This window comes from Micromys minutus, assembly GCF_963924665.1.
Source record: "Micromys minutus genome assembly, chromosome: 23".
NCBI lineage: Eukaryota > Metazoa > Chordata > Mammalia > Rodentia > Muridae > Micromys > Micromys minutus.
The window spans coordinates 16286183-16358271 of record NC_137958.1 but is presented as its reverse complement, the minus strand read 5'-3'; the positions used below and the strand labels follow the sequence as shown (position 1 = coordinate 16358271).

Below are 72089 nucleotides of genomic sequence, written 5' to 3'. Positions count from 1 at the left end.
AGCTCCACTGATCATGAATGTATAAAATCCTCTGGGATTCAAGCTTCCTCTGTAATCCCTTGATTCTATGATATTGGGTGTGTCAGATCACCTGGAAATCAAACTTCTGGGTGTCGTAGAAATGGGTATGTAGACAAAGTGATGGATCCACCCAGGGCAGAGTTCAAACTGGAAAGAACCCATGCCATGGGTTGGGTGGGGGTTCTTCCATGCCTGAATCCCAGATTTCCCAGTTATGTGAGGTATTGGTACAGATGTTGTGACTTTATATAATTCAGTCTCAAGTTTCAGGAGTTAAAATAATATTTTTGAATTTTAACCCAAACAATTTTTATTTATTTAAAGTACTTAATAATTCAAAATAAAATGAAGACAAACCAAATAGAAAATTACAATAATACTGAAATAACTTCAACAATAAATGGAGATAGAAGACAGAATATTTCCTGCAACAGCAATAGCTGTAGAGATGCATTCATTTTTTTTCCATTGTGTGGCTCTATGATTCATAAGGTAGTCAAAAAGTCAAGTCATATATCCTAGGGATACCCTTTGGAAAATTAAGATAATTTTATATATATATATATGTAAAGGACATTTTATGCCCAGGAGAATATTCTTGGTAAGTTTACATCTTATGCTTTATTTTTTTCATTATTAAAGTAAGTGTGTGTGTCCTCTTATACCTTGATTTGAGAGGTTTTTGAAAATTATTATCATATAAGGTATGAGCTTCTGGGGAGTCTCCTGTTTCTCATCCTATCTTGGCACAAGAATGCTGAGATTATTGATATGTGATGCTGAGCTCAGTTTTACTTGGGTTATGGAAATATGAACTTAGGTCTTCCAAGTTGCAAGGCAAGCATGTTAACCACTGAGTCAGCCTTACCATCAGTGTTTTGATTCATGATATGACATTGTGATACCAGTTCTTGGTATATGCCTGAAGAACATGATATCCAACTCAACCATGTTTATTCCAGCTTTAGTTGCAAGAAGTAAGAAACAAAAATCATAAACTTTCTTCACAAGATGAGTAAGTAATGAAAACATGTTAGATATACATAACGGAATCCCGTTCCAGTATAATGTAACATATAATCATATAACTTGAGGACTGTGAATAGAAATAGAAAACATTACTGAATAAAGTCCAGGAAGACAAAAAACACATGTTCACTCTCATTTGTATGTCTCTTCTATGAATTTTGAGATTTGGGTATATACCATAACCTGAAGTAAAAACAGAAGCCATGGGTATGAAATGGGGCAAAGGTGAGGAGGAATGCAAATGACAGGAACAAAATGACAAGTGGGAAATGGAAAAGTAGGATGAGGCTTTTTCCCCATTTTATTGGATATTCTCTTTTATAAAAGTTCAAGTGTTATCTGCTTTCCTCTCAATCCCATTCTCCTCCTCCCCATGGTTCCATGAAGGTGTTCTATCTTCCAACCACCCTCTCCACCTCAGCAACATGGCATTCTCCTACACTGGGAAAACATGCCTTCACTAGACCAAAGGCTTCTCCTCTCACTGATGTCAGAAAATGCTATCCACTGATACATGTGCAATTTGGTCCCTGGATCTCTCCATGTGTACTTATTGTTGGAGTTATAGTGCATGGGAGTTTTGGAGGGTTTGATTGGTTGATAATGTTGTTTTTCCCATAGGGTTGCAAACCATTTCTGCTCTTTCAGTTCTTTCTCTAACTCATTCATTGGGGTCCACATGTTCAGTTAGCTGCAAGCATCCTCCTCATATCAGTATGGTTCTGGCAGAGCCTATGAGGGGGCATCCACATTAGGCTTCTGCCAGTAAGCAGTTCTTAGCATCAGCAATAGTATTTGGGTTTGGTAATGGGTGAATCCCCAGGTGAGGCAGACTCTGATTGATCTTTCCTCTAATCCCTGATCCTCTATTTGTCCCTGTCTTCCTCCCTGAGTGCTTTTTATTCTTCATTCTAAAAAGGACTAAGGGATTCACATTCTTGCTTTCCTTTTTTTTTTTTTTTTTTTTTTTGAGCTTCAAAACAAAATGTCTGTGAATTGTTTCTTAGGTATTCTGATCTTTTTGGTCTAGTAGCTGCATATCAGGGAGTGCATGTGATGTGTGTTCTTTTGTGACAGGGTTACCTCACACAGTATGATAGCTTGTAGTTCCATTCATTTGCCTCAGAATTTCATAAAGTCATTGCTTCTAATAGCTGGGTAGTACTCCGTTGTGTAAATGTACCAAAATTTCTGTATCTATTCCTCTAATGAAGAACATCAGGGTTCTTTCCAGGTTCTGGTTATTATAAATAAGGCTGCTATGAACATGGTGGAGTATGTGTTCTTGTTATATGTTGAAGAATTTTTTGGGTATAGGCCCAGAAATGGTAAAACTGGATCCAGTATTCTGAGGAACTGCCAGACTTATTTATAAAGTGGTTGTACCAGCTTGCAATTATACCAACAATGGAGGAGTGTTACTCTTACTTTAAGCTGTATTACAGATCAATTATGATAAAAACTGCATGGTATTGGTACAGAGACAATTCAATGAAATAGAATTTAAGTCTCAGAAATTAAGCCACCGACCTATGGTAGCTTGATCTTTGACAAAGGAGTTAAAAAAGGACAGAATTTTCAACAAATGGTTCTGGTTCAACTGGCAGTTAGCAAGCAGAAGAATGCAAATTGATCCATTCTTATCTCCTTATACAAAGCTGAAGTCCAAGTGGATCAAAGACCTTCACATAAAACCAGGCACACTGAAACTAATAGACGAGAAAGTGGGCAAGAGCTTAGAACACATAGTCACAGGGAAACATTTCCTGAACAGAACACCACCAATGGCTTATGCTCTAATATCAAAAATCAACAAATGGGACCTCATAAATTTGCAAAGCTTCTGTAAGGCAAAGGACACTGTCAACAGGACAAAATGGTAAACAACAGATTGGGAAAAGATCTTTAGCAATCCCATATCTGATATAGGGCTAATATTCAATATATACAAAGAACCCAAGAAGTTAGACTCTAGAGAATCAAAGAATCCTATTAAAATGGGGTACCGAGATAAACAAAGAATTCTCAAGTGAGGAATACAGAATGGCTGAGAAGCACCTAAAGAAATGTTCAATGTCCCTAGTCATCAGGGAAATGCAAATCAAAACATTTCTGAGTTTCCACATCACACCAGTCAAAATGGCCAAAATCAAAATCTTGTGTGACAGCGGATGCTGGCAAGGATGTGGAAAAAGAAGAACACTTCTCCATTGTTGGAGAGATTGCAAGCTGCCTAAGAGTCTTATATGCCACTTTTAAAGTGGTTAGAAGGGTGAATAAGGGCAAGGGATAAATGACAGTAAACATGGTGAAAAAAATCTATAAAGAATTATATCAATTTATATTTACTTAAAATTATATGTGTATCTGCATAGTATATATAATTTGAAGTATGTCACTTGGGGTGATAATGCTCTCTCAAAATCCATAGACTAACGAAAGTCTTGTACCAGGCATGAATAAAGCACTTTTTGTATTGTTGGTCAGATGAGTCCAAGAGAGTCTCAGAGAATATAGGCTTTTTACTGTTGCTCTTAGTTATCTCCCAGAAACTGAAAGTAAATTACCGTTGCTCAAGATCCCATATACTTTGAAAACAGAACTCATAGGTCAGCCTGAATCATACCTAAAACCTCCTCCCTACAAGATAACTTTGATAGAACCTGAGGGTGTTATGCAACACACAAACACAGTAAGCACCTAATAGTTCTATCTATCCTATAAACCACAATGATCCATATAGTAAGAATTTGTAACAGGTGTTATAATGATGTTTATAACATAGCTGTAACTGACAGCAGTCTAATTAGACATTGATCCTGTTTCAGTTAAAGGGAAATAATGATATTGAAAAACTAACCAATCACTCATGGCTTCTGATGCCATAAATCTCAGAGGAGAACCATCATTGCCACTTTCACAAACTAGTTTAATTCCTAAATACATTCTAAATGCTTATCCTTATACACACAGATAGATATAATTCTCATCTTTCATCCTAAGAGATTTTGCTTTCAGTAGAAAGGAGCTAGTCAACATTTACAACACAACTTCTACACCTCAAACTGAAAGGATCATAAAGAAGGAGGGGGCACAAATTTTTTAAGAAACGGAGGTTCTAAAAGTCTTTTGAAAGGTTGAGTCTTCTTTTTTTTTAAAAAAAAAAAAACTTTATTTTACAAAACAAAGATAGATGTACAGATTTTAAACACTTTGCTTAAAATTATACATTTTTGTCAGTACTTTTTTTCAGATTTTAACATAATTTTTACATAAAACTATATGAATATATATTTTTAGTCAGTACTTGATTTTTTTCAAGGTTGAGTCTTCTTTACAGGGCAGAACACATGGGGAAAAATACACATACCCCATCACTAAATAAGAGCAACAGGCAATTAAGAAATGTGAAGAGTGGTAGAATTAGTCTTCTAAAGAGATGAGGACATAGATGATTATCCAGTCTCAAATGGTTAGCCCTAAAACATATACATAAAAACAACACTGACAAGATTTAGCAGGTTGCACTTATTCACATATATATATATATATATATATATATATATATATATATATATATATGAATAATAAAGAATAAGAAAATAAATTTTAAAGGGAAAAAGAAATAGAAGAAATTGGAGAGAATTAAAAGGAAACATGAATTTTGTTTAATTTTGTTAATTTTTACATGAAAACAGTGGAAACAAACATTGATAAAGATTGTTATATCATGTGCTGCAATGCATAAATTTTCTCTTTTGTTAAATGTTATCTAAAATTCTGCCTTCAGAATTTGTTCTCTTCATCTCACAAATACCAAGACATACTTAATTGTGAGCATCTAAATTCACTCAGGACTACAGAAACAAAATACCACAAGCAGGATATCTTGTGAAAGAGGAATGTTAATACAGCAACATGGTTACTCTGGCAAGTAATCAAATCCAAAGACCTTCAATGTCTGTGTGATCTGGGTGGGATGCAACCCTTCCATTAGTAAACACCATTAATCCCAAACAGTGAAGGTAAATTTGTAGAAGGAACCAACTGTGTTTGAAAGTGATGTCTAATTGAGAGGCAAAGTGACAAATCAGAGAATGATTTGGCAGAAAGAGTCAGAGATAGGCTATGGCAGACTCTCATGAGGACAGGAAGGAGAAGCTACTCAGAGCAGCACAAGAGTTCTGTGAGTAGAATTCAATGGAGCCTGGGAAATACATCAGGACTGTGACCTCCTTTTGTTTTGTAATTTTGTCTGGGTGGCTCCTTTTGGTGTCGTCCTGCCCATGCTTCTGAGTTTTCACATAACTATACCTTATTTCCTTCAACCGTATGTGTGTACATGCTTGTGTACAGGGCTATTTAGCCATATATGCATTCATATGTGTATGTTCATGAGCATGTGTGTATATGTGTGCAGAAGCCAGAAGTCAGCCTTAATCATTGATAATGAAGACCAAGTCTATAGTGCCACAATCTCCTCACTTATACCTTTCTAATCTTTCTAGTCTTCCCAACACTAGAATTGCATGCTGTATTATTATACACGATTATCTTTTATTTCACTTCTGCATATTGGACTCAAATGCTTGTGTGGAAGTAGTGTGCAAACTGACCACACTCTTGAACCCTAGCTTTCTCCTTTAGCTTCTGACAAAGTCTTACTTTAACAGATTCTTTGCAACTCATTCACTATAAAGCAGAAAGTGCAATAGGACCTCAAATAATTTGTTTTCTCACAATGCAGCACAGTAGGAAATTTAAATAGAGAAAAAACATTGTAATTATGAAAAATTTAAAAAAATATATAAAAGTGGCTTTCCAACAGTGTAATAAATACTCTTCTTTACTTAAAATGATTCTAAAGCTTAAGTGTGTCTGGATAAGATTTAGTGAACAGAATAATGCATAAGAATCTAAATAATGCATAGGGATACATTTCATTTGTAAAGTTGGGCTAACTGGGAGGCCTATAGAGACATACAGAATATTCTGAAGAGAAAGTTGTGATATTCGGTAAGGTACACATCATCATTAGAAAGATATTTCTGGAGAAAACCAACATTACTTGGCTTGCATTCTAACAATAACAGCAACTCTCCAGTGCTTTATGTCTTTGCCCAGGAGCCACAAAAGATATCCTATGGGGCAGAGGAGGGAGGCTATGGTTGGAATGCATTGTATAAGAGAATAATGAATAAAATAAAGAAAAGAAGAGCAAAGTCTAGTGAAAAATGTTTATTAGGCTACTCAAATGTTAAGCAAGTGAAAGTATCTCCAGAGTTTGTTTATGTGAGTTTAGTCAAAACTCTCTTGAGCACATAGGAATAGTGGCTGTTTCAAAAATGTCCTATGCTGGATTCATACTACTACTACTACTGAGATTCATTTATTTCTGATAGATTTTAACATTTTATCTTTATTAGTTAATTTTTTATGGCATTTTCATGAATGCATATATTTAATTCTGCTAATTTTCAACCCCTCCCCCCGTTTGGCCCCTGCCCACCTCTTTACTCCTTACAATCCCCCTTTTAAGACACAAATAATCTGTTCTGAGTCCCATTTTAGTTCACCATGACCAACTGCGTGGACCATGGGATTGGAAACATCCATTAGAGCCTGGTGGGCTCATCTGTGTCATACAACTGGTGGTAGTGACTACCAAATTCTTGGAAACTATCAATGTTGGTTGGCTCAGTTGTAGGGTAGCAAGGCACTGTGATTCTCTCTCCTATCACTTGTTGACTCTTTGAAAGTCCAGTACTGAGCATGCTTAATATAGGCAAATACAGTTGCAGAGACTTGGCGACTGAAATAGCTGTCAGGCTCAAAAGGTGCCATTTAATAGTTTTTCCCATTTTCCACCACTTATATTATTTCTTTCTGATCCTATGTAATTATTCTTAAAGGGAAAAATATAAATTTCTTGCATATGGCTACGTACTAAGCCTTCACCCACTCTCAGTACTATAGACACTCATGTGTACTTACATTCTCTGCCTTTCTTTCCCAAAAACGTTCCTTTGAGGGCATTTAAGAGCATCTGAGAATAGCATTCATGAGTTGGCATAAATGTAAATAGGTAAAAAGTGGTTTGATGCTATGTCAATCTAATTATTAACACTGACACATTCCTCCACATGTTTCATTAGTTCCCAAGTCCTCAATTTTTATTGGAATTTATAATAAACAGGAATGTATTCTCTCTACTCAGAAATGAGTCAGAAAGCGATTGGTTTCCTGATGGAAGTTGTCTCACCATTGCACAGTTAGTCATATCTTATATGGTAAATTAGTATGTTATTTTATAGAGTTTACATTTAGGTAAGAGCATTAATGTGTTTTTCACTACTCGTATGTTGTATAAATGTGAGCATTATTAGAGCTAGTTAGCAAGAAAGCATTGATCTCAGTTACAGAGGGGTTTCTTGTCACTTGGGTCTCCAGGTATATGATGTCACAGAAATGAGGCTTATCATCTAGTTCTTGCTGACAACCAAGAAAAACGTCAAGGGTTTAAATTCATTTGCTATTGCTGTTATTGTTGTTATTGTTTTTCTCTGCTCTTGCTGCTGCTGCTGCTGCTGCTGCTGCTGCTGTTCATACTAGTGTTGGTGTGGTGGTTTGTGGGGAGATCTTGGGCCTCCCTGTCCAAGTATTCAGAAGAGTAAATCTCACATCTGACACTAAGAATTAAATTATTATGTTAATTTTTAGATGAAGATTTTCAGTGCGGTGAGTTCTATTTTACTTTCTGTCATCACATATTGCTTAAGAAATTGTGATAAATTTGATCTTCAGGAAAAACAGATCTGAATTCTAATGTTGTGCCTTCTGGTGAGACTTGGGTATAGTGTGATCTCTAAAAATATGGAATGCTCTTGAAAGCCACTGAGCTCATAGGGAGTAATGGACAAAGAAAGCATAGAGAAGTTCTCAAGAGGAAAATGAGATGAGCCAAATAATCACATCACTTCTTACCCATTAGGATAATGATTGCTTTAAAGGGACAAGTTTTAGGACAAATAAATTAAGCCAGTGATTTTACAATAATTTCAATTGTCCATGTGTAGTAAACACTCTTTGAGGTCACAAAGACTGCCATAGCTGCCAAAGATTCATTGTTGGCTCATAATGTACTTGAAATAATACAAATAATGTATTTGCATAGTGAAAAGACACTGTTGGGGAGAACACTACATTTGCAATATTTGTTGAAGCTATGATAGAGAGAAGTAAATCTGACACATAGTTTGCATCTGAGGCAAATAATTTGAGTCAAAATATACCATGATATGAATCCAAATCCTGGTCTTCGTGGTTCTTCTTTCCTCAAAAACATTTTAATTTACATAGCAAATCCTCTCATTTTTTTAAAGTGAATATAGACTGATATCTGAGAAATGTAGAATATATAAAGTTTATTCTGTTGAATACTACATCAGTGTTTTGTTTCCAGGAAATTTTAATTAAAAAAAAAACACTGATGGAAATATAAGACTGGAAGATTTTATTGGAGCTAGAGGAATAAGAACATTAAAACTTCAATAACCTTAGTAGCTACTGGGGCTTAGGACAATTTGTTTAAACCTATTGTATAAGCTGAATGAAGAGCAGACACTGAGCTAGGGTGTCAGTGTCATATAGAGTTCATTGTGGTCTGACCTCAGGGCGAGGCTGTTATATACTTACAAACCTCTCAGTGATTTGCCACTATTCATTCGTTTTTTACTTCTATATCCTCTATTTTCAAATTAAACAATAGCTTCTCTCATGAATATGGCCATGACTTTCAAATGTCTATAATTATGCCTCAAGGCAGTTATGCTATTGTTTCAATTTAAACAAGTGAAATGCCATCTTATTTTTTCATATTATTTCCCTTTATTTATAATGTTGCCATGGGTACTGCTGTTAACTAAACTTGAAGTTTAAAAAAATTACTCAATACCATATCACATTTACAAATACCATTGATCATACTTTAAGGTAAACAAAAACACTGCAAAGTTTAATCTTCAAAAGTTATGAGATTTAAGCATAATCTTGCTGAATTGGAAAGCTATCTTGAATAAAATGCACCAGATTTTCATCCTGCGCTCCTTTTCCCATACAGCATTGCATTTGTGTCAGACTTATTTGTAGTTCTTGTGAATTATTTTGGCATTATTTTCCCCTAATCAGCATCACAACTTTCATTTCTATACCTAAGTGTTTCAGCTGTTACAATAGTATCCTGTTACTCTTGTATCTCTTGAGCTATCCAGCATGGCATGGGTGGAATTTTATTCTGAAAACAATGCTTCCAAGCAACACACTCTTAATTATTTATTTTTTACCAGTTCCAATCTGTGCAATGACTCTTTACATGGATTTCAATTCGCCCCTCCCCCCAATCTCATGGAAATGTCTATTTTCTGCACTGGTGTCCACTCACTTCCTCATTCCATATAAACTCTTTATGAAGGTCTGATCTAGACTCCCAAATCACTGTGCTCCTCCTCACCTCTGTGTCTGAGGACATTCCTACCAACAGGCCTCTGGCCACACAATCAGTATCATTTGAATGCTAGCCATTTTACAGACATTATTTCTTTAAAAAGTATTTATGAGATACCTTCCCAACAAGAGATCACATGCCTTTCAGTTTACACCTGTGCAGGGTGAAGAGACTCAGCTCTGGATATCAACCCACACAGCCCACAACCCAGTTGAAGCTCTACTCCTCAACTGTTGTGGCCCAGTCTGGATCACAGGCAAGAACCCAAACCCTGCACCAATATCCAGCACAATTCAGATCACTGTGACCCCTAGATACAGATACTCCGACCAGGCAGAAATGCACATGCCTTCCAGTTTGTACCTGTGTCTGGTGCTAAACCTTTGCAATGGATCCCCACTGACTCATCCCATAACCCAGTTACAGCTCAAAACCTCAGGGGTTCTGACATATCCAGGATCACAGGATCACAAGCTCACAGGAAAGACAGGCTCCAATGAGGGAGGCCAAATAACACCAGAGATAACAAGATGTCAAGAGGCAAGCATAAGAACTTAAGCAACAAAATCCAATTTTACTTGGCAACATCAGAAACCATTTCTTCCACTACAGCAAGTCCTGGATATGCCAACATACACCAGAAGATAGAGGACATTAAAAAGAACATAAATAACTAACTTAAAGAAACACAGGAGGACACAAGTAAACAAGTAGAAGCCCTTAAAGAGGAAATACATAGATCACTTAAAGAAATACGGGAGAGCACAATCAACCAAGTCAAGAAATTGAACAAAAACATCCAGGATCTAAAAATAAAAATGGAAACATTAAATAAAACACAAAGGGAGACATTCCTGAAGATGGAAAACCTAGGCAAAAAAGCAGGAGTCGCAGATGTAAGCATCACCAACAGAATACAGGAGATAGAAAAGGGAGTTTGAGCTGTAAAAGATACCATAGATGACATCAACAAAACAGTCAAGAAAAGTACAAAAAGCAAAAAGCTCCTATCTCAAAGCATTCAAGAAATCTAGGACACAAGAAAAAGACCAAACCTTAAAATAATAGATAGAGAGTGAATATTCCGAACTCAAATGACCAGCAAACATCTTCAATAAAATTCTACAAAAAAAAAAAAAAAAAAAAAAAAAAAAGAACTTCCCTTCTTCAAACAAAGAGATGTTCATGAACATACAAGAAGCCTACAGAACACCAAAGAGGTGGGTCCAGAAAAAATTTCTCTTGTCACATAATAATTAAAACACCAAAATCACAGAACAAAGAAAGATATTGAAATTAATAAGGGTAAAAGGTCAAGTATCATGTAAAGGCAGAACTATCAGAATTAAACCAGACTTCTCAGAAGAGACTCTAAAGGCCAGAAGATCCTGGGCAGAGATCACACAGACCCTAAGAGAACAAAACTGTCAGCTTAGGTAACTATACTCAGAAAAACTAGAAGTTACCATAGATGGAGAAACCAAGATATTGTAAAACAAAAGCAAATTAAAACAATATCTTTCCACGAATGTATCCCTACAAAGAATAATAGAAGAAAAAGTCCAACACAAGGAGGGAAACTACATCCAAGAAAGAGCAAGAAATTGATTTTTTCACAACAAACCAAGAAGAGAAACACACAAAAATAATTCCACCTTTATCAACAAAAATAACAGGAAGCAACATTCATTGGTCCATAATAACTCTCAACAATAATGGATTAATACTCCAATAAAAAGATATTGGTTAAAAGTCTTGACATACAAACAGAATCTAGCATTTTTTTCTAAAAACAGGAAACACACATACCTCAGTGAAAAAGATAGATGCTACTTCAGAGTTAAATGCTGAAGAAAAAATTTCCGAGTAAATGGTCCTAATAAACAAGCTGGAGTAGCCTTTTTAATATCCAAAATATAGCCTTTCAACCAGAAGTTATCAAAAATGATGGGGAAATATATTATATACTCAATAAAAGAAATTTACCATGATGAACTCTCAATTCTTAAAAGCTATGCCCCAAATGTAAAGGTACCCACATTTGTTTAAAAAAAATTACTTCAGCTTAAAACATACATTGAAAAACCACACAATAATAGTAGGAATCTATACTACCTCACTCTCACCAATGAACAGATCATGGAAAGAAAAACTAACAGACACAGTGAAACTGAAAACACTATAAACCATATGACTTTAACATATATCTGTAGAACATTTAATGCTAAAACAAAAGAATATATATTCTTCTCAGCAACTCATGGTAGCTTGGCAAAAAAATGGCTATAAACTCAAAAGCAACAACAACAACAAAAACTCTAAATCAATACAAGAATATTGAATTAATTATATGTGTTCTATTGAACCACCTCAGTCTAGGGCTTATCTTCAATAACAACAAAAATAACAGAAAGCCCACATGCATGTGGAATCCGAGCAACTATTTACTCAATGATAATTTTGTCAGGGAAGACGTAAAGAAAAAATTAAAGAATTTTTTATAATTCAATGAAAATGAAAGCACAATATATCCAAATCAAGGGAACAATGAAAGCAATGCTATGAGAAAAACTCATAGCCCTGAGTGCCTTCATAAGAAAATTGGAGAGATCATACATTAGAATCTTAACAACTATTCTGAAAGCTAAATAAGAAAAGGAAGAAAATACACCCAAGAGGAGTAGATGGCAGGAAATAAACTCAGGGCTGAAATCAGCCATGTAGAAACAAAAAGAATTATACAACAAATCAACAAACCTAGGAACTGGCTCGTTGAGAAAATCAATAACAGATAAATCCTTAGCCAGACTAACTGAAAGGCACAGAGACAGTATCCAAATTTACAAAATCATGAAAGAAAATGGAGAAATAACAATAGAAACTAAAGTAATTTAAAAACGAATAAGATCCTACTATAAAAGTCTATACTCAACAAAACTGGTAAATCTGAATGAAACGAATAATTTTCTAGACAGATACAAGGTACAAAGTGAAATCAGTATCAGGTAAACCATCTAAACAGTCCCATAACTCTTAAGGAAATAGAAGTCGTTATTAGAAGTCACTCAACAATATATATATAAAAGTCCAGGAAAAGGGTTTACTGCAGAATTCTATCAGACATTGAAAGAAGACTTAATACCAATATTTCTCTAATTATTTCATTAAATAGAAACAGGAGAAGCACTACTCAATTCTTTCTATGAAGCCACAGTTACACTGATACCTTTGCACAAAAATACCCAACAAAAAAAAGAAAATTATAGAACAATTATCCTTATAAATATTGATATGAAAATAATAAAATTCTCAGACCAAATCCAAGAAAATAACAAAATGATCCTCTACCATGATCAAATAGGCTTCATCCCAGGAATCCAGGGATGGTTCAATATATGTAAATCCAAGAAAGTAATCTAGTATATAAACAAACTCAAAGCAAAAAAAAAAAAAAAAAAAAAAAAAAAAAAAAAAAAAAAAAAAAAAAATTTCATTAGATGCTGGAAAATCCTTTAACAAAATACAATACCCAATTACTTTTAAAGTATTGGAAAGATCAGGAATTCAATGTTTATATCTTAATGTAATGAAAGCAACATACAACAAACCAATAGCCCAAAAAGAAATAAATTAAGTGAAATTTAAAGCAATCCTATTAAAATAATTGACAAAACAAGGCTACCTACTCTCTCTCTACTTATTTAATATAGTATTCAAAATTCTAGTCCCAGCATTTAGACCACAAAAGAAGACCCATGGGATACAATTTGGTAAGGAGGAAGTAAAAAATATTGTTTACAGATGATATGATAGTATAAATAAACATCCCCTCAAATTCTACTGGAATGCTCTTACAGCTGATAAACAACTTCAACAAAGTGGCTGGATATAAAATTCACTCTACCAAATCTCTAAGCAAAGGAAAAAGGGGCTGAGCAGGAAATTAGAGAAATGACACCCTTCACATAGTAACAAATAGTATAAAATATCATGGTGTGACTCTATGCAAGTGAAAGATTTTTATGACAAGAACTTCAAATCCCTGATAAAATAAATTAAAGAAGACCTAGTAAAATGGAAAAATATCCCATGCTCATGGACTGGCAGGATAAATATAATAAAAAATGGCCATGTTACTGAAAACAATCTACAGATTCAAAGCAATCCCCATCAAAATTTTAACCCACTTCTCCAGTTAGAAAAAACAATTTTCAAATTCATTTGGAATAACAAAAACCTGGAATATCAAAAACTATTCTCAACATTAAATAAACTTCTGGGGACTCACCACCCCTAACTTTAAACTGTACTACAGAGCAATAGTGATAATAATTTGATATCGGTAGGTACAGAGACAGGCAAGCAGATCATTTGAAAAGACCCAAAAATGAACCTACACACCTATAGTAACTTAATGTTTGACAAAGAAGATAAAACCATCCAGTAGAAAAAAAAAAAGATACCATTTTCAACACATAGAGCTGGTTAAACTGGCTGTCTGCATGTAAAAGAATGCAAATAGATCCATTCTTATCTCCTTGCACAAAGTTCAAGTAGAAGTGGCTCAAGGACCTCCTTATAAAACCAGATAAGATGAATCAAATAGAAGAAAAATGAAAAAGCACCTCATACACATTGGCATTGGGGAAAACTTCCTGAGAAGAACACCAATGACTTATGCTTTAAGATCAACAATTAACAAATGCAATCTCATTAAATTGCAAAGCTTTTTCTGTAACACAAATGACATTGTCAGTAGGACAAAATGGCCATGCACAGATTGGCAAAAGTTCCTTACCAATCTGATAGAGGGCTGATTTCAAAAATATAGAAAGAACTCAAGAAGGTACACTCCTGAGAACCAAATAACCCTATTTAAAAGTGGAATGAAATAAAAAGCAGAGCAAAATAAAAAATTCTCAACAGAGGAATCTCAAATGACTGAAAAGCATTCAAAGCAATGTCCAACATCCTTAGTCCTCAGGGAAATGCAAATCAAAATGACCCTGAGATTTCACCTCACACCAATCAGAATGGCTAAGTTCAAAAATGCAGATAACAGCAGATGTTGGAGAGGATGTGCAGAAACAGAAACACTCCTCCATTTCTGGTGGAATTGCAAACTGCTAAAACACATTTGTAAATCAATATGGTGTTTCCTGAGAAAACTGGAAATAGTTCTACCTAAAGACCCAGCTATACCACTACAGGCATATACCCTCCAAATGTTCTAATGTATAACAAGGACACATTTTCTACTATGCTCATAGCAACCCTATTTATAATAGCCAGAAGCTGAAAAGAACCCAGATGTCCATCAAAGAATAGATAAAGAAAATATGGTATATTTATACAATGGAGTACTTAATCAGTGATTAAAACAATGACTTCATGAAATTCCCAGGCAAATGGATGGAACTAGAAAATATCATCCTTAGTGAGGTAACTCAGACACAAAAGAATATACATGCCACATATTGCTGATAAGCGGATATTAGCGCTAAAGCTCACAATACTCATGATACAACACACAGAACATATGGAGCTTGGAAGGAAGGAAGACCAGGGTGTGAATGCTTCAGTCCTGCATTGAGGAGGTTGCAAGATGATTATGAGAGGGAGAGGAAGAGGAGGACCTGGGAGAGGCAGAGAAATGATGGATAAGGGGGCAGTATCAGTAGATGTGAGAGAGGTCAGGAAACCAAACATACTGTGTAGTGTAGTTGGGGGAATGAGGAACTGGGGATAGCTACTGGAGTGTACACAACATCAGCGAAAAGTGAAGCTCTCTGAACTGAATGGGGACAACTTTAGCCAAAATGTGCAGAGAAGGGGGAGACAGAAGTTATGGAGACCACTTCCGGTAGATAGATATGGCCCCTGGTTCAGGGATGGAACCACCCACTTATCTCAAAGTTTTTTATCCCGGAAATGTTCCTGTCTAAAGGAAGAAGAGGGAAAAAAGAAGGAACTGAGACTGAAGGAAGGGCCATCCGGGAATGCTACACCTGGAGATCCATAATGTTGGCAGACACCAAATCTGACAGTGAGTGGTCAAGAGGCACTTTCTGACAGAAACTTGGTATGACGTTCCTTCAGAGGTCCAGCCAGCAACTGACCAATGCAGATGTGGATGCTTGGAGCCAACCACCAGACTGATCTCAGGGAACCTGGTGGGAGAGCTGGAAAAAGAACTGGAGGAGCAGAGAGGAATTGTAATCCTATTGAGAAAACAACATAGGCTGGCCTGACCACCCAGTTCTCCCAGAGTCTAGACCACCAACCAGGAAGTGTACCTTGAGGGATCCATGGTTCCAGATACATATGTATCAGAGGATGGCCTTCCCTGACAGTCATAGGAGCAGGAGCCCTTGGTCATGGGGAGGTTTGAGGATCCAGTGTAGGGATATTCTGGAGCTGTGGGGTAGGGAAAGAGTGGGTGAGTGGGTGAGCACCCTCATATAAGCAAAGGGTTGGGCAGATGTGTGTTGGAGGTTTAGTTAAGGGCTAACCCAAAAGTGGGATATAATTTGAGATGTAAATGAGTGGAATAATAAATTTAAAAAGTAATGCTCATGCCTACCAATTTATAAGTGAAGAAATCAAAGAAACTAATGCCATAAAATTTGCACAAAGTTACATTATGATGAAGGGAATGGTTTCTGCCTGATTAGTGGCTTAAAGATTCTAAAAGCTTCTAGATATCTTGGGGTATGTTTCTACATGTCTGTGGAGAACTTGAAATTTTACCTATGCTTGAATACCTAGCTAGAGTCAAACTTCATTACCTACATCTCCATGTAAAATTTTTCATCTGTTCCCTGTTCTACTCCAATTTCTCTCTCTCTCTCTCTCTCTCTCTCTCTCTCTCTCTCTCTCTCTCTCTCTTTCTGTGTGTGTGTGTGAGAGAGACAGAGAGAGATATAATAAAATATAATAATATATGATATATATATAATATAATATATAATATAAGATATATAAGATATAATATAATATAATATAAATATAATAAAATAACAGATTTCTTATTTTTTATTAGTCATTTTAAGTTGCTTTGATAGTCATGTGAAGGTAGTGAGTTCTGTGGAGGAATGTGCAGAAAAGTGTCTTCTTCACTCCAGAAGTTTCTATTGCAGTTTTATCTACAGTGAAATACTGTATGGGATTTTCTTTTTGAGCGTTCACAGTATGGGAAGATTTAGAAAAAGGAAAGCAAGGTTTAGGAAAAAAGGAAGGGAAGATTCTATAATCATAATACAATCTAGGAAACTAATAACAGAAACATTAAAAAATACCTTTAGCTTATATTTATGGTTTGAATTTAACCTAGGAAGTAATCTATGGTTGAAACCTTTAGGATGCCACTAAGCTAGAATGAAGCCATTAAGGTGTTCTTACTCCAGACTGAAAGGTAATGTGAGGCTATGATTAGAAGGTGGTTACCTACAAGTCATAGACAGACACCACACAAAGCAGAAAACCTACCCACACCTTGCTCTTAGGGCCCTACTTCATAGGACAACTTCAACTTTTTTAAAGGTATTAATACAAGTACATGTAAATCAGCTAAAACCTTGTAGAGCATCCCTGTACTTGGGGCAGTATGGAGACATACCTGACATCAGTCATTATGACAGTCATTGTGCCTATGAAACTTAACTTTACCAGTGATAGTGCACATACTTCTCAGCCTAATTTTTAATTTAAAAACATTTCTTAACTTGATCCAATATTTTAAATGTGTAGCTAGAATTCTTTCACCTTCTAATAAGAATGACAGTTTGGTTTTATTGCAATGTAAGTAATAAAATGTAGTTCATTGAAAAAAAAACCTGCATGTTGTTTAAGCTGTCTAGCTTGAGGTAATTTGCCATAGCAGTCCATTCAACTTAATTCAAAGGTATACCTGTATTTTTTACTATGTGTTATATTACTGTTAATTAAAACTAGCAGACTAAAATGTACCAAAGATATTTTCTAAATTTAGATATCTCTCAGATATTTAAACAGTATTTTCCAATGTCAACTTCTTTCTTGGCAACTGTGGTTTCCCTGGAGTGTAAATATCCACATCATAGCTGTTGAACTGGAAATTGCATATGCTTACAATATTCTTTACACCTATTTTTAACCTATGAATATTAATAAAATATAAATCAGAAATCTTTTATGGTATATGTTGGTTCATTTATGGTGTTGTAAGAAAATTTCAGAGACTTTGTAGTTAACAAAACAAATTAATTTTGTTCCTATTTTAGAGAATTGAACTTCAATATCCACGTACTGATGCATATATTAGTCAGATAAGGGCTAAGTTAGAAAAGAAAGAATGATGTGTTTTCTCATATGTTTTCTGATGCACAGAAATTAATATGTGGGAGACCAAGCTAACATATACCTGTGTTGTTTATTTAGTGGAGGCCAAATTCTTCTTGATAAAAGTGAAACTCTCATAGCCTAATCACTTAAGATTATCACACAAGGAATGGACTAGAGCCACAGTCAAACTATAACATGATGTTATAATTCATTGAGTCACTTATAAGTAATAATAAAATAAGATCATCATTCAAATTTTATCATTCTAATGTCTATAGTCTATCAATTAACATGGATGACAAATTAGAATTCAGTGATATAAATAAATTACAGTGAGTTCTCACAGACATTTGTTATGAGGTATTGATGAACACCACAAGAGAGACTATCAGGAAAGCTAGTGTTTCTTCATACTCTGAAACCAAAGAGTTTATAGACCGTCCAGTGTGAGTTTAAAAGCCCAAAATTCAAGTTTGCTAAGAAAAGAAAAAGATTAATGTTTCAGTTCAAGCAAAAGGCATAAAGCTTTCTTCTTCTTCCCCTTTAATCTCAGTGATCTGTCATGACTGAACCTGCATACGTGCAGAATGGCTTTCTTACCAACATTTGCTTTGGGAAACAACACTTGGTGGTAGGCACTGCTATCTTGAAGAGTTATAGAGAGCCCATGATGAATAGCACAGAATATAAGAATCAAAGACACACCAAGTAAGACAGAAATACACTATCTTATAATGTCTCCTCCATGTTACTAAATCTTAGTTTAAAAAAATTGTAGGGTTTCTGCTTAGGCACAGAGCTGAACTTGTGCCTGAGCTCTCTCTACTCAAAGTCCACTGGGAGAGAATAAGTATCACAGGAGTGATGACACATCTGAGAGAACAGGTGAGACCACCACTTCTGCTCATAACCTGGCCCAAGAACATCCTACCTGGGAGTCCTCGGGACACAGGAACCTAGAAATTGTCTGGGATAGAATCCTGCCAGTTTCTGTATGTGCCTTGTGACAACCTACATCACAGATCTCTGGACCCAGATGCTGCTAGGAGAGAGCTGGTGCCCCAGGGGTGCTGACACACAGACTTATAGGAGGGTGAAGTGACTATAGGAATTAGTAAGATCAGATAACACCAGAAATACAAAGAGACAAGTCACAGAACCGAAGCAACAGAATCCAAGGCCACTTGGAATCATTAGAAGCCAGTTTCCTCAGCACAGAAGGTCCTGGATACTCCTACAAATCGAAAAACAAGATTTTTATAAAAAATTGCAACTGCTTATGAAGATAGAGGACTTTAAGAAGACCATAAATAGCTCCCTTAAATACAGGACAACATAGGTAAAGAGGTACAAACCCGTAAGGAGTAAACACATAAAACACAAAAAACCTTTAGAGAATTAAAGGAAAATAAAAGCAAACAGGCAAAAAAAAAAAAAAAAAAAAAAACTGAACTAAACCTTTGAGGATCTAAAAGTGAAAATGGAAACAATAATTAAATCACAAAAGGAGATAACCCTGGTGTTAGAAAACCTAGGAAAGAGATCAGGAGTCATTGATGAAAGAATCACCAACAGAATACAAGAGATAGAAAAGAGAATCTAAAGAGCAGAATATACCATAAAATGAAACTAACAGAAATTAGGAACCAAATAAACCTAACAAATATCTATGGTAGATTTTATTATAAAACAAAGAATACACCTTCTTCCCAGCACTTCATGGTACCTGCTTCAATACTGAGCATATAATCAGTCACAAAAGAGTCATCAACAGATACAAGAAGACTGAAAAATCCCATGCATGTTATTGGATCACCATAGGCTAAGACTGGTTGGTCTTTAATAACAAAAAAGAAATAATGCTCAAATACACATAGAAGCTGAACAATGTTCTACTAAATTATAACAAGGTCAAAGAAGAAAAACAAAAATAAAGACTTCAGAATTTTATGAAAGCGAAAGTACAACCTACCCAAACATATGGGACCCAATGAAAGTAGTGCTAAGAGGAAAAGCCATAGCTCTGTGTGCCTCCAAAAAATCTAGAGAGATTATACAATAGCAGCTTGACAGCATACCTAAAAGCTCTAGAATAAAAAGAAACAAATGCACCCAAGAGGAGTAGATGGCAGGAAATAATCAAACACAAGGCTAAAATCAACCAAGTAGAAACAAAAAGAACTATACAAAGAATCATGAAAGCCAGAAGCTAGTTCTTTAAGAAAATTAACATGACAGATAAACCCTTAGCCAGACTAACCAGAGGGCACAGAGAGACTATTCAAATTAACAATGCAATAAATGAAAAGGAAGACATAACAACAAAAATTGAAAAAAAATTTAAAAATCATCAAATTCTACTACAAAAGACAATACTCATCAAGACTGGAAAATCTGCATTAAATGGATATTTTCTAGACAGATACCAAATACCAAATTTAAAACAGGATCAGATAAACAGTCTAAACAGTCCTATAACCGCAAAAGAAATAGAGAGGCTATGTCAGCTTGATATGTAGAGCTAAACCAAAAAGTAAATTGTTGCTGTCTTGCTTTTATTTTGAGTGATAGAACTAAAAGTCAGCTGTCAGCAAAGCTCTCTGAGAAAAGTATATGACCATGGTAACTGTGCATGATTATCCATTTTGTGTGCAAAGCAGAATGACTATAGGTAAGCTAGAATCTTATAGACAAGGGTCTTTACAGAAGAGCTGTCTTCATAGTCTCTGTTCTGTAAATGAAATTACTTTTAGATCATGGACAAAGTATTTTAGAATCAAGGAAAAATAAAACTGTTGATCTTAATTTTATGGCAATGCCTAATAATGAGCATTTACCATGGGAATGGCTCTAAATAAACATTAGAAAGAGTCATTTGTCCATTTGACATTAATTCAGCCTGTGTCAATAGATCACCCATTGCTGTACCAGTGAATTAAGAAAAGAATAACCATGGTAGTACAAATAGAAACTGCCTATATGCCTGTCAGCATCACCTGTTGCATATACTATGTGTAATGTAGCTACAACTTCTCCTAGATTTTCTGCCTTTCCATAAGAAAAATAAAGTGACCCATTCTACAGTATAATCCCTTTAGGAGAGCCATCAACGATCTCTTAGCAGAGTGCTTACATTAAATTATTTCAGCCTTGGAACAGACACCAAGGCTGTGAAATGTGCATATGAATATATGACTTCATGTGTTCAGGTTATTTTTGTCATGAGACCAGCAAACAAGAAGAGAAATCATCAGAAGGGTAGGAATGAATTACCATCAGCAGATATAACCATAGTCATACAATAAAATGAGGCAGTAATACCATGGCGCCCAGACGATCTGGCACATTTATTGATACTTTGTGCTCAATTTTACTAGCAAATAGCAAGGACAGCATCTACAATACAAAACGGGTGTGGCAGCAGGGACTAGTAACTCTTAGTGATAAAAGTCTTCATCATCACAGCAGATGAGATAAGCTAGAGCAAGTATTTTAGTACTGTATCAAACTCATTTTCCATGGATTGCCCACCATTTGTTTTGCACTAAAAATCCCAATCTCATCAAACTCTATGTTCCTAAGGGAATTTGCTTAGTTAAATCAGCACGACTGGAAAATCTGAAAGAAGTCATGCCCCTGTCTTGTTCCAGAGAAGGGCAATCTAGAATAAATATCAGAATTGGGATATGATCAGTAATTGTTGTAGACTTGACCACAGCATGGTAGAATAGAGAATACATTTCCCGAGAAGTAAGAGTAATCAGAGTCATGGGACAAGCACAGATATGTGCTAAACACTATTGGTATAGGAGACGGAGAAGCTGTAATGCAAGTGCAGGTGCTTGGCTGTACTGGCTGGTTTTGTGTGTCAACCTGACCCAAGTTAGTCACCAGAGAGGAAGTAGCCACAGTCAATAAATGCCTCCATGAGATCTTGCTGTGTGGCATTTTCTCAGCTAGGGATCAACAGGGGGAGAGCCCAGCCCATTGTGGGTGTTGCCACTCCTGGGCTGGTGGTCCTGGATTCTATAAGAAAGCCAGCTGAGCTAACCATGAGAAGCAAGCCAGTAAGCAGCACCCTTCATAGCCTCTGCATCATTTCCTGCCTCCAGGTTCAAGCCCTGCTTAAGTTCCTATCCTGACTTCCTCTAATGATGGACAGATAAGTCAAATAAACCGTTTTCTCCCAACTTGGTTTTTTTTTTTTTTTTTTTTTTTTTTTTTTGTCATAGTGTTTAGTCATAGTAATTAAACCCTAAGTAAGACAGCTGCATATAATCTTCCATGAGGAAGAAATTATTTCCCTTACTGACAGATTCTTGTTTTTGCCTATTCCTTGTTCAGAAATTATTTTCACCCATACCTAGTAATACCTTCCCCTTACTGCAAACCACATTTTAATGTCTGATTCTTAAAAAGGACACATGCTCCCATTTTCTTTACTCATTTCAACATAAGCCCAAAGGATCATCTGAGCTTCAGATCTCCAAGGGATTGCCTGACTCTCCACTGCAACTGCATCGAAACACTGTTTCCTCTTCAAACAATATTTCTTCACTAGTTTATCTGAATCTTCCAAAGAAAACGTTCTGATTCAGTTCTTGAGAGTATTTTTTAACTAAAGTGAATTGAAACCACAAACATAGCTCAAAAATTACATTTGTCTAGCATGACTGTATCTTTAGACTCACGCCACAGGATAGAAGGAAGGAGGCTGTACCACTTGCTGTTACCCAGCTACCTAGGAGGATAAGGCAGGCAGTACATGGAAGCAAAAAAGGAAACACATATGCTGATATGCTTTCTTCATTAAAATATGAACACTGTGGGAAAGAGACATCAATAGAGCACAGAGACATTCTTATTTAGAAGAAAAAAAGGAACATGAATGAAAACTTGAAATGGATGCTGAGCAAAGAAAAGTGATCAAAAAACCAAAATGGAAAATATGGTGTGAGAACCACCAAGAAATATCTTTGATAGATATGTGGTAGTAACAAAATTGTTGAGGAAATCTGTAATATGCAAGGAATCATCTGTGCTTACCCATTCCCTGGTAGAAATGGCTAATTATTAATCTTAGGTATTAGGTAATCTAGAGCCTGACATAATCAGGAAGGCTGAACAGGAACATAGCAGATTCTATCTCATAAACAATTGCCTTACATATATATATATATATATATATATATATATATATATATATATGTGTGTGTGTGTGTGTGTGTGTGTGTGTGTGTGTGTGTATATATATATATATCCAATCATCATTAAATATAATTATACCCTCATCCATTAACAGTATATAGGCTAAATAAAGATGGATAACAAATATTTGCATTACTTCTTACTTAACATAAGCAGTGTCATTTCACTCTACCATTTGAAACACTGACTAAAAGAAGCAAGTTTTGATGTTACCTCAAGATCAAAAGATTACTTTCTGGAAACACCAAAAGGCTTGAGCTCTCCAGAGGAAATGCCCTACTCAGCATTCCCTGAAGTGCACATCTGAGTACCATTAACAAAGGAAGAATACTTTGTCTGGAGTCCCATGGGGATATACAAGTAGAAAGGTCATTGCCAAGGCAGCAGGGACTCCAAATGTCCAGGGACCCTATGCTTGAAATCAACACCTCGTATGAGATATGAAGGTAAAATAAAGAATCAAACCCATGATAATTTCCAGCAGAAGATGCACTTTTGCAATCAGGCTCCTGTAACAGCTCCAAAGAGAGCCAAGTCAATGACTTTAAAAATCCAGGCAATTAATAGTGACAAGAGAAAAAAAATAGAGATTTAGTTTGGAATTTGGTAGTAAAAGGCAGATCATCGTGGACTCTGCCTTTAATGTAATAAAACATGCAAAATAATGATAAATAAGATTTTTAAAATCACCTAATGTTTCCATGAGGAGATTATCCAGAGAAGTTATCCATAAGCAGCCTAAGAAAAATTATTTGTACTTTTAAGGTTTGTGGTAACTCTGCGACTTAAAGTGGTAAACCTTAACTCATTCAACCTCAAGTTCATTTTCTTTCTTGAAAAGAGAGATGCCAAAAGAAAAATACCATCACATATTTTGAAGAATGTAGTGCCTGAAAGGTCATGTTCAATGATCATTATGAATAATCACACTCTTCCATGCTGTGTGTGTGTGTGTTGTGTGTGTGTCTGTGTGTATGTAATACAATATCACACTCTTAATGACCAGTGTGTAAGGTTCTAACATGATGGGTTTCAGGATAGTTCCATGTTTCTTGCTTTCAAAAAAAATAAAACTTGTTGTTATAACATCTCAAAGACTTAGACAGCTTTAGTTAGTAATCTGCTTAGATTAAAAAAAAAAAACACAGAAAGTATCAAACCACATAAATTCCTGCACAAAAGCTAGAGCTTTATTTATAGAGGGCAAATGACATACTATATCTTGTCAATCCTTTGCTGGAGTGGAACATGTAGGAACCCTGTATATTTGTGTACAATATACATTCAACCTATGAGACAGGCTAAAGATGACTTAATGTACTCAGCCTTTCATTCTGAGGTGGAAGGTTGTCTCCTGGGGTGATCATAAATAATGTAGCAGGACAGATTTTCTTTTTTGGGACTAGCTCTTTGCATAGGAAAAGCAATGGCAAATGATTTGCAAAAATCTTTGCATATGTACCTCTCTGAGTCTTTACTCAAGGTGTTTTGACTGTGTTTAGTTATCGTCAGCTCAACATATTTAACGTGAAAAGTAAACAAAATAGAAATGAGTATTGAGTCTGGTGGCCCATTTCCTTGTTGTATGAATATTCAAAAACCCACCTGTTCAAACTTTATACATGATCTCTGAAGAACAGCAGTAGTAGCTTGATCAGCTAGTTTTATTTCATTCCTTTATAACTAAATAAAATTATAACTAAATAATAAACACCCTACAATGTGCAGTGTAAGACACACTTACTGTTACAGGCAGATAGCTGTGCTTATGAGAAAAATATTGAGAGTCTACTCAATACTTTTTGCTTCAGATAAACAAACAAAAATTAAAAAAAAATCATCTCTTTCCTTGAGAATTTTAGGGTGTTAGTAGGGTAGATAAAAGATATAGAACATAGTTGAGTATATTTAGTATTTTGATTGTCAGAATTGAAACATTTTTATGCTTCTAAAATCTTTGGTCCTTATTCCCTAAGTGTCAATTCAGTCTGTGTATTCCATCATAGCAGCCATTGCTTATTGACAGTGAAGAGTTAAGTGCTGACCACACGGAACACAGGTCAGTGCTGACCACACGGAACACAGGCCAGTGCTGACCACACGGAACACAGGTCAGTGTCCTTACAAAGAGCACCTTCAATTAACATTGATGGATTGACTTCTCACAGGCAATAAAAGTTCAATTCATTAGTGATGAATCCTATGAGAATAAAAATCCACAAGTTAAGATACTAGACCAAGGATTATATATTTATAGCTATAAAATATGTATAAATATGGAAAACGTGTCCTTTGTTTCTGTTATTTAAACATTTTCTAATTTATTGACATTTAAAGAGATTCCCAATATTTGTGCCAATCTAAGAATATTTGTGCCAATCTAAGAATAGGCAAAATGGAATTTGAATAGCATTATATGTATGCTTTTTGAGGCTGAGGAGTAATTTAGAAGAATCAGAAAAGCAAAGTAGCTGAAGATAAAATGCAAGTGCTTTTATTAATAGTAAATACTTTTCCAATAATAAATATTTCCTGTTGGTGAGAAACATTTCACTTGACTTGCTCATTAGAGTGTCTTGAATTTCAAGAGTTTGAATGATTTCATTGTGTGTGTGTTTGTGTGTGTGTGTGTGTGTGTGTGTGTTTTGCTAGACTTTCAGGCAGGTAAGCATGATTTTGAAGACGGACCAGATGTGACCATTTAATTTGAAAGCATAATGAGGTTCCTCTTCAGCTTTCATTGGGGTTGCATAGTTTTTCCTCCTGATCAGGTGACAGATGGAAAAGATCCCCTTAGTCAAAGCAGAATTGAGAGTGCAAGGGATAGGGTGCGGGCTGCTCTAGTGAGCACTGTTCTTACATTCTATGTCTAAACTATTGCTGTGCTCTGTGTTTGAAAAGTTTGAGCAAATCAACTGCCCAGCCTCTAACATCAAAAGATGGGAAGTGGAATTAGTTCAGAGAGCAAGGAGTCAGCCAAAAGGTCCAAAGAACTGGAGAAGAAACTTCAGGAAGATGCTGAACGGGATGCAAGAACTGTGAAGTTGCTGCTACTTGGTAATATGTTTCTCTTTTGCTTTCAGCATCTGATTTTTTTTCCTCATTTATGACACAGTTGCTTTTTTCAAATTTTAAATTTATCACTTCATGGAGGATTTAATGTAAAAATATGGTTGGAATCCTAAGGGTATTGGTGGTTTAAGAAATAAATAGTAGATGCCTCAGTTTATGTCTTTCACAGACTACAGGGTTTCATTTCTCAAAGACTCATGCACACTTGTCACTTTGTTGCATTCTAATTGTTTACCAAATAATGACTAAAATATTTAATAACAAGTCACAAATGTCTACTCTTTGTATAATCATAAATAAGCTGAGTATTGCCATCAAAATTGATGTGCTAAAATCAATTATTCTCAAGTTTTATTACAATAATAACAAGAAACTTAAATTATATCAGGAACATTATTATACATTTAAAAATGTGGCATTCAGTTTCTTATATATTCATGCATGCCAAAAATTACATGTTTATTTTTCATCCCTTCCAAGCAAAAGATAAGGTTTTATGATAACTATAATTTCAATAATTGCTCAATTAACTAAATGAATTAAAATAATCTGTGTGGCACATATCTTTCAGAAACTGCTTGACACACAGTTGTCACTGACATAAAACCATAGGATTTTTAACTGCTTGTGGGAGGAAGAAGCTGGCAGAGTTAGGCATACCAATTGTATTAAATTCAGCAACATGTGATATTTAAGGAAAATTTGACTGGGGACATCTGAAGAAGGCAGAAAGGTATAATTTAGGGTAATAAAACCCATGATAGATTTAGCACAAAGATATGGCAACATGTATTAAATAATATAGTATATTGTTTACTACAAGAGATGACCCAGTAAAAAACATTGGGTGGATTCAGTCTTCATTTTTTTGTTTGTGCTTTTAGTTTATCCACAATCAGGCTTTAGGCCAACTAACCAGCCAATTAGCTTGTAAAATATTGTGTAAATAATTCCCAGAGTTAATAAAATTCTTAGTTAATTCAGAACCAAATTCAAACAAGAGTGCACACTTTTTGACAGCTGAGTATTTACCCTTATGTAAGTTATATGCAAAGTAATTCATTATTTCATGATGATAGATTTACCATTTCTACGTGTTTTTTTTTTTTTTTTTTTTTTTTTTTTTTTTTTTTTTTTTTTTTTTTTTTTTTACTGTGCTCCCACTACTGAGTTTTAACAGCTACCTGTAGGATGTGTCTCTTGCTTCTCAATGAAAGGGACATGGTCTCTCATTCCTTGCTCCAGTTCTTTGGCAAGCCATGGCCATTGTACTACAAACGTTCACTTAGAAACTGACCAGTTAGAAAGATGATGGATACGTGATTTGAAACCATCAATCATATTTTCCCCAATTCTAGAGAACTATCAGACTCTCTACCCTGTAATCTAAATAATATAAACCTGAGGAAAAGGAATCCAAAATAGGAGGAAAAGTCAGGCATTCAATTTAATGCCTTTTCTATTCACCTGCACTGAAGTGACATAGTGATAGAGTGACCCTTCATGGACATGCAACCACTGCTGTCTGTTGCTTGCCTGTGGATATAACTGATCAAGTTCTTCAAGTTCCTGCCTCTTTGACTTTCTCAACCTTGCAGACTATATCCTGAGTTGAGACAGAATAAACCATTTCTTCCTTTAAAAATGAAAACATAATAAGTAAATAAAAAGTCTACATGCTGAGATATTTTTTTAATGATAAATGTTTTTAGCACACCATTTAAAAATATTTTCTCTTATTTTATAAAAACACAAATTGTAAGCCAAATCTCTGAAGTGGATCTATTAGCAGTTACAAAGACAATACTGTTAAACATCCACAGCGGTATGATGCTTGAGGTTGGTGTGCTAGAGTAAGTGACCAGCTGCCCAGGAGAATGTGCTGGAAAAGAACAGGGTAAAATGATATAAACAGATGACTGGAAACATGTCAATGAAAATCAAGGCCCCCAAACAGAAAGGTGTAATGAAGAAAGTTGAGTTTTCTCAAATTATGAATGGGATGTTGACAATGGAAAGTTATTATACACATAGGCTCTATAACTCGAAAACCTAAAAACACTACAGAGAGATAAACATCAGGACACAACTTGCTATATGCCAAACTCCCAAATGGAAATAAAAGCATTCTAATTCTTCTTAAACAATTAGCAACTTAATGGACTTCATTAAGTTGAAAGAGCAGCACTTGTTAACAGGGAAGAGAAAGAGTCATCAGTAGTAATATTATAGCTTTCTTTTATATACCCATTCTCCTGCTTCTATGGTATTGGCACCAGCTAAATACATGCTGAGCTGCCCAGAATTTATTTAATAAAATGAACCACTCTTCAGTTTTCCCTAATTTGGTTTATATTTGAAATATTTGACTGTTTTTTTCCTTTTGAATTCTTAACTCTAAATTTATTTTAGATGTCAAATTCAAAATAATTAATTCTGTTTCATATTCATTTTTTTCACTGAAATCACATTATCTATGCTGTAATTTTTCACCTTAAACTTGAAACGTGGCTTCCTTATGATACCATACATTGTCTTATAGAAATGTCTTAGCCTTCCTACTCTCTCACCATAGAAATGACTTGGGTCTCGATACTCTTTAGTAGAGTAAGAACAATGGACCATTGACATCCAAGCTTAACCATGGTAGTGGCCAATTCTGAATTTAATCTTGTACTTAAAAAATAAGAGAAATATACAAAACAAAACTAAAAACAAATATGGTGCATTCAACCTTGCTGTGATCTTCACTGTATAGTTTATTTCCTTGTGTCAAAACATAGAACACAATGTTTCCTATTTATCATGCACTGGGACTCAGAAGTAAACACTGTGTTAATAAAAATAGATCTCAGTGACATTAAAGGGCTGATTCCTCTTTACAAGTCCTTTGCCTACATCTTCTTTTTTCTCAGCTAACAATCACTTTTGGAAACTGAATATATGTTCTTTTCTGCTATATATATAATATCCTAATTACTATTACCGTCCTTCTGCTCCTCCCACTTTCCCTCCCCACTATATTGCCCCTTTTTTCTCTCATTAGAAAAGAACAGGCTTCTAAGAAATAAAACCAAATTTGCCGAAAGAAAATATAATGGAATACAGCAAAAATGAGCACTTCAAAGTTAAACATGACAACCCAATAGGAGGAAAAGACTTCCTAGCGGAGGCACAAGAGTCAGAGGCACTCTCATTTTCACAGTTATGATTGCTTTTAAAAGACTAAGCTAACGACTGTAATCTGTACACAGAGGACCAGGCACACACCCATGTAGGCACTGTGACTGCTGCTACAGTCTCTGTGAATCCATATGGACCTTGCTCAGTTGATATGGAGGACGGCCTTGCTCTGCTGGTATCATCTATACCCTCTGGCTCTTGCAAACTTTCCACCTCTTCTTTTAGAAGAGATATATGGGGGAATAGGTATATTTCTTTATGAGTAGTACCTATCTGTGGATATTTATATTTATTTCCATTTGCTACCAGAAGAAGTCTCTCTGATGATGACTGGATAAGACACTGACCTGGGTGTATAACAGAATATCATTAGGACTCCTTTTATTGTTATTGTTTTACCCAGTTATGTTTGATTTTACCCTAGTTCTCTAGGCTATCTAGTTTCTGGTTCTTGGTTACCCAAGCAGCATCAAATATGGTTCCTTCTCAAGGTGTGGCCCTTAAGTCCATGGGGCATTGGTTGGTAACTCCCATAGGTTCTGTGCTACGACTGGCCTAGGATATTTTGCAGGCAGGAAAATTTGTAGGTCAAAGGTTTTGTGGCTGCATTGGTTTCCGTGTTCCTCTTTCATCAGCCTAAAGAGGTAAAGGCTCCATGTAGACAACGGCTCTACTTTTCATATTTAATGAGTAGTCTCAGTGTTGTCCTGGACAATGGGGCTCCACTGCCAGTTTGCAGAGAGCAACCCTCTGTCTTTAAAATTTTTTTTTTTTAAAAATTGTATTGTTTGGAAATTTTCAAGGTACCCCTAGGCCAACAACTCAATTGAAAGCAATCAATTCCTACCAGGCTAAAGAAACTAGCCAGCTGAGACTCTATGCCCTCATTACTATAAGTCCTTATTAGGGTCACCGTCATATATTTCAAGAAGTTTTTACTTTACTGCGTTTCCATGTCATCCCTCAAATGCCCCACAGTTCCAGGCAACCACTTTTGACTCTCAGTACTTCAAGTAGTCCTGTGTCTCTATATTCTCCCAAACTTATCAGAGTCTAGCTTCTGTGATTAAGGTTGAGAGTAGCCTTGATCATAGTCACAAAAATAAATGCATAGAAGGCAGTTTGACTGTGTATCCATTTAGTTAACAATAGTAAGTTTACCCTAAGAACATGGTTATACACCCTTGTTATATTTTGTTTTAATTCGGCTTACCATAACCAAGCTCACATTCTATACTCTGAAGTGGTTCTAAAAACCAAACATAAAGTAGATTATGCCATAACTGTTTTTTGTTTTGTTTTGTTTTGTTTGCTTTTTCTGCATCAGACTTGCTATTTTGACTCTACAGCAATGTAATATTGAAATAATTCATATAAAAAGCATGAGAAATTAACATAATTATTTACCTTTACTGCTTCAGTAGAGAAGGGTGGTGACATACTTTACAACTTGAACAGCTGGACTGAGGCCAGGCAAGGTTGACTCATTAAGGGAACTGGATCCACAGGCAAACAGGCAGACAATTCAGGGACAGTCCCTGCTTCAATTGTTGGAGAACTCACATGAACACCAAACTGCACATCTGCAATGCAATGTATGTTCTGGGGCCTAGAATCAGCCCATGCTCAATTTTTGGTCGGTGATTCAGTCTCTGGGAGTTCCCGAGGATCCAGGTTGGTAAACTCTGTTAGTCTTCCTATGACGTTTCTGTCTTCTTTGGGGCCCTCAACTCTCCCAACAACTCTTCCACAAGATTCCCCAAGCTCCATCTAATGTTTGGTTATGGGTGTCTACATCTTTTTCCATCTCTTTTCAAGTTGATTCTCTCAGACGACATTTATCCTAGGCTCCTGTCTGCAAGCATAACAGAGTATCGTGAAGAGAATCAGGAACTGGTTTTTGCCCCATGGGATAGGTCTCAAATTTAGCTAATTATTGGTTGGCCATTTCCCCAAGTTCTGCTCTATCTTTGTAACTGCTCATCTTGTAGTCAAGAAAAGTTTTGTGTCAGAAGTTTTTTGGGTGGATTATTATCTTTCTCCCTTCACTGGGAGTTCTACCTGACTATAGGAAGTGGCTGGTTCGGAAACCATATCCCTTACTACCAGGAGTTTCAACTAGAATCATCCCCACAGGTACCCTAAGGCCTCCTCATATCCCAGGTCTCTGGCCTGTACTAGAGATCACCCCCAACCCCATCTCCAATTCCCATTCTCTCTCCTCCTGCTCTTCCTACACCCGGTCAGTGCTCTGTCCTGCTCCTCTCCACTTCCTCTCTCACCCAGTTCCCTCCCTCCATCCACCTCTGATACCTATACCATTTCCCCTTCAGAGAAAGATTCAAACTCTACTCTTGGGCCCTCCTTGTTATTTGGTTTCTTTAGGTATGTGGATTATAGCGTGGTTATTCTATATTTTATGGCTAATATCCACTTATCAATGAGTACATACCATGAATATCTCTTTGGGTCTAGGTTACCTCACTCAGTATGGTATTGTCTAGTTCCATTCATTTCCCTTCAGAATCCATGTCCTCATTTTTAATACCTAAATAGTATTCTATTGTGTAAATGAACCACTTTTTTATTCATTTTTCAATCTAAAATCAAAACGGGGTGAGGGAAATTACATGATTAATCACAAGAATAGTGCTTAATCCTATCAGGACATTCATTGACACTTAATATCATTAATAATAGTTATGTCAATAATAGTCATGTCATAATAATTATATCAAGAGAAGAAAAAAGCTAAATCAAAAAGCTAATTCATTTGCACCTATCCAAAGCAAACTAAGAAGAGAAAGTAGTCCCATATACAGATAATCTGCAGAAATCTAAATATCACATTTCATAATGAGAAACCCTAATATCATTGTTTATATACAGTGAAGAAGAATTAATGTTGATTAGTGTTCTTCCTGTTAAGAAAATAAATATTATTGACATTTTCCTGCCCTTGATTTTTCCCTTGACAAACTCAAGGCAGGTACCAGGAGTGTGGGTGAAGGTTCAAAGGTCTGAATTTCCATCATGTAGCTTTTGTTGATGACACACAAAGATGGAACAAATCAATAATGTGAATGATGGGAAATATCAGACAATAAAAACATTAAAGTTATTTTTTTCCTTTTTTATGATTTGAATTTAACAGAAGTCTGAGAAAATTCTACCTCAGAAATATGTTTCTAATAAGCAAAGTGGAGTGTCATAGATATTCTTCATGCAGTTGAAGAAAATCAAATTTATTTGTGGACAACTTCATGTGGAAAAACATAGAAAGCTTTTAAAAGCTATGGGCTAAAGATATGGAGGAAACATAACAAAACAGCAGGGTCAAAACAAAAAAAAAAAAAAAAATGAAGACATACTAATCATGGTCTGTAATCGGAAAAGTGTTCTATTGTTTTTTAAAATATGTGGCCAAAGTGGTTTTCTCATGTTGCTGTATCTGAAGATCAGGGTTCAGAAACAACCCAGTTACAGCAGAAATCTCAGAACGTTGGTATTAGCATGGTGTGTGCGGAGTAGAGGGAGTCTAGCAAGCCTGAGCCATAAGAAAGTAAGAAATAATGGAAGGCTGAAGAAAGACTAAGACTGTGAGGGGAGCTTCCATGGGTCCCCAGTTCGGTTCCCAGCACCTTCCTCAGGTGACTCACAGTTCTCTGTAATTCCGACTGCAGGGGATTTAATATTTTCTACTAGAATTTCTGGGAGTTCGCCCTTGTTGGTATATACACACAGACAAATATATGCAAAGTATTAAAAACACAATAAAATATAAAGTCATTATAAAAGAGTAGAAGATACTTTAATTGAATCTTTTTTACTTAAAGGGATGAAAACATATTTGTCACCTCTCAGATTTGCTACAGTGTTCTCCAAGTCATTTGTATCTGTAAGGTAATCTCCAAAAGCTCTAAGATAATAGAATTTGATAAATAAGGAAAATGACCCCACTCTTCCCAGTGAAAGTCAGAAATGTATTGAAGTTAACTTAAATTACATAAAGTATATGTCTTTGTCCCCAAGGGTACACAAACAGCGTTTCTTTTTTTTTTTTTTTTTCTCTTTCATTTTTTGAGTCCAGGCTGCTTGAATGGCTGTCACATAGAAGAGACAGAGATTTTTAATTTTATTTGTGAGGAGTGGGACATGTTATTTCTGAAAAGGCTAAACATGATGAGAAACCAAAACGTTAGGGGGTCTCCCTGCTCTTAAATTGTCTGCCAATACAATCCATGAGGGCAGTGGGAGCAGAAACAGCAAACAGGGGCAGGTGTTAGAGGTACAGGTGGGGGAGGAGCAGGTGGGGGAGGAGCAGGTGGGGGAGGAGCAGGTGGGGGAGGAGCAGGGGGATGGATCTCTGGAAGGTTGCAGAGCCCTGTGAGTTGTATTGTGAAAGACCACAATGGGATCAGATGTCAGTAGGCAGATCAACCTTTTTTGGTTTTTAAAATCTTGGTGAGTCCCACGTTCTGTAGGTTTGTGTCACGTGAACACAATAAGAGGTCCCTTTTAGGTTTATACTTAGAATACAACCAAAGGAAGTTTAAGATTTTGAGCGTGCAGCTATGAGAATATTACTAAAACTCCATTGGTTAATTTTGAAATAATTATTAAAAAGTAACATAGTGAGAGAAAGGAATCTGAAGTAAGTTTCATTCCATTTAATACTTTAAATCACTTTATCACTAGTTAAGCTTCCATGTTTTTCGACCTTCATAATTTGCACTGAGCAACCTTAAAACACTATCCTATATCTTAAAGCACTGTCTTTGATCCTCACAACTTAAACTTCGGTATCTTCTGACCTTATACAAAATGGTAACAACGAAGAATCTATGCGGACCTAATAGTAGCAGCTGTAGGGGAGTGAGGCCTGTGGCCTGAGTTTAGAATTGAGAACGCATCTGGAGACGTGGTTTCTGCTGTTAATCTAATAATTCTTTCACTGGGCAGATAGCTTGGGTTTCTCTGTGATCAGAGGGGACATCAGCCTTTGGCTACCAGGCCCAGAAGATCTGACAGACTTCCCTGTGAAGCAGAAACGTAAGGGGGTGATTGTCCTATCTTCCCTAGGCCAAGTGGGTCAAGGAACTCCCCTGTGTTCTGCTTGTCCACAGTTTGGACCATGTGCTTTCAGCAGTCACTCAATGGCCAGTTTTGTCACATTGGAAGCAAGCTTGAGGTAGAGGCTCCTCTGTGCCTATCATCTTTGGAGCTGGCATGTTTCTCTAGAAAAGCATTTTTACTCAACATTTTAAATGCTATACTCTGCAGGTCCCTGAAACATTTGAGGATCATATATTTATCAAAATTATATCTAAATAGAAAAAATATGATTTTTGTCTTTAGTTATCTGCCTTAGGCTTAACCTTTCCTGTCATTCATTATATAAGTTCTTAGCATGACTACAAGTAAAATTCTGAATATATTAAAGGAATGATCATTGATAAGGTGACTGACTACCAACTTGTATTTTTTCATTATCCTTAACAATTTACAATAGTAGTCTTTATAAGATTACAACTTAGGTTTAGCCTCTAAAATCATGATTTGTAATTGAAGCTCTTCTAATATCTTGATAAAACTTTTAATCATGAATGCTGTCCAAAGAGCAACTGGAAATTTTGACCCTGAGAATATTTCTCTTTTTTAATTAAACAACTTTATTAAAAAAAACAGAGATAAATGTGCAGATTTAAAAGCATTTTGCATAAAACTATATGAATATATTTTTGTCAGTACTTGACTTTTTTTAAAGGTTTGGTAGTATGCATTGAAATCTTACTAGTTACAATGAGCATAAAGTACATATAAAACAAAACTTAGCATGGAAATAGTTTTTTAATCCATTTAAAATGTGCATGGTTAATGCATACATGGAAACAAAGGAACGTGACACAGCATTAGCAGGAGAATGTGTGTGAGTTCGTTTATCTCTACTGTTCTTATTTCTCTCATTCAGAGAACACTAGCCACATTCTAAATTCCTTTTATTATAAAGTTATATGATTTCAGTAGCCCAGAAAATAACCATATATATATACATATATATACATATATATAAATATATATCAAATGATTTAATTTCATCTTGCCCTTTTTAGCCAAAGGAACAATCAAATTTTGTGTGTTTTCAGTGAGGTTTAGTTACAGTTATAAATTATTTTACAAATTTAAGAAAATTTTCATATTTCTACATATAGTTTTATTTGTATTTTATTATTTACAGTTTGTGCATATTAAAATGCAAATGATGTACAGGTTTTAATTGTGATCTGAAACATTATCTTCTTTAAAGAAACAGATATGTATCCTGTGAAAATTTCTTTGTTACTTGTTAGCCTGGAAAATAAAGTTAATTATGTCCACACTTCAGAAGTAAGAAACTATTTTAGGATGTACTGAGCATAGGAAAACATGCTGCCATGTGTATATTTAGCCTTGTAACATGATCTAATCCTAAAAGAATGGAATGATGATGATGAACTAAGACCCACTATCAATGTGTAGATGAAAATGTACCATTTGTTTCTGTGAAACTTTGAGATGGAGTTTAAAATAATGAAGGAGAATTTTAGATGGGTTGTATTTTTATTTAGCAATCATGCCAGTACAGCAGTTAACTGTTTGGGACCTTCACCCAGAACATTAAACTTACTACACAGAGCAAAGAGAATCTTTTAAAAGTTTTACAAATTTTTAAATGATACTTTAAAAAAATAAGCACAAATGAAAATATGAATTATTAATATGGAGTTTCATAAAAAGTTATTTTCTACTTCATAGTAGCTAATTATTCTAAATCATATGGGCACATTATTAATTACCCAATAAGTTGCAAAAAATTGTTGTATATTCACACCCTTTCTAGTCTCAGAAATAATTCGGGAAATTCCAGTAGTAGTGTTATCACCATCTGACATTGAACTTTGACCTCAGTATTCATGGACTGCACATTGGTGGGTTTAAGCAATTGAAGATAAACAATGCCTACAACTCTGACCTGTTTTTAATACATTAAGATATTTATTCTTATTGTTTTATCAACAATAGAGAATAACAACTGCTTACACCATACTTGCATTACAGTTTTAATCCATGATATGAGTAATCATGTAACTCTCAAATCTTATTTTTGTTTTGTGATATGGATGAAACACATGGTCTCAACAAACTAGACATATATTCTACCTACAAGTTGTATCCTGCTGCAAAATTCTTATACTTTTTTTCTATTCTAAAGAATGATATTCCGTGAATAGTTTTACTTTGTTACAGGAATCACAGACAATATATAATTGCTCTAAAATTTTACTTGATAGTCAACAAGAAGCATTTTTCCCCTGTTTCAAAAGTTCTCCAGTTTTTGTCCCCCATCAGTGACCCTTGCATTGAGAAAAATACAGCATAAAATAAACCAGCAGAGGTAGGACTGAAGCTTATTCCCACAGGTGGGAAACTTCAGGCCAGTAAAACTAAGTACATGCATTTGATTTGGTGGAGTGAGATAGTGTAGAGCTGGGCCAGGTGACACTTAATTTCCAATGTCCACTTCCGTGGCTCTTGGTTAAGTATCCAGGGCTGGATTAATGTTCAGAGGGAGAGCGAATGCCTAGAACCCATGGGACCTAGTTTTAATATTAGAATTGCAAAAATACAGGTTAAAAAAGTCTATGAAGGAATATTGGTAAATTGCTGTGGCTGATTTCTGCAGACATTGGCTTTGATTTTAACTTTTGTGACCTGTGGCAGAAAGCACTCTGGCATAATAATGGAGAAGAACCATGGGCAGTTTATCTACTAGAAGAACTGGTGCATAGCCACCTGTCAGTGAAGCATTATTTACTGCAGCCTCGCCACTCCTTATTTTTCTGTATCATTCAGGATAGGCAGCTGTTTGGACAACTGTAGACATTAGATACATTGAGACTTGCCAGGGACAATAAAAATGTTCTGCCTTAAAAGTTAAATTTAGATGTCTCTCTCTATCTGTTCACCCAGGCTCAGGAAAATATTTAAGACCATACAGAAATACTTCAATGGAAAAAAAAAAGTTGTCTCATACAAGGAACAAAATAAAGTAATATTATGCAGTGTATTTTGATAATATTATTTTCCCCCAATGCCTTCAAGATCATTCTAAGCCATGATCTATCTCTCCACCTAGTTTCAGGATCTTTCTCTTGCTCTCTCTCTCTCTCCTTCTTCTCAAAAATCAATCAATCAATCAAACAAAGAAACAAACAAGTGGAGTTAATTTTATGTTGGCCATTTGCTCCTGGATATGTGGCCTGCAGTCGTTCCAGGCTGGTACACCCAGGGACATGACTTTGAAGGAAGCTGATTGTCCTTTCTTTTTCCAATAGCTTCTTGGTAGGGGTAGGTTAGTTTTGAAGTTTAAGTTCATAGAATCATGTCTTTCATGTGAAATATATCTCATGCTGATGGATGAGGAAGAGTTATGAACCCAGAGATGGGGGAAGGAAGTATTAGTGAAAATTTGGAGGCCAAGTAGGTAGAGGTGGGATTTGAACTCTACTTGGTGCTCTCAATGGGCTCTAAACCCTATTCATAGGTATAATTTTAATAAAATCTTTAGATTTAGCTATTATTCAAATTACATTTTGCTTATATCAAAATTATGAAACAATTTTAAGTCAAGATCACACTCTGCAATACAGGGATGCAAAACAATACAAGGTCATGACATTTTAGTCTTTGTTTCTAATACACTTGTCTTTCGCATCAAGAGAGATTGAAGAAATGTCTTTAGAAAATCCTGACTGTCAAACCAAAGCAGCCACTAAGTATTCACCAAGAGTAATTACAGTCTCTGTTAAGGATCATGTGTATTTTGGGTTTTTCTATATGATGCTTGTTTTCTATATGATGATAAGTAAATGCCAGAATTGTGTATAGTGTGCATCATAAACTACAATAAAAGTTGCAGATAAGGGTGACTATAACACCTGTGGTACCTACTGCTGGTTCCTCATTCCACCCTTAACTCACCTGAGCTCAGGGCATGAGACATTCCATGTCACCTCCTATGCAGTAACTTAAAGTTATTCTTTATTCATTCTTCTGAATAATGAAAATTATAGCTATGTAGAAGGCCATGATATTCCAACACACACAAAAAAAAAAGAAGGCCATGATAGGCTTCTGAGGACAAGAACACATTTAAATTAGGATATATTTCTGTTTAAACAGTTCTTGCAATAAAACTATTAATGGTTCTCTTCTTTTATTATTTATTCAAATAGAGATTCAAAGATTCATCTCAGGAGACCAAGCACATGTTAGAGTCTGAAATTGTGGCTCATATATGTTCTTAGGTTGCAAACATAGGAGATATAAACATCTCAAATCATGTTTAAATTTAAAATATAATTTTCTTTATTAGTATATATCCTTTTCTTTTAGAGTTACACAAAAAGCGGTGTCAAAATTTACACATGATAATATAGGGTTTAATATGCTAATGAAGTCTGTGTATCAATAACATTTGCTTCAATTTGTTTCAGGAGCCGGTGAATCTGGGAAAAGTACCATTGTTAAACAAATGAAGTAGGTACAGAGCTATTTTGAATGCTTACTGTTTGATATTTATTTATGAGTTGAACAATTTTGTCTTAATTATTTATTTTAGGTTTTTGGTTTTCTTTACTATAATATGATTACATCGTTTCTTCTTTTATTTTCTTTCTACAAATGTTCCCACACCCCCCTTCTTGGTCTTTCCCATATTGATTGTCTCTTTTTTCAGTAAATTTTGTTACATATTTATGAGTAAGTAAGATCTGCTAATGAAGTCTCACCACATGGCTGATTAATCATGAGCTGAAATAGGACTTAATAGGGATCCTAACATGAACAGTGAAAGCCCAGGAGGCTTCAACCTTAAACAGAATTACAGGGACATAAGGAAGGCTGATAGCTGCACAAAAAATCTGCAGGGAAGAGACATGAACTAGTTGCCCAATAGCAAATGATAAGCCCTGAATGCACACATACAAGTAACATACACACTGAAAAAATTTTTAAAAAAATGTTCCAATTGCATATGTAGCAGAGGATAGCATTGTCTGGCATCAATGGTAGAAGAGGCCTTTAGTCTTGTGGAGGCGTGTTTTCCCAGTGTACAGGAATGCCAAGGCACTGTGGTGGAGAGGGTAGTTTGGAGAGGGAGCACCTTCAGGGAAGCAAGTGGGGGGTGGGAGTGGGAGGAAAGGGGATAACATTTGAAATGTAAATACAAAAATTACCCAATTAAAATTAGTTTAAAAAGAAAAGAAATGCTCTGTGATCAGCTTTTCATAATTCAGGTAAAAATAATAGCCAATAACAAATATTATAGATGTATAGTTCACTAATAGATAAAGCAATATAGAGAAGTATGTAAAACAGAAACCTGCCCGATATATGGAAACAAAGAACCAGGAACAGATGGGATTCAACTACCCGTTACAAAAGATAAATCATCATAAAATTCACTCAAACTTTACTATCTATAAAATAAAAGCTCAAGCCAATAACTAGGCATTCCTTTTTATAATAAATTATAAAAATCATAATTTTAGCCTGTTGTGATGGTTTATTTCTGTAAGCCGCAGAAGGCTGAAACAAGAGGACTATTACAAGTCTGAGGCCAATCCGTGCTACATAGTAGGTATATTGTGTCAGACAGAGCGACAGGGTAAGACTATCTCCAAAAACAAAACTATACTATTAATCTATAATTATTATCTGCTAAGAGCAAAGACTGTAAAAATAAAATTTAACGGCTAATTGTAGAAATACACTTTGCAAAAAATAGTGATATAATTTTTCTATATCTAATATAAATTTAGAGGTGGAGACATGATTTGGTTGTTAATTGCACTTGGTGCCTTTGCATAGGATGAAAGTTAAATTCCAAGAACTACCCCCTCCTGTTGCCTATGGATTCCACAAACCGGACTATACTCCACCCCACTCCCCATATGCCTTTCCTTTCCCCGGCCTCCAACTGCAGCCAGTCCTCTCAACAAAGACACCAGACGAGCAGGTCAGTAAAATTTAGGGCCACTTAAACCCATCCCTAACTCTAGTTGCAGGGTATGTGGTACCATCTTCTGGTCACTAAAAGAAGTAGGCAGACATACATGTTACTTATATACATTCAGGCAAAAGGTGCCACAGGGGGAAAAAAACTAAATAATATATACATTTGTATATATGATTATATGCATGTTTATATATGTGATATATAAACATATATATGTTTGTATATGTACATATCTGTATATATGTGTGTTTATATATGTATATGTTTGTACATATGATTATACATATATATAACTGGAAAAACGTAAGTATTCTCTGTCTATACATATTTCTGAGAAACTTCAATGAAGTTTTGAAATATGTATAACATAAAAATAATTTAAGTATATTATATGTAAAATGATGTATAATACTATATGCAAAATACGATTTCTGTACTTATTGTAAATGGCAAAATGAGAGATAAAGACTCATAAATTAAAACAAAGTATAAGAAATCAATTTACAAAATGCTGAATCTATCCATCATCTATTTGAATTATGAGTGTAGCAACTTCATATGCACATAACAATGTTTGACCAGCACCTCTGCTCAGCACATGTCCACAGTTGATAATTATGTGCGTCTACGAACTTGTACCTATAAAATTCCTCTTTCTTTTGACCATTAATGCAGAGCTTATAATCCCAAAATGTCGAATTATTATTTCTGCTGCTCCTTGTCCTTTATTTTTTAATATCTTATACTTTCCATAACAAAATGTGCTACATTTTTCCTAATGTCTCTTTCCATACACAGATGTGACTATAAAGTTTCATATGGCACAAAAATTTTTGAAAATGATAATAATTGTTTCTATAATTTTACCATAGAGGAAAGATTTCATGATTATGTTCTCTGAGCAATGTGTGCCTTTAGTGGCCATCCAAAATATAATTTTTTGTAACTTGGCTGGTGGCCACAGTGTTTAATAGCTGCTACCTAATGGAAATTCCACTATGGCCCTAGTGGGAGGAGAGACAGGTGTGATTCATTCAGTCTTTCAGTATATAATGAAGAATTAAAATGCCAAATAAAATCATGTGATTTTGAACAGAGCTAGGAACCAACTTAGAGCTAGAGAACTCTTCCTAGAAGAAATTGAATTCTTCTATTGTATGTTTCCTCATAGGCTGAAAAGAGTCAGAAGAACTTGTTTTTCCAAAGGAACCCACATGCCCCAAACTCATTCATAATTACCATTTTAATTTGATAAGTAAAATCATGTTTTGTTTTCATTTTGAATGGTGGACTAGGATTTATTCAACAATTATTCTTAGATGTAGAAGTAATGCCCTTCTTTTTTCTTATGATCTTAGTCACCATTTATTTTCCCTATTTTTGCTTATTTAATTGATTTAATAGATTGATGCAGATAAGCATGGCCCTGTTGAAGGTAAACATGAGCATTTGTTAATAATCAAGTATAAAGAAATAAATTAATCTATATATATTAATTTATTATATAAATATATGTGTATATGTATATAAACAGGTACTTCAAAAGCCTTGAAGAGATGTTTGTACTCTCTTTGCTCCTTAAACAAGAGCTTCCATGTGTGTAGACATAAGATGAATCATGAGAAAGGTAACACTCAAAAAAGTATACCTCAAAACAAACAAACCAAATAAACCCAAAGCACTTTAAAAACAGTATAAAATAATCAAAAGAATAACAGAAGGAACAGGAGTTTATCACGCAGTGAGGATGCAAAGACTCAGAGAGCAGCAGCATGCTCTAGCTGTAAAGGGAAACTCTATTTTAAGGTATTATTCTTAAACCTTCAGTCAAACCTTGACTTTTGAATGAATGAGTGGAAGGAAGAGAGGAGCTCAGCCAACCCTGCTGTCTGGGTCGTTCTCTAGAGCCAGAAGCACGTACACCCATGGAGGAATGGTAAGGGATTCAACAGAAAGCAATTACCTGAACAAAAATAAAAAAATAAAAAAAGAATGCCTTTGTTAAGGCTGTAAATAGAAAGCAGGCACTCCTACTTCCAATTGTTCCCAAGGATGCCCTAAGTGATGGGAAAAGCCAGGGTTGTTCCACTAAGTGACTTCACATCCTGCAGAAATCACGGAGTAAACACCACACCAGAAATTGGGTCTGGATGTTCATCTCTGACCTCGGAATCCGAGAACTTCCTTCTTGAACAAGGAGTCAATGTTGTAAAAATAAATAAACATCAAAAATTAAAGACATTGCGACCTACATGTTTAAAAAAGCATTTAATCTAGAACAAGTCCTAAATTCTTCTTATATTTAGCATGTGTTCCTTCCACTTTATATGAGAAGACAACGAATGAGAAACATTCACAAGTGTTAAATTGTCCAGGGTCAGCATGCACTCCTCAGTAAAACTCGTTCTTTTCAATGCGTACATACAATACTGTTACTCAGGAAAATTCTTGTCGATGGTGACTTGTGCTACTACAGCTCCCTCACAACAGCTTTTCGCGTTTCATTGCAGGATCATCCACAAGAATGGCTACAGTAAACAAGAGTGCATGGAGTTTAAGGCAGTGATTTACAGTAACACCTTGCAGTCCATTCTAACCATCGTGAGGGCTATGACTACACTTGGAATTGATTACGTCAACCCTAGGAGTGGAGTAAGTATGTCCATGTGATAAGTGCATGGCTGTGGTGGAACGTGGGCCAAAATAACCATAGGATTATGTTTGTTGTCCAATTCTTTGTCTGCGAATCGAAACATAATAATTTTGCAAATATTGACTATCTTCAACCTAAGTTTTATGATTTTTTTTCTAAATTAAACATCTCTTTTCACTGTGCACTATAATTGTATTAAAAAGGTAACTGCTTTCTAGGAATTAAATCTAGTATTAAATATGACAGTAAAAGAAAGAAGCATAGCTGTACTGTGGTTTATAATGTAGCATCCATCTAAACAATTTTTCTCTATTCAATACTTAATTCATACATTATGGTGCATTAAAAATCTACTTACTTTAGAAATAGATAATATGTAAAAACTACTTTATATAAAAATTATGCATACATTATTGTCTAAAACACAATAGGTGGTCTCACTCACAAGAACATCATTAAAAGACCTTCTCCACTGAGCGACCCTAAAGACAGGATTTTATTCTTTAAAATTATTTATGTTTTTAGTATCATACAAGAGTATTAAGAATTGAAATGCCCTACATTTAAAGAAATGTTATGGTCTGAAAAAAAAGAAAATATAAACTTCCCTGTTTCTCAAGGTTCTAGAGAGCTGCAACTACGGAACATAGCTACACGCATCACCTTGGCTGAAGGAATGACTCCTAAGCTGTCCAGTTCTCTTTACAGATGAACAGTGCAGGAAGGAACCATAAGCCTTTGAAAGAGAAAGTGATACATACCTAGAGAGCCAGGCCATATTTATCAGCCCTGGGACAAACAGGTGACACTAGAGGTTACCCCCACACTCTGTACCAAAGGACTCTTTACTTTGCCTGTAAAACTAACTTGCCTATATATCTCTCCCTCCCTCTCCCTCTCTCTCTCCCACTCTCTCTCTCTCCCTCTCACTTGACATTCAAAGATTTTTTTCAGTTGTTTGTCCTGGTGCTATTTTAATACAAGTACATTAATCATCACTGCACATGCTTCTCTACTAAATAACCTGAATCAAAAATCACCAGTCTTCACCCAGGTGTGTGCAGGAAACTCGGAAGTAAAGACATACCCAACAAGATCGCATGGATGCCATGCAGGGAAATACTAGGCTTGAGGATGTGTCTGAAAGGGTTTTCGCCATTTAAGTGTTTTAGTGAAAATCCACTCATATTAGCGGTATAAATAAGCTGTGGTTTAGCATAGTGCTGTGTAATATGGATGCAAAGAAAGAACAAATTGGTCCATAAAGAGTTGCTGAAAAAGCAGGTGATTTGTTTCTTTACGAATGCATGATGGGTACAGCTGCCTCATTGCAACATTTGCCTCAAAGTCACATTAGCAGAAAAAAAATGTTCCTACTAAATATTCAGCCCTGAAAACAAACATATGAGTGTGAGTAGCATTATACAGACTACTGACTGTACTTAGAAATATGTGTTTGTGTGTGTACATACATATGTATATATATATATATATAGACATATTTATTCATCGTCGCCCTGTATCCACTTTTTCCTCGGTATGGCCAGGCCCTTTGCACACCTAGCTGGACTGGAAGGAAAAATGCTTAGCCAGATTCCAGTGATTCAATGCAGGAGGTTGGAAGAGAGAGGTAGCCAACTACTTCAGTCCTCGTGTTTAAGGTGTGTAGGGTTGAAGCTCCTTCCATGCTCTCTGAAAGGGTTTTTGCCATTTAAATTTTAGTGAAAATTACTAAAATTACTCTGTTACCCTGGGTCATTACAGTCCCACAGTGGCTGGAGCAATGAGTATGAAAGCTAGCAGGCAGGGACTTATGGGAGGGTTTGGAGGGAGGTTACAGAAGAAATTATTCAATTTATTGTCTCAACATTAATGATAAACTAAGTGAGCAGATCATATTTCACTGGAATTTTAGTTCCCTGTCTATTAGGAAGAAAAAAAAATTGAAATATTTCCCCCATGATACAATAAAATAAGGCATAATATAAGAAAATAAGAAAACACTTCTTGTATTTTGGGCTATTTAACAAGCAATTGGTCATCTGATCTCTTACCTGCTTGTCATAACAAAATCTAGTCAGAAAGAAAGATGGAAACATTTTCTTTTAGTTTTTATATTCCTTAATAATAAAGATCAATGTCTATGAATATCTTAGACAAGGAAACACTTTTAATAAAAGCGCAGAATAAAACTGTAGTTTGCTGAAGGAGACTGACTGACATCAGCAGGCACTGAGTTCTTCCTGATCTACTTCACTCCCAGCAGGGGCACACCACACAGAGTGCTCTCCTCTGTGCCCTCTTCTGATGCCTCTGGGATCTGTGGCCTTGACAAGGGAGCATTGAGAGTACTACACTGTAAATGTACACATTTTCGTGCTTGCTGGTTAGGGTAAGGATGGGGAGGCAGACATCACATGTCCCACACTGTAACTTGTTACAATGATATTCACCAGCATAATTTTATGGTAGGCAGAACCTGAGCCGTTGACACTGGGGCTCTGAACCGGGATTTCTCTGTTTGCCTAACCAGTTACCATAATCTAATTAACTACTCAAATTCTTAATCTTAATTATTTGTCAAAACAGGTTACTAGCATAAATTACAGCCAACTATAAACTGTTGAAATCGAGTTTGTTTAGTAAGCTCCTGTCCTTCCTCATTACTGTCCACATCTTACAATATACTGACTGCTTTTTCTTTCTTTCTTTCTGTCTTCCTACCTTCCTTCCTTCCTTCCTTCCTTCCTTCCTTCCTTCCTTCCTTCCTTCCTTCCTTTCTTTTTTATTCCTAGCCAATTCTTATGTCCACCCTATGTTACTTTGCTGCAAAGGCACATTATCTAACAGACAGCCTCAACACCTCTATGCGGCTATGCATGTGTGTAATAACTTGCCAAAATAGTCAAAAGAAATACCTTATGCTAAGTAACACTTTACAACAATCTAATTTTTCTTTCACACAAGCATTTTATCTTTTTATCGGTTATTTTATTTATTTATATTTCAAATGTTATCCCCTTTCCCTGTTTTCCCTCTGAAACCCCCTGTCATGCTCCCTCCCCCTGCTTTTATGAGGGTTCTCCCCCACCTAGCCTCTCCTGCTTCCCCCCTGGCTTGCCCTACACTGGGGCATCAAACATTCACAGGATCAAGGATCTTCCCTCCCATTGATGTCTGACAAGATATCACTGCTACATTTGCAGCTGGAGCCCTGTGTCCCTCCATGTGTGCTCTTTGGTTGTCACAATAACATTTTAAACCAGGCCACAACAGACTAGAACAAAGCACTGTTATTCTTTGTGACAACACATTCAGACATCAATGATATATAACAAAGCATTCAAATTCTCTAGATACTATTTTACAATTTTTCTCCCCAAAGATAACATTTCCAGATATCCATCAACTACTATAATTAATTTTAGTTTTATTATTCTTGATAGATTTTGAAAAACTATTCAGTGGAATTATTGGCAAAATGAAATGAGCAAAAAACTCTTTAGAGTACATAAAACAGTATCTGAACCTAAATTTCATATTTTTGTTCTTCCCACCAAAATATTATTTCAGGAAGATCAGCAACAACTTTACACAATGGCGAATACGCTAGAAGATGGTGACATGACACCTCAGCTGGCTGACATAATTAAACGACTGTGGGGAGATCCAGGAATTCAAGCCTGCTTTGAAAGGGCATCAGAATACCAGCTCAATGACTCTGCAGCTTAGTAAGTGATGCTCTTGGAGAGGAATTGCAGATGACACATAGTTCATAACTTGGCACATGGTGCATGAAGACACAGTAAGGGGAACATAGTTTTGCATTTTATTATAGACAACAGTGAGACAGTAGAAAAGACACGCAACAAAATACCTGAGAATAAAATATTTACTACATATATTAACTTTGATTGATAATGCTGAGCATGAACAGATAGATGGTGTGCACATTGACATTTGGAACTCTATTTATCAGATCTTATATTTCAGTGTCACTGAAATAATCTCCTAGAGTAATTTTATTAGTGATATATGTGTTAGACCACTGGGTTATTGAGCCAGACACAGAATTCTGGAAGAAAATAGTCTATTGATTTCAGACTGTAGGATATTGTGAAATCTTGTTGGAGTCAGCATAGCAAATATTGGCAAGTAAGTATTTAATGTTAATAAAGAACTTAGGCAGTCATTAAACTGCTCACAATGGAATTGTTACCATGACCTCAAACTTCCTTGTTTCCAGTGTTTTTTTAAGTATCCTGCTTTATACATATCAACAAGAACGTCTGGTTATGTGTGCCTACCAAAACCTTCTAAAATTCCTTATATTCTATTTCTTCCCATGCCTCCAAACATTTTAAACTATACGAAATCGTTTTTTAATGAATCTCATGACAAACCATGCTAGCACGGAGGCTTTACTAAACAAGCAACAAAACATAATGTAACATGAAAGCAACTACTGGTTCAAACAGAATGATGAGTCATGCATGACACTGCAGATTTGTAATCACTGAGTACCTTTGACCCATAAGACTGTCTCAAAGAAAAAAAATATCAGTGACAGACAGAGGGAAAAAAAATAGCCTGCAAAGTACAGGAGTAGAAAGCAAGCTTTTGTGATGGTTATTCATTTATCGATAATTTCCATCGCCTTTAGACAACAGTGTGGATTCTACTTGATAGGAACCAGGTGTCATTCTGTGTCTACATATACTTGGAAACATTTTTCCCAAGGTTCCAGTCTCTGCCTCACTGTGATGGTCTAAGAGATTTCTGTGCTATTGTAAAACATTGCTTACCTGTCTGTGCTAATCATTGAGTGAATTGAATACAAGCTTACACATATGCTTCAAATGGTGCTTAGTTACCTCTGGGGAAAGATGAAGTTAAAGACACAAATGTAAGTATGTTCCAGTCAAGATTAATATATTTACTTTGGGATACATATTGCCTAAATTGCTTGCAAATACATTGTTAGTATGCTTGCTTTATTGTTTGTCTTTTTGCAGCGAAATACACACATCTACAGTAAAAAAATTTACTATTTATAACTCGGTTAATTAACATGAGGAAATAAAATGACACTTTATTTCATATTTTAGGTAATTCATTTGTTTAAATGCTTAGAATATTTTTGACTAATAGATTGAGTTTAGACTATTTGCCATTCTGTTTGTTTAGTATACCAATCATCTATTTGCACTGATTTTCTTCCCATAATGTAAATAGTTTTTAAACTTTCAGTTAATTTGCACAGCAGTAAAATTACAAGAAAATTTATTTTCTCTCTGCATATTATAAATATTTTCTACATAAAATGAACACCTAAAATATTACCTTCAGCAGCTTCCAAGCATTTCCACACGCATGTTAAATAAACGCCTGCTAAAATGTTGCTAAATCAATAATATTCTCTTCCAAACATTAAAAACAGATAATTTTTTTTCAATTTTTGAATTAAGTTGACTATTCCAAGTTTTATATCAGAGTGATCCTGCATTACCTATCTATTTTGTTTATATGCTATAATTGTTTTTTCTTCCAACTTTTCGGTGAAAGGGGGACCTTATTTTCCACATCTAGAGATTCTCAAGATGGACGCAGCCATGATGAGGGGAGAGCAGGGATGCAGATTCCTGTGTTTGACTAAACCAGCTCTAGAAGAGAGGAAGAAAGGCCTTAGCTAACCAAGGCTTCATGGTTTACTAATTGGGGCCACCTAGTGTGCTCTTTAAGTTCCACAAGCCTTAAAAGCAAATGGACATAGCAGGGAAAACACTGTCTTTTCAGGATCAAGGCATTGTAAGTGACTTGAGTCATAAGGTCCAAATGTTTATAACCAACAGGCTTGAGCAACCAAATATCAAATTTGCTTATTAAAATCAGCACTTTTGATGAAAATTCATCAGTTTGCTAAAGCCTTGTCTTTGCCTAGAATAATTTACAAATGCAAAGAAAAAAAATACTTAAAATGCATTACTACTAACGCTTTCAGCAAATGGATTTTATTTCTATTTTGTAAGTATGCATGAAGTGTCTGACACATCATGTACTTCCCACACATCAGACTTCATCAATAGAAAATGTACAAAACTTCAAGTCATAGCAAAAAAAAAAAAAAAAAAAAACACAATTAAATTCTGCCAGTTCCTTCTTTGATATCTTTATATCTCAAGTCAGTACCTAAACAGTCTTTATTAGCATAAAACCATTGTTATTTTTTTTTTTTTTTGAGATACAGTTTTATTTTTCTCCTTGAGCAAAGCTTGTTCTTCCCCAAATAAATTGTCTAAGTAGGTACTGAATCTAATTTTTAAGGGTAATAGAACTTTCTTTTAAAGTCATTGTGTTAGATAAGTGGCCTAACCTTCCTAATGCTGTCACCATTTAATACAGTTCCACATGTGAGGATTCCCCACTATAAAATTATTTTTGTTACTATTTCATTACTGAAATTCTACTATTGTTATGAATCACAATGTAAAATTTTGATATGCATGATATGATATCTAACATTTGACCCCTTAGCGGGTCATTTGGCCCGCCAATGGGTTGCTACCCGCAGAGTGAGAACTGCTGTGTACTAAAACAATTGAAAAACACTCAAACAATTCAAATTGTTATTCACACCAACCACTGTCTTAAAATGGAAACTGAGTCATTCCCATAATAGAATCTTTGAGGAACTTGTAATAACTGTTGTTGAAAACACCCCAAGGTAGCATAACGCATAGAAACACATCTGTACTGCTCTTCACAGTAAAAGACCCTTCCATATCTCTATCTGTAGAATAGAGTCTGTCCTACAGATTTCATAAGTCTAGGGCTAAAGTGGCTCTGAGGAGTTCTTAGAGAAGAGCTCTCCAGGAGCTAACTGTGGACCCCACACTCAACAACTGTGACATCTGAGCTCCCAAGGGCTGTCACTCAGATCAGCAGCTCAATAACAAGCAACAACTAGAGTTTGTTTTCCAATGTGCTTTAACCTCTTAGCATTCATTTGTACTGAATTGCAGTATATTCCAATGTAAACTCAAAAATACTCCATTCTGATTTGTTTCTCTTAGCTACCTTAATGACTTGGACAGAATCACGGCCCCTGGCTATGTGCCAAATGAGCAAGACGTTCTACATTCCCGGGTGAAAACCACTGGTATCATTGAAACTCAGTTCTCCTTTAAAGACTTGAATTTCAGGTATGTGCAAATCTGCCTTCTACGTGGGGGTGGAGCAAGCTTTCAGCTCAGTACTTCATCAGGGAGACATGCTGTAGTCCAGGCAAGTGCAGTGATTTTGGAATCAGCTGGCTAGACCTCCTTAACTGACATTACCCCACCCTTCATCTCTTTCCACTCATTCCAATAAGAATCTGTCCTTCCTTCTAGCTGCTTTTCTCAAACAAGTGGTAGCACAATTCTGTTTCCTAATTTTTAAAAATGACATTTTACTTTGAGGTTTTTTTTTTTTTTAAGGAAATATATTTAAATAACCTTTTAGCAACAGGCATCAGAGATACTATTTCATTTGCCTGCTTACTTCTCTAGTTGTTTGAATTATTCCTTAAATTTAACTTAGTTTAAAATGCAAATAATTTAAATAGCATTATTTGAATATGATGCTATTTAAAAAAAGCAGAAAGCATGTTTCATCAGCCTGGTTTTGGTATGGAAATGAATGTTCGTTTTTTCTTTTCTTTCTTTCTTTCTTTCTTTCTTTATTTATTTATTTTTTTTTATTTTTTTATTTTTTGCAATTGCATTTCCATTCAAGTAAACCCCTAAATTCTACTATCAAATCCTCTTTGGATCTACTAAGAAGTGTAAACCATAATACAGTTAGATAAGATCTCTTGGCTTTTAACAATTTTCACATTTTCCACTGAGGCAGGGCAATATATTTGTTCCTACTCATAAGTAGCTTAAGATTGATTTTTATTAATTTTGTAGAAAGGAGGAATATTAATAATATCAGGTTCCAAGTAAATATGTTAGTAATGAAAACATGCTAAAACTACATGAAAAACAAGATGGGTCATGACCACAATAATGGAAATGTATTCAAAGAATTTAAAAAAAAAAAAAACCCTCTGGAGAACAGCAGACATGAATTATTTATAGCCATTATGAGAAAAAATGTAAGTAAATGCTAATCACCCAGTATCCTCAACTCAGTCTAAGGGGAATAAAAATTTTGAAAGGCTGTAAAATGTCAAAATTGGTTATAATTAGCTAGCTAATTAAAACAGCTATTATACAGAATATTTTTAAGTGATCTGGAAGTTATATCTTCTAAATTTGTACTAAATTTCAGGCCTGCAAATAGTTAACTTTCTGGAAAATTTGTCAACTTTCAAAGCAGGGCAAAGGGCCACAGAGAATGAAGTCAACTCTCCCTGGGCAAACTCCAACAATTCTCCTCAGCCCTTGCTCAGCTCTGTTGCAGCCAGATGATCTTTGCCCCAGTTTCTGAAGTATTCCTTTGGGTGCCAAGTCCACAGCTACTCCCCCTGTCTCCCTATGCCTTGCCAAGGACCTTTTCACATACTCTCTTTTCCTTCTGTTCTCTTTCTTCTCTACGGCACAGGCTGGAATTGCTGTTGCCTTAAAGCTAGTCATGGCACATATCCCTTCCTTGGATCTCCAGGAAACAGCACAGCACCTCTGGATATCTTAGCTAGCACACATCTGGATCTCTTAGCTAGCACACCTGTGGATCTCTTAGCTAGCACACATCTGGATCTCTTAGCTAGCATACCTCTGGATCTCAGCTAGCACACCTCTGGCTCTTTCATCTAGCACACCTATGGAAAAGGTTGGATCAAGTTAAAAGCTAGCATAGGGATAATGTCTCAATGCTACCTCTCTTACATAAGCAATTAGAATTAGCTGGTTCTCTGGCTCTAACATTCCAGTCACAAGGACTTTTATGGCTGCTATACTCTTCACTTAAGGTCATTTTGCTTCTGTTTATCATAAAGATTTTTTTTAAATGACACATGTCCCTCAGAGTCTTGACCTTCCATCTGTTTCCTGTCTATAAGTAGTCCCATCACTCTTGCAGGCAACAGCGTTCTGGCACATGATTAACAAAGGGCTTCCCACTGCAGTAGGGCGAATGAATAGAGTGGGATAAAAGCTAATTTGTGGTTATTGATTTCTCTGGTTTAAATACCTCCTCCACCTGCTGATTTCAAACTGCTAGTGTTATATTACGTACGCAAAGTACGGGGGAAAGTCAAACAGCTGTCTCCACCATTCCCGAAGCATCCAGTTTCCAAATTCATACGCCAAACTTGTTTCCTCTTTTTTTTCTTGTTACCAGTTCATCATTTCCCTGCTACTTTTTCGCTTCCTTTTTTTGTTCCTGTTTTTAATTGATGAACCCTCAACCTTAGAAATTCAGGGCCCATATGTGATTTTGATTTACTGCCAATGACTACCAGCGTGGTAAGTCAGGGAAAGCAAATTAGCTTTAGTTGAATTTGCGAATCTAGCACACGAAGCAGCATGTATACAAAATTGTTGCATGGGACATGATAGCTGGGTGGTGCTATATTTATATATGATAAAGAACCAAGAAATGAAGGTAGGGGAATGCCAGGACAGTGAGGTGGAAGTGGGTGTGTGGGAGAAGAGCATCCTCATGGAAGCAAGGGGAGGGGGAGGGGAGACCGGAAAGGGTATAACATTTAAAATGTAAATACATAAAACATCCAATAGAAAAGAAAAAAAAATTATCAAAAAAAGAGAGTTAGGAATCTCCACATAGAATCCAGAGAGAGAGAGAGAGAGAGAGAGAGAGAGAGAGAGAGAGAGAGAGAGAGAGAGAGAGAGAGAGAGAGAGAACGCTGAAGTTGTCAGTTGTCATCAAAATGTACACAGTTTCTTGTTTATAAGGACTGTCTCTCTGCATGATGTCAATCATTGATGGCAATTAGATACATTGATATGGAAAGCATTCTGTTCTTCAAGAGCAAACATTGGTAATCTTTCTTAATCCTTTTCAGAGAAGAATGATGGGAGGAAAAAACTACAGCTTGGTGAAGAATTTTAACGTCTATTAACATCAATTAGTATATAATGATTGTTTAATACATCCTTAAATTTTAACCATCTTTCCTTCAAGTACTGGATAGAATAATCCAAATGTTTAGGCTTTCACAGTATATATAATATCTTGAACTTCAAAAATGAATATAAAAATAATGTACCTTCTGACTTCAGCAATTACCCAGGTATGAAAATATATTGCTATACCATTAATTTGTGTTCGAATCACACAAGTCACTCTAAGACTACTTAAAACTAAGAGTTAATTTACATACAGATATGAAACTCTAAAATTTTAAATAAGAATGAATCCCAAATAACCCCCTCCCCCAGATGCTAAAGTAAGAATCCTCTCCATGCAGCACATAATTTAATGGACATTATCCTAGAGCTCTTCTCAAGCCAGAGTGCCAACTGCAGAGCTGACTTAGCTAAACAGTCCTTGTCACAGCAGAACTTTCTAACTAACAATCTGACCACTGATGTTTACAGATGTTAAAATTGCTAAGTCATTGGAAAATAAAATGCAAAGCTGTGCCTTTCTGTTGTGTACTAATACTCCATACTGAAGTGACCTAGGAACATATCTAAACTGAGTTATTCATTATACTAAAAAGTCATTTTTTTTCCTTAACTCTTCAACATTTAAAGCATCGAACTCAGAGCACTCAGCACAAGAGCCAGAAAAGCTGGAAAGCTCAGCACAGAGCTTAAAAATTGTAAATCTGGCATAACTGCTTTCACAAAGATTGGAGCAGATCTGTGATTTTAAAAAAATGACAGTTTTCCTAAAATATAAAGTGGAATTCTATTCACTGTGTTCATTTCCAAGTGTATGAGTAATGAGGCCTAGCAGCAGGGCCTCTTGTCTAACCAGCAGCCAAATCCCAGTTTGCATTTCATATTCTCTATTAAAACTTACGTAAAATTAATTTACATATGGGACATATTTGTTACATATATGTGCTCATGATTAATATTACCAATATAACATGGATGGAATTTTCTTATGTGTTTGGTTTGCAAAGATGAGCATAAAACTTACGGTCAACAGACAAAACAAGTTCCCCTACTGCTTTTAACCCTTGATTTTGAGATAAGTAACATTAGGCTGACTTGAACTCATAATGTAGCCTAGGTTACCTTCTTCTGCCTCCCTTTCCAAGTGTTCAGATGCTATGTATGTACCAACATGCATACACAAGAGTTTATTTTAATGACTTCATGATTTTAAATTATAAGGCAGAATTATTTTTATGTTTTTTATTGAAGATAGTTTTGTATACAATATATTCTAAGTATTCATCATTTAAAATTATAGTGCACATGATAAATGTCATTCATAATTATGGCACTTTTTGGACTGGGCTCACATTAGGCTCTAAATCTTTTTGATTATTACTTAATGTCAAGACTAATTAAGGGATTTAGACATATGTCTGTGCATGCCCTTGGTGTCAGTTAATATCCATTGTTCTCTGTTTGCAAAACAGACCTAGGGAAAGCAGTATGCAGATCATTTTACTGTGGTTTTGTAGAGATGGCACACATTCAACAATTCATGTCCTCACATGTGACCATCCTAAAATGTTAAACCACTTTTGATTTAGCCAGCATCTTCTACAAATCTCATTTAACGAAGTAGTTCAAAACAAACTCCTGCTATTACCATTTGTTTTTAATATGGTCATAGAGTAAAAAAGGTCAGGTCAGAAAGAGTGACTTTTCAGAGACCTGAGCCTAAACAAGCAGTGATGACATCTACTACAAATGAGCTATAGAATCATTGCCAGTGATTGGCTCTCATTGATGATGTAATGGTTTTTAAGAAGTTCTAATAGTCAAATTATTCATATAATTTATCATCATGTGAATCATAAGTACCTTTCTGTGGTCAAATATTTAGCCAACTGTTTGACTTGGATCCATAAAATTCAACAGCCTTCCAACTGATAAAGTAGAACCATAAAGTACAACTATTTAGTCAGCTGTTTAACCAAGTCACAGGACTCTGGAGACATGCCCTATGTTAATATCCTGGACAAAGTAACACATAATCAATATTTGGATATTACTTAAAAGCCCAGCTTGTTAATTTTTATCTATATTCTAATCAATAATTTTAAATCTTTCTTTTAATTTCCAGAATTCTAATTTTACCAGCAGGTGTTTGAAAATGTTTATAAACTCCTCTTAAAAATTAACTAAATAACCTCCTCCAATTTCCATGTAATATTCTGAAAATCATGTTCAGGGAGCTAAATTTATCCATGCAGGACCATTCCTGCCAGTCTAAACCATCGGGCAGTTACTATAGATTTTTTTTCTTTTTTCTAAGAATGGTCAGTGTGTATATATGTATTTTATATACATATATGTGCATACATTTAATAATATATATAACTAATTATATAAGTAAAAGTCTCTTTTTGTTAACTTTAGCTTATTTGAAAAGTTTACATTAATTTAAACCTCTGTGAATAGGCCTCTACTTGAATTTTTATGAGAAACTGAAATCAAACATATATGAGAAATCAATCATTGTGGTAACAGAGAAACAAGACCTAATTTTTCATAAAGCTAAAAGATGTCCAGGAGCATCAACATAAAAGCAACTCTCTGGACCTTGTTCTCTTTTACTAATGAACGTCTTAGTAAAACACAACGGATGGTTTAAAGAAACATGCGGTGATCTCTGGCGCCTGGCTTCTGTGTCATTCTGTACAGAAAAACATTTTGTGACTCATGTGAGTCATAAATGGGAACATCATGAACATTCTTGCAAAGGTGGACTTTAGAAAACACTTTGTCACTAGGGAGAAAGACTGAGTGATCACTGTCCTCTCTTTCTTAAAAGAAAGCTAAGATTGTTAAACATGTTTGTGGGTTCACGTTCACCTGTTCAATGCTGAGAACAGAATTTAGGGCATGTTCTCTAAGTTCCCCATTCTTATAGTGAACACAGTCCAAAAGCAATAATTATAAAACCTTTTTGAAAAAATCTTAGCTCAGCTCTTCAAAGGCTCAGTTTTGAGTGGGCGGAACACTATTTTTCCTTCAGACACAAAGAACTGTTATCTTTAACAAAGAAAGCTATAGGTATTAATTTGTATCTCAGGAAGAGCACACAATTCAAATACAGCACTTATACAAGTATATGATGTTGTCAGTACTGTTATATCTCTCCACTGTTTTTATTTACCTGAAGAGGATGACTCTCTCTTACATCTGTCATGAGTGATGAGTCAGCTGCAAGGTTGCTAGATCCTCAGAGAAGATTAGTGAGGTGGGTTTCCATTCACATTGATTATCATATCAGGCCCCTGGTTGGGGTTGAGCCCCTTGAGAACATCATGCTAATAAATGTGAAAGAACATGTGTGTAGAAAATCAGTGTGAAGAAGGATGTAAAGTGCCATTGTGCTACTTCTCATCCATTTATGCCCTCCATAAAATTCCTTTTAGAACTCTCATATCTTTGTCATTCTTATTAGCATTTTACTTAGTGATGGAACCTATGCCAAACATAAAACAAGATGAAGCTAATTTGGGAGAAACCATATTACTTTCTCTATCATAAAATACTGTGTCACCTGCAGTGGATTACAGCAATTTTTTTATAATAAAACTACAACTGAAAGAGAAAGTTTTACTAAGAATTTAAAGAGTAGAAGGCAATGATATTGAAAATGTGATATGAGTTAAAGAAAATGAGTAATTTGGAATAGATAGTGACTGATTAGAGCATAAAAGCTTGTTAAAAGAGATAAAAGTAAACGCTCCAGCAAATCCAAGGCCTGAGAGTGGATAGAATTAAACCGAGAATTAAACTGTCAAGCCCTTGACTCCCAATCATGATCTTCCTATTAAAAGACATGCTGTATTGACCTCAAAATCAAAGTCACCTTTAATGGGATTCCACTGTCCTAGGCCCACTATCACTTAGTTTCCCACTGTAGAGGTGACTAGAGCGCAAGAAGAAACTAGAACTATTGAAGTCCCTATCTGTCCAAATGTAGTAGATGTGAACAAGAGTGACAGTTGCCTGGAACAGCCCACGGTGAATGCTATCCTAGCCTTGTACGTTCCAGAGCTCAACTTACTGTCCCTTCCCAGGCACAAAATCCTACTCCTTGATAAAATTTTAGGATCCAAATAGGCCAACAAATAATTAAGTGGAAAACGTGTATCGCCTGAATCCAGAATTTTTACATGTTTCCTATTGAAAGATGAGAATATACCTCAGAAGAAATTTCAACAACAACAAAGAAACCTGCTGTATGACCTGGAGAGAGAGAAGTAGAGACCATTTAGCTAGTTCTACATGTGAGAATGAGATAGGAACCTTTGATATACTATATAGGTTTATATAGGAGAGAATATCATACTAATGAGCTATTATATTACCTAGTATAGAGCCTAAACTACAGTGGACTCAGAACTGTTAAATGAATAATATCCTTGTACAAGTTACTTGAACATATCTGGAAGATAAGGGAAAAAAGCACATTACAGCTGGATTTGGGTTGGGACATTTGTGGAATTTTTTCTGTGCCCCAGAGTTGATAGCTTTGTTATTACTGCTCTTATCTTTTTGCCTATATTTTCCAAGTTGTACTTAAACTTTAAACTTTTTGAAATTTTCCCTCTTCTCAGTGGACAAATTCTAGCTTCATTCATCTGTTCTTTCCTGGTTTAACATGGGAAATATAAAGTACAAAGTAATATGTTGGTTCCTTTAGGCAGTCTCTTACTATGTACATTGCGGGGTCCTGAATTTGCTCCGAAACTCCTGATTCTGCCACTAGAGTACTAGAATTACAGGTTTGTCTTTATTACCAGACCCAAGGCATTGTACTTCTGATGGTCGTCATAAGATTAGTTGATTGACATTTGTTAGACTATGTATGGATCACCACTTACTAGGGCTGTTCATCCCGGATGCTTTCGCTAATTATCATCTCCATCTCAAATGTGATGATAATCCTGTAGCTTAGAACTTAGTTTCAACCTTATCAAATATGTCTCCTGTCCTCAGTTTAAAGTAGCCTTAGTAACATAATAAACACATAAACAATGTCAGTCTTCCATGCAAATTATTATCTCCTACCCCACCCCCAATGACTGCAATATAAAACCCAAGATTCCCATGAGTCAGTTACTGTACAGCTAGCCAGCCAAGCCGCTCAGCGAGACTCCTTCAATCCTTTGTCTTTCTGTTTCCTTTGTTGCTTAAACCTAGTCATTTCCCTCTGCAAAATCTCCATTCTTCATTCTCTTACATGTTTACATCATTGACAGATTTTGTAATTGCTCATCAGTGCATTATAGGTTATAAGCCTTCCCTATTAGCAACACGAAACTAATGACAGAGTGGAAGCTCTGGAGCCTAAGTCTTTGGGTGACTAGTTCTGTTAAACAGACTAAGAGTAACTGGGGAAATGGTAGTGCATAAGCCATGTATCTCAATTTTTCCTTCTGGTTTTTAAAAACTCAGCTTGCTTTCTGCAGTCATGTTTTGACACCTCACACCTAGGTACCTTCACATGTGCTTGTCATAAAAGTTTTCCAGTCATTTTCATCCACATGGTCTTTGCTCAATTACTTAGCCACTGTACATTACGTTTGTGCTAAATGCCGAGAATACTGCTGGGCAATGTTAGTGAATTTGTTCCTATCATAGACCGCCTGACTCACAAAGCTGCTGTTCTATTAAACCTAATAAATGATAAATAGAAGAGCCATATTGTTATTGTTCGGTATGGCTCTCATAAAGTGAGAGTGGTTCCACATAAAGTAAGTGAAGAGGGAGAACTTGTGAAGACTCTCAGAAAGCCTCCTCTGTGGACGAGACATTGATGACAAAAGTGGAAAGTAGAGAGATTAGTAATGAACAATGCGAAAGGAAGTCTGGGATGATGCCATATACCTATGATACCACAGACCTGTGACCCCACATCCTGTAGCATGAAAGCATAAATGACAGCTTCAGCTATATAGTGAGTTCATGGCCACCTTGGGCTACAGGAGACCATGTCCAAAAAGTAATTAACCAATTTCAAGAGAAATAAAACTACATGACCCCCCAAAAGGAGAGAGGTCAGGAATGAGCTATCAAATAGTTATATGCTCATTGGTTTAAACTAAGAGAACACCAGAAATTTATTTTATTGGGAGAATAATATGAACCAAGTTTGGAAGAACAGTGAGGATGAGAGCAGTCACCACAGACTGTTAGTCATGACAAGTTTATTTCTTGTTCTCTTCTAAGGGAAAGAGAGCACATGGAGAAATTGAAAGCATGAAAGTGAATTTGCAATGTCCAATCACCATGAAACATTTAAACAAAGAGGGGAGTTCTGGGAGAGTCTCACTGGAGGCTGGAACAGCAGCATCAGGACAATCCACAGGGATGATTTTATACAGGCCCTGAGCTAGACGTCACTGATTTGATGAGGGAAGAGTTGGAAGCAAGGGGAAATAGATATTTACATTTTAGCTATGCAGTACTTGGAGAAAAGGGACAGGGTGTTGCAAAGTCTAAGTGCTGGCTACTTATTGCTTTTCTCTACCCATGACAATTGATTATTTGATAATGCAGAGCTGAGTTTATTCACCCACCTCCTTCAGAATGACTTGGACTCCACTGCATGTGTATCTATTACAGAGCAAGATCATGAAAATAGCAGTCATATCATTTCATCTTCATATAAGCTGATTTAAATTACTGTTAGCACAGAACACAAGTCATTGTTTGGATACAAAAGAAATGTACAAAGAGATCTGAAAAAATCATATTATCAGATTGACACATCCAGTCTTCCAATCTATTTATTTTTGAAAATATGTATAACCCTTATCAAAGCCTTCTAAAACTAATATTTTACACTGCTTCAAAGTATAAAGACCTTTAAATTTGTCAATTGTTCAAGTTACTGTGAAATTAGTTTCACTCAGACCTATATGAACAGGGAAAAATGAAATTTCTCTTTTTTCCCCCTTCAGTCCTTGATCAATTTAAATTACCCAACAGAAATAAAACAATTCATTTTAAGTATATTAAAATATGTGGTCAGTACCAAACACTGAACAAAATTTTGGAGGAGTAATTTTTCATTTTACTTTTCTGAAGGATGTTTGATGTTGGTGGCCAGAGATCAGAGAGAAAGAAATGGATCCACTGCTTTGAAGGAGTCACGTGTATTATATTTTGTGCAGCTCTAAGTGCTTATGACATGGTACTTGTAGAAGATGAAGAGGTGGTAAGTAAGTAAGATTCAGAAGGTGTTGGCAGAGAAGAGAGTAAGGTGAGCCCTAACGTGCTATCCAGTAATATTACTGTACCTCCCAGACCAAAGTATGCCTCACAAATGTGCATATTATGTCTAGGACTTGCTTGTGACACCCATGCAAATCCTGAAGATAATAACCTTACCCGGTCTTTACACCACAGAACAGAATGCATGAAAGTCTTCACCTCTTCAACAGCATCTGTAATCACAAGTATTTTGCAACCACCTCCATTGTTCTGTTTCTTAATAAGAAAGATCTCTTCCAGGAGAAAGTGACTAAGGTGCACCTCAGCATCTGTTTTCCAGAATATACTGGTAAGATTGTTCCCCTCAATACAAACAGTAAACTCTGTAAGACCCCATCACACTTTTCTCTTTCTGTGTGTGTGTGTGTGTGGGTGTGTGTGTGTGTGTGCATGTGTGTGGTTGTATGTGTGTGTGTGTGTGTGTGTGTGTGTGTGTGTGTGTGTGTGTGTGTGATGTACTTGTTACTGTGGCTGTATGTAAACATGTTTAAAGGTGTACATGCAAACTTGTATGCATATTTCTTTAATTTCAAGAGTGGTATTTGATATCTTTCCTTAATCATTTAATTCTCCACCCTCTAAAATTAATGATTTTTAAACTACCTATATGTGAACTTACAAGAATTTACGTGCACTACATTGGTAGTGCTTTTGGAGAATGGAAGGGGGCTCTGGATACTCTGAAACTGGAATTACAGACAACAGTGTGTCACTTTGTGTGTTTTGTGAACCAAATCTAGGTCCTTCATGAGAGTAGTGTGTGCTTTTTAACCCTTGAGAAAAATCACCTCTCTCTTTGCCCCAACCTTTATTTTTTGAGTCCCTCACAAATTTGAAATTCATCAATGCAAATAAACTGTATGACCAATGACCCTCATGACACTTCCTGTCTCCATCTTCTTCATCACTTTTCCCTGGGGTTTACGAAAACTACTGTTACACCCTAGTTATTTTGTACATTCTAAGGATCCAAACTCAGTTCCCCATGATTGTGTGGTAGGCTTCTTACCAACTGAGCCATCTCTGCAGCCCTCTGGTTTGTATCAGAACATGACTGTGATTCTCATTGAAAACACTCTCTCAAATAAAGAGGAGCCTTTGCCATGCTGTGGAAATCAAAGCAAGCCCCTGATAAGTAGATATTAGCACAAAAGCTTGGAATACTCAAGATACAATTCACAGACCACATTAAGCTCAGGAAGAATAACTAAAGTGCAGATGATTTAGTCCTTCTTAGGAACAAAAGGGGAAGAAAATATTCTCAGGAGGAAATATGGAGACAAAGCTTAGAGCATAAACTGAAGGAAAGGCCATACAGAGACTGCCCCACCTGTGAATCCAGCACATATTCAGCCACCAAACCGAGACAATATTGCTGATGCCAAGAAGTGCCAAACATTGAACCGAGAACAGGGCATTAATAGAAGAGTTAGAGAAAGAATTAAAGGAGCTGAAGGGGTTTGCATCCCCATGAGAACAATACAAACCAAGCAGAGCTCCCAGGAATTAAACCACTGTCCAAAGAGTACACATGGATAGACCCATGGCTCCAGCTGCACATGTAGCACAGGATGTCTTGGTTAGCCATCAATAGGAAGAGAAGCCCTTGTCCCTGCAAAGACTTGATTCTGCAGTGTAGAAGAAGGTAGAAGGGAATGGCCAGGTGGGTGAACACCCTCACAGAAGCAGGGCGATGTGGGAAGGGATGGGGTTTTATGGAGAGGAATCTGGAAAAGGGGACAACATTTGAAATGCAAGTAAAGTATACACAATGATAAAATGGAAAAAAATAAATAAAGTAAAGCAAGCCCCAGTGTAAGAAACGGAAAAATGTGAGATATCAAATGACACCACAGGCTGTATTGCCTTATGTAGAATAATGTCACTGTAGTCACCTTATCTAGGGCTCACAGTGTCACATTGCAGCTCAGTTCTTCAGTGTCTACAGTGTGGCTAGTGAACAACAGAAATGGATATAACAGCAGTGTCCCCTCTCTTTCATTTCCTCACTTCCAAGCATTTTGTTCCTGATCCTGTCAGTCAGCCACTATTGGGGTCGAGTCACAGGAAGTGGTTGGTTTAATCTTCTGAGACTAAACTTTGCAAGAACTTAGCTGTTCTGCTGTTAATGAAATTACCCAATACTGAAATGGTTGAAATTTAAACATAAATGTTTGTCTCATTTGACTCTCTGGTTATTAGACGTCCTCAGACCATGGATCTCTGTCAAAGTCAATATTTATACTGGCTAATCTTTACTTAGATTATGTTATTCTGTAATTGCAAGTATCGTCTATAATGCCTGAACATTTATCATGTGATAAATACAATCACGAATCTATATTTAATGATGTAGATTAAATATAGATCCAGTTAAATAATATATATTTAATTAATAGTCTATTAGAGGTTTTATTGCACTTTGAAAGTGCAGAGATTTTATATACTTCCTCTGTTTCCCCTGCCATGGGATTCAATTAGTTATATTTTGCATGATACAGTGTGCTTGTTGTAATTCATGGGATGATGTTGACACAACTAACTAATGTCTGCAGTTTAATTAAGCCTTGTGCAGTTTCTCTGTCTCTCTGTCTCTGCCTCTGTCTCTGTCTCTGTCTCTGTCCCTCTGTCTCTCTGTCTCTCTGTCTCTCTGTCTCTCTCTGTCTCTCTCTCTCTCTCTCTCTCTCTCGTGTGTGTGTGTGTGTGTGTGTGTGTGTGTGTGTGTGTCTTATGGTTCTATGTATTTTGTTAAATGCAGAAAATATAGCTACCTGTCATTAGTCTTCTGTTAAAATAACAAATACCTAAAATAAATCAGATGATAAAGAGAATAGAATTTTTTTTTAAATTGGATATATTTTATTTACATTTCAAATAGTATCCCCTTTCCAGGTTTCCCCTCCATAAGCTACCTATTCCATCCCCCTCCCCCTGCTTCTATGAGGGCATTCAACCACACACCATCTCCTGACTCCCCAACATGAGTGTCCCCTACACTGAGTCATCAAGTCTTGGCAGAACCAAGGGCGTCTCCTAGCAATGATGCTCAACAAGACCATCCTCTGCTACATATGAAGCTTAATCCAAGTATCCATTCATGTGTACTCTTTGGATAGTAGTTTAGTCCTTGAGAGCTCTAGTTGGTTGGTATTGTTCTTTTGGGGTCACAAGCCTCTTCAGCTCCTTCAATCTTTTCTCTAACTCTTCTACTGGGGACCCTGCTCTCAATTCAATGGTTGGCTTTGAGCATCCACTTCTGTATTTGTCAGGCTCTGGCAGAGCCTCTCAGGAAACAGGCTCCTGAAAGCATGTACTTCTTGGCATCAACAATATTGTCTAAGTTTTGTGGAGATATATATAGGCCAGATCCCCAGGAGGGGCAGTCTCTTGATGGCCTTTTTGTCAACCTCTGCTCCAAACTTTGTCTCCGTATTTCCTCCTGTAAATATGTTTATTCCTTTTTCTAAGAATAACTGAAACATCTGCACTTTGGTGTTCCTTCTTCTTGAGTTTCATGTGGTCTATGAAGTGTATCTTGGGTACTCCAAGCCTTTGGGTTAATATCCACTTATCAGGCATTTTTCTTAATCTCATAACTTGTGAAGTTCCAATTTACGCTAGTCGACCATGTTAAGAATGTGGCAAGAAAGTGTAGCAAAGGAAACCTGTTAGCTCCCTGTCAAGAAGGAAGTAAGAAAGAGAGTTGAGAATCATGTAGTCCCCTTTGAAGACATTCATAGCCAGAAGACCTCCCATGAGGTCCTACTTCTTAAGAGTTTCTCTTACCCCCAAAGAACTAAACCTGTAACAAATATGGACTTTGAGAGGTATTCAGATCTAGACTGTAGAATTATTATACTAAGTATCATATGAAATAATTTTGTTCTCAAATAACTGAGGTTTCACATAAACATGCACTTGCTTTCTCCCTGAATCCCAATAACTACAACTATTTTAAATATTACGGTTTCACACAAAATCTCAAACTGCTGGAATTATGTAGTGTCCAGCCTCCCCCAGTGACTGGAACAGTTTAATTCCACTAGCAATAAGGATAGTTTTTATGATTTTGTATTCTTGTTAACATTTACTTTCCAATATTTTGCATTTCATTTTATTTATCTTATTTATTGTATTTTAATTTATTTGTTTATTTATTTGTTTACTTACTAACACTGGACGTTAAACTTGTTGTCTTTTGCAAGGCATACTAGGCTCAGCTCTGCCTCTGAGTCACCTTCTAAACATAGCTGTATTATATGCCTTGAATTTTTCTTCTACCAGCAATAAAGTATGAAAGTGAAATTTTTATCTCTATCTCATTAGGAAATCATTAGGGTCCTTTCTGTGGTGTCCTCAGCACATATATTCTAGTGGGAAGTCATCAGTTAGAGATAACAGCCCTGTAACTGTCAGCTTTCCCATGTTATGTCTACCCTTCCCCATCTGGCCTGGGTGTCAGTCTAATAGAGTTTCTCACTCATGAGTAAATGGCCAATGTCTATAGCCATTCATGTCTCACTTCAGATCTTCTGTTCACCCAGCAGCCCAGGCAAGAAGCATTCTCCCCATTCATCTTCTTTCATATGTATACTGCTTCTTCTAATCTCATTCATTTCTGTTGGACCAGATCTTCCAGATTCCAGTCTATTTCCCAACTGCACTCAGAAGAACCAGGGGGGCGAGTGTCACTGACCACAATCAGTTGAACTCTCTTGCTTTCCTTCATACCTTTTCTTGTCTCTCTTCATAAGCCCTTGCTCAACACTCTATCTCCAGCCTAGCCATCTGCCATAGTCTAGCCATAATGCCTATCCTGCATTAAAGCATATGTGTAAATTCACAAACATAACAGGCAGTACTAGTTTGAGTGTGTCATTTGAATCATTTGTCTTGCTATGTCAGCTTTTAAATTTTTAAAACTTAAATTATAATTATGCCATTTCTTTCTGCTCTGACTTGTTCTTGTCTCACCCATAACTGATCACCCGCCTCCCAAACTCACAGTTTCCTCATCTTTACCGTGGTTCCGTATGCATCTAAATGAATCAACATAAAACACTGTGAAATTCCAGAAAAGCTGGCATTGTATGTGACATTATGTATGTGCTACACAAATCTGACCTTGGACACATTGACGTTGAAATCAAGAGATGATGTTCATAAAGAAGCTATTCATTAAATAGCAACATACAACCTAGTGGTACTATTTGTAGCAACATGATTTATAAGATATGATTGTTTACTTCTTTCATTTCTTTGTTCACTAAGGACCAAACACATTCGAAGATGCAGGGAACTACATCAAGAACCAGTTTCTAGACCTCAACTTAAAAAAAGAAGATAAGGAAATCTATTCTCACATGACCTGTGCTACAGACACACAGAACGTCAAATTTGTGTTTGATGCCGTGACTGATATAATAATAAAAGAGAACCTCAAAGACTGTGGGCTCTTCTAAGAAACCTGTTGACATCCACTTGTGATGGCTGTAATCTTTTAAGACATAAAAATGTACTGTGTTAGGTTACATAGATATTAACTGATTTAGAAATGTAACTAGCATTATAAAAAATGTTCACACAAAAACATTACTGTGCTATCACGTATATCTGGATACAGTTCTCTTGGGAAATAGAGAGTAGAGATGTTGATGTTTTATATCTAGAATCTGATGTATCTTGGTAACTATTCCAATATACATCTATGCTACTAAAGTTTCTTGAAAGTGAGTTATAAATTACCAACTTTTAGCCATAGAATAAATTACAGAATGTGCTATAACACTTCCCCAGCTAGATTTTTAAAGCAATCAAAGCCATGTATGTACTGCAGAAACTATATTAACATGATACAAGATATATTTTAGTCATCAGCCCTTCAATTAGGCTGCCACAAGCATACACAGTACATGCTTTTGTTGATGGGAAATTGTTTGTTTAAAATAAATATATATGATATTTCTGAGTGACATCGAATATTATTACAAGGGATACCCTGAACTTTACAATGACAAAGCTAGACTTTAAGACTAAAGTTTGCTTAATAGAACGTTTTCGGCTTTGTGGATTTATGTAATAGTAGCAAGTACATGAGAGAATTTTATATGATCTTTAGATTCTGACTCTATTGGTGCCTTACAAACTGAAGTGTCTTACCTACCTGAAGATAAAGATGATTGTTCATTTTTCTTTTTAATGTCTGCCCTTTTAACTTAGAGCACTTCTGATATCATTCACTGCTTCTAAATTTGAGAAAACATACATGTTAAATATCTGCTTTATGCAGACATTTACACTAGTGCATAAAATCAACAATAATCTATAAAAGATTAAGTTAGATTTTCTTAAACAAGGAAAGAGTAATGCAAAGAAGAAATTAAGCATTTACCAGTGTGCAGCTCAGGTGGACATTGGGTGTATGTCAATGGAACTATTTCTCTGCCACAAAACAGAACACTATACTCAAGAAGAGATCCTTACCAAACTGTCCATATATTATCCCTCTCCTGATTAAAAACCACAAAAGAGGTTAAAAATCTCTTATAATATAATGGTGTAATTTTCAATTCTTTGGATGTTATAAAATATTGAAGGGTACACAATACCAAGGGCAAAGCATCCTAAAGAATTATTTGGTTCTGGCATCTGATAGTTTTCTGGCTGAGAATCAGTAAGTATCCAACACAGAAGCAGCAATTTGATGGAGAAAGGCAATGCATAGATCTCACAGCACAGACTGGAATCCTGTCTGCTGCCTTTTATCACTCACTGCTCTGCTTTAGTCTTTCTTTCTCGGGTAGTTCATGGACAATTTTTGAGAAAAGAGAAAAATGTATTATTTGGGATATTAATATTATTGCTGTTTTATTTACATTGACTTAATTTTAGTTTTCACTTTCTTTTTTTTAAAAACTAAATAGTTTTTATTTTTTAATTTTCAAAATGATAATTGTATTATTTTCTTTTTTTCTCTTTCTTCCATGAAATGTCATCATCACGCTCCCCTTTCTTCCTTTCTTCCTTCCTTTCTTTCTTTCTTTCTTTTTCTTTGTTTCTTTCTTTCTTTCCCTCTTTCTTTGGCAAAAGTTTGTTTTTCTATTTATCTTATTTTTATTTTTTATTTATTTTAGTTTTTTATTAGATATTCTCTGTATTTACATTTGAAATGTTATCCCTTTCACACACCCTACTCCCATCCTCCCCCCTCTACTTGTCTTCACGAAGTTGCACTAGCTCCCAATCACCCTCTCTACCTCAGTGCCTTGACTTCCCCTACATTGGGAAAATGTGCCCTTGCTGGACCAAAGACCTTTTCACACATTGCTGCCAGAATCTGCTATTCTCTCCTACATATCCAACTGGAGCCATGGACCTCTCAATGCATGCTTAATGGTTGTTGTTCTAGTCCATGGGGGTTGTGAAGGATTTAGTTGGTTGACAATGTTGTTCTTCCCATGAGGCCACAACCTCCTGCAGCTCCTTCACCCACACACTTCCAGCACCCTCACAGGGGTCTCTGTGCTAAATATGGTTAGCTGCAAGCATGCTCAGCTGCATGACCCTGGCAGAGCCCCTGAGGGGCACCCTATCTGGTTCCTGAAAGCAAGCACCTCCCAACATCTATGATAGTGCTTGGTCCAGGTAGTTGCACATAGGGTGGATTCCCAGGTGATGCAGGCCCTGAAGAATCCCCTCTTCAATCCCTTCAATCCCTGCTCTTCCACTTCATCCTGTACCTACTCCCATGAGTCTTTTGTTCTTCCTTCTAAGAAAGATTGATGCTTCCACATTTTGGCCTTCCTTCTTTTTGAGCTTCATAAGGCCTGTGAATTGTTTCTTGGCTATTCAGATTTTTCTGAGGCTAGTTTCCAATTATCAGTGAGTGCATATCATGTGTGTTCTTTTGTGACTGGGCTACCTCACTCAGAAAAATATTCTCTAGTTCCATCCATTTGCCTAGGAATTTAATAAAGTCATTGTTTCTAATAGCTGAGTAATACTCCATTGTGTAAATATACCACACTTTCTGTATCCATTCCTCTGTTAAAGGACATATGGATTCTTTCTAGCTTCTGGCTATTATAAATAAGGCTGCTATGAACATGGTGGAGCATGTTTCCTTATTATAAGTTGGAGCACCTTTGGGGTATATGCTCAGGAGTGGAATAGCTGGGTCTTCAGGTTATATATAGTATGTCCAATTTTCTGAGAAACCACCAGACTGATTTCCAGAGTGGTTGTCCCAGGTTACAACCCCACCAACAGTGGAAGAGTGTTCCTTTTTCTTTACATATTAGCCAGAATCTGCTGTCATCTGAGTTTTTGATCTGAGCCATTCTGACTGGTGTGAGGTGGAATTTCAGAATTATTTTGATTTGCATCTCCCTGATGATTACGGATGTTGAGAATTTCTTTATGTGCTTTAGTTTTCACTTTCTAGTGAAGAAGTCAACATGATCCCATTTGTCTTTCCGAAATACATAAAGATTTTTGAGCTTGTATATCCAGGTTAGTCTTGAATTCACCATATAGCCCTCTCTTGCCTAAAACATCTGTTATCTTGACTCAACTTTTATTTTTAGTATTATTACAACAGTACTCTGCAATATCATACCCAGATAGCTTGGGCTCTAGAAAAAAGAGAGATAGAGAGGAGGGGGAGGGAGAGAGAGAGGGAGAGAGGGAGGGAGGGAGGGAGGAAAGGAGGAAAGGAGGAAAGGAGGAAAGGAAGGAGGGAGGGAGAGAGGAAGGAAGCAAACTGATACTGATTCTTTCCTACAAATCTATGATTGAAAATAAAAAAGTTCTTGCACAATATAAAAATGGTATCAAATTATGACTTTTTATTAAGGAGCAGAACTTTTAGTAAGGAGACAACAAAATCTCCTGTTGAAATAAAAAAACTGTCTGAAACTAAGAAGACTGACTAATGTCTGAGAAATTCCCACCAAGCACAGTAATGATAAATTGTCTAAAGTTAACATACCTGCTTCAAAAAGGCACCCGATCTTATAATTGAACATTGTGTTGACTTTAAGCATCACAATGAAGCATTTACTGTCTTATATTCAAACACATAATGAAATGAATACCACACAGATACACATATACATGATCATAACAGTGTGTCTGTCCTGTTACCTGATGCTTCCCTTATTGCATGGGCACATTTCCCACCTTATTGCTTTGGACATTTGTCCTCAAGGTTTGCTCAATGAAGACACACTGCACTACCAGGGAACTCTCTAATATGGCCTTAACTCGTGAATCACTGTCAGCCACCACAGAGCTTTTCCAGAAGCATGAGCTGGTCAGCAGGTAAGACTGCACGCTGGTCCCAAGACTAGAGTAATAAGGAGATTGCTTAACGGGGAGTGGTACATCATCTCCCAATATTGTCAGAGTTGGTGACACTGAGACAAGTGCTTTCTGGAAAGAGAGTTTCAAACTCTGTAGAATGAAAAACATTTATTCTAAATATCAGCAATCCAACTGGTGAGTAAAATGTTCAGACAAGTGTTAGGCTTTACGCATCTCATAAAGGACTACCAAGAGTTTTAGACCTTGAACCTGGTACCTGCCCTACTACAAATGTTCTTACCTGGCCCATCACCCCCACTTAACCACAAAATTTTCCTTGAAATCCTAAGTAATCACTTAAGCCTGACTTTACCCAGAAATATAAATACAAGAGTAAAAAAGGGTTTTATTTGTGAGGCTTTATCACTTCTGAATCAGAGAGAGACACAGACTAAAGTGTATGACGGTTGAACAGAATCCATTTGTAAAATTTATGAGAAACGTATGATTCTATCATGCAGACTAATTCTACTATAAATGGAATAACTATTCACTAAAAAAGCCCTTTGCACTGATGCCTTTCTGACGACATTCTTACAAGTGATTCTGCAGCCACGTGGGGGCACACTTACATTATGTGTTTTCAAACCAAGTAGAGCAACTCTACTTTGGATTAGCAATGATATTGATGAAATGGATATCACAGGTGTATAAAGAATCATACTTCATCCTGTTCTCCCAGATCAATAGTGTGTACTTGCCTCCTCATAATCACCCTAATTCCATACATGACAAACTATTGAGGCATCTCTGACTCTGGAGAACTGCACAGACATACATTCCTTGTATGGTCTTATTATGCATTCTGTGACTTTTAATTGTTTAAATCTGAATGGTGATTAATTTCTAAACCTCCCATTACCCTGTGCTATATTTCAAATGCTGTTTAGTTCAGTGTTGAGTATAGAAAAATTAATCTGATTTTTCACAACTAAGGTGTTTTACACTGTAATCAACTGGCTGCTTATTAATATGCGTCCTTTCATCAACCACAAATCACTTAAAATCATATTCTGCTAAAAATGAGAGCCATTCTATTACTCTGTCTGTCACAGTACTTTTTCTCAGTTATTGTTCCACCACATCAGAAGAAACATTCCCTGTGACATTTTTTTCTTGCTGACACTGCTGGGATCACACATTTTTCATTAGTAATGTCACATGTTTTCCTTCCAGCCAAGTTTGTCACACCAGATACTAATAAAAGAGTCATGTAAGAGAATAAGAGACTCTAATTTACATCATGAGGACAGCAATGGCCCTCTAATTACTATGAGCCTTTTCAGATAAGGAATAATGTATGAGACTCACTGCCAAAAATATTACCTTATTTGAAAGATGTATTTTCTAAAGTCAATTCAAATCGTCACAAAGCAAAGCACACATATGAGATTAAAAATTGTCAAAAATTTCCTCACTGTATATTGCTTAGTTTTTTTCTTCTGACAAAAAAAGAATGTCAAACATTAGCCTTTTCTATTTCGACCAATGGAGAATATTTGAATTTTAACACATTAGGAATCTTAAACTGGGAAAAAAATGGATGGCTGTTTTTAGGCTCAACATAGATTTTTTTTTCTATGATGAACATCCTGTCCAGAGAAAAAAGTAATGACTGCTACAATTCTATTTACAAAAATAACAATTGGCATATCAGGCTGGTGAGAGAGTTCCCAAATAAAGAGCACTTTCCCACAAGCCTGATGACCAAGCCTGATTCTAAAAACCAATATGGAATCCAGAGAGTTAATTCTCAGTGGCTGTTCTTTTGTCTCACATGTGCACGGTGTAAAAAATGTAATATTTTATTCCACTTAAATATATCAATGTGTGAGTGTATATTTTTATATAGAGAATATAAGATAATTCACTAGTGAAGAAAGAATTTTGTTCCTGACAGAGTTAAGCAATGAGAAACATTCCCTTAGAGACATAAACCACCCATTCTTCAAATTATCAGTAACATTGAAGCAAATATAAGGCTCCCTTATAAATGGCTAATTCCTTTAACATATTAGGAGGTTAAAACCATGCACCAGGTCACGGTTCTATTGTGACATATGTAGAAGTGCATACAGCACAAAATTAGCCCAGGTAACACATGCTCAGGTTAATTTTTCTTTCTTTCTCTTGGTAGGTGTGACTATGGCTTAATGCAAGCAAAGCAAGCACCCTTCACTGGGTCACAGCCTGGCCTGACTAACACTTTAATATTAACATTTAAGTGGACAATAATCCAAAAGTGACTCACAGTCTGATTAATAGTATATTAGATTTTCTAACAAAACTCTTGCATTTTAAAAT

At 35.9% G+C, this 72089-nt stretch overlaps 1 protein-coding gene across 1 annotated transcript; it reads left to right on the top strand.

Annotated features, from left to right (window-relative positions):
- Window positions 1-26022: 26022 nt before the first annotated feature.
- On the top strand, window positions 26023-65971 carry GNAT3 (G protein subunit alpha transducin 3; the record flags this gene model as incomplete). The annotated part of the gene is made up of 8 exons (XM_080936115.1): window positions 26023-26140; window positions 38875-38917; window positions 42908-43049; window positions 46624-46781; window positions 50124-50252; window positions 60237-60366; window positions 60558-60711; window positions 65694-65971. The coding sequence occupies 8 exons, from the start codon at window positions 26023-26025 to the stop codon at window positions 65882-65884; spliced, it is 1065 nt and encodes a 354-aa protein (XP_080792241.1). The 3' UTR covers window positions 65885-65971.
- Window positions 65972-72089: the final 6118 nt, after the last annotated feature.